The sequence below is a fragment of the Sphaeramia orbicularis genome, chromosome 4 (genome assembly GCF_902148855.1).
Source record: "Sphaeramia orbicularis chromosome 4, fSphaOr1.1, whole genome shotgun sequence".
NCBI lineage: Eukaryota > Metazoa > Chordata > Actinopteri > Kurtiformes > Apogonidae > Sphaeramia > Sphaeramia orbicularis.
In genome coordinates, this window is record NC_043960.1 from 17,665,924 (window position 1) to 17,725,489 (window position 59,566).

At 35.8% G+C, this 59,566-nt stretch overlaps 1 protein-coding gene across 2 annotated transcripts; it reads left to right on the forward strand.

The window, feature by feature from the left end:
* The first annotated feature begins 313 nt into the window (after window positions 1-313).
* On the forward strand, window positions 314-41,021 carry LOC115417437 (regulator of G-protein signaling 5-like). 2 transcript variants are annotated; one of them, XM_030131358.1, is made up of 6 exons: window positions 314-318; window positions 7,823-7,826; window positions 28,312-28,448; window positions 31,595-31,656; window positions 37,036-37,202; window positions 40,434-41,021. In XM_030131358.1, the coding sequence occupies exons 1-6, from the start codon at window positions 314-316 to the stop codon at window positions 40,596-40,598; spliced, it is 540 nt and encodes a 179-aa protein (XP_029987218.1). In that variant the 3' UTR covers window positions 40,599-41,021. The 2 variants fall into 2 exon arrangements, with proteins under 2 accessions (XP_029987218.1, XP_029987217.1); XM_030131357.1 differs by lacking the exons at window positions 314-318; window positions 7,823-7,826 and adding an exon at window positions 27,230-27,376 and having other exon boundaries at window positions 28,335-28,448.
* The last annotated feature ends 18,545 nt before the right edge of the window (window positions 41,022-59,566 follow it).

Genomic DNA, 59,566 nt, shown 5'->3' on the forward strand with positions numbered 1-59,566 from the left:
ATACAGTGGATAATATTAGGATAAATGCTGATATGTCACTTAATAAACAGTGATAAATCACTTCAGAATGGTTAAATATAGAGAAAAATTAATTTGGGAAGTGCCACAGAAGTAGTGCTGGGTCTTTATGGGTTAAAATGGTACATTTCATTCATCAGAATGGTGATTCGGTGATTGAAAATGGTTATTTTGCAGCCTGGGAACCAGACATATTTGCAGTCTGGCACTGGTCCCATTCAAACTGATTTTCACTTAGATTGGTCTAATTTGGGTAGAGCCAATAACAACCATTTATCTGCTATGGGAGGTTCAGATGTGGTTTGATATGATGTCGGGCTGCCACCTGTGACTGATACCTATCCAGGATTAGCTTCTATGATCTTTGTTATGACTAGCTGTATTTCTGTCCAGTTGCATGAAGCGACAGTTTGGTCTGAGACTGTTAATAACCTTGGAGGGTCTCAGACTCACTGTCATTTAAGAATTAATCTGGTGATTCCAGGCTAGTTAAATTGGGTTTCAAACAATTGGGAATTTTTATGCCCTATTCACATTCTTGCAGGTATTTTTAAACTGATATTTTTCTCCATGTTTGAACTTCTTGGCCTTTGTGCATCAATGTCAACAGGTAAAACGAATAGATAACCAATGGTATCATACTCCAATTTGCCCATGCCTATTCATTAATTCCTTCATTTTCTGAACTTCTTAGTCTTCCAGATGGCTGCAGGGATGCCAGATTCTATCGCATATTTTGCTAACCACTGCAATTCCCCATGTTTATTGTTGCTTTGCGTAATAAACATGGACCTGAAACATCAAATATAGTAGTTGGCACAGACTGGGCTGGACACGTTCTGATGTAGTGTCAAAATCTGTCTAATATTATAAAAGGGAAGTGGACTCTGTGTGTGCGTCTTAGGCATCACACAAAATCCAGGAAAGAGCCGACTGCTGCAGTGTCACATATTTAAGTTTTTTTGGTCAAGGAAGAGACTAGCAAACACAGCATGTTGATAGGACCAATATTTTGGGAGATATTAGTAATTTTGGAAAACAATAGCCTTACAATCCCATTGCTATGGCCATGACAGTTGACAGGAAGTGCAGTACCACGCTGCATGATGGGAAATGAAGTTAAACAGGAAAGACACATTTACTAACTTCAGTATTAATATATTAATTGTCATTTCAATTTTAAAGAATGAGTTACCTAATAATTTTCATATTAGTACTTATAAAATGTAGACCAACATCTTTTCCCAAAAGTCAGCTCTCCCCGACAAAAACTACCACATCTGGATTTGTTGTTCCCCATGAGTCAATGTGCTAGTTTAATATAAATACAGCTCAAAAAAGCTTAAAGTAAATGAAGTTTACTTCTGTGTTTTCAGACTAGGTATCCACATCCATGCTGTACTTTGATACACTCACACTTTTCCTGCAGATGTTGCACTTACAAGCACGTACTGCTGCCCGTGCCCGAGTATGAGTGGGTGAAACAGTAGGTGGCCATGTGGAAGGAATTGTCACTGTCCAACAAATGTGGAAGTCAGATTAAAACAAACCCCTACGTCATCAACCGAGCGACTGTTCTGTTCATTTTTCTACAATGGCAGCAAGACAGGCAATACTTTTCTATCTGTTGGTGTGTTAGAGGCAAAGTGAAGAAGAGCGACCTTCATTGTCCCCAATATATCTCAGAGTGGTTCGTCAATAAGGCAAGCCTGTGCCATGTGGAGCCGAGGCCTTTTCAGGAGACAACAGGAGCGCCGTCTATGGTCTCATGGTGATTAACTCACTTGCGTTGTCGGAGTGGTGATTAGGTTACGTCCATTCTCTGTTACGGATCACTTTCACACTGCAGTGTACCATAGCTGAGTCCACGTAGTCCATACCCAGGGCTACCTTCTTAGCTGGACTTGGGTTACTATACTCGCACACAGTACGTTTGCATTCAGATTGATAAAATTTTGGGGTCCAACATACTCTGACACACTGTGTGAAAATGCCCTTATTCCTGTTGCCGCTCAACTTCATGACAGACTAAAGCAGAGGTGTCAAACATGCGGCCCGGGGGCCAAATCTGGCCCACCAAAGGGTCCAGTCTGGCCCCTGGGATGAATTTGTGAAATGCAAAAATTACACTGAAAATATCAATTTAGTTCAGGTTCCACATACAGACCAATTTAATCTCAAGTGGGTCAGATCAGTAAAATACCATTATAATAACCTATAAATACAACTCCTAATTTTTCTCTTTGTAAATGTAAACATTTTCATCTCATTTTACTGTATTTACATTAAAACAAGCTATCATTTTACAAAAAACGTGCCCTGTTGTTCATGTTATTGACATTGTTTTAAAGGATAGTTGGTAGATGTAAATATTTTCATCGCAGAATTTTGCTTTTTCCCCCTCTAAAATATAGAGGAAAGTTTGGAGTTGACATTTATATATTATGTTATTATTTCACTGGTCCAGCCCACTTCAGATCAAATTTGGCTTAATGTGGCCCCTGAACTAAAATCAGTTTGACACCCCTGGACTAAAGCCTCTGAATCTTCCCCAAAGTGATAATGGACTGAGAAAAAGACCAACTCTTCACATCATTGACCTTTGACCTATCATTTGAAGCTACAATCAAATACTATACGGTCTTATTTTTCCATTTCACTTATGTGCATTTGTGGTCATGGGGATTGAAAACTACTTGAAGTATAAAATATGCAGCCTCTGTGCAGTAAAATGGTCTCTGACGTTCTGTGTTCCTTTTACTGATGCATTCATATGCAAGTTGCATTTTACTGCTGTACATATTTAAGGTTGACCTCATTTATACTAGCGCTACTTGACATGATAATGGATATAGGACATATGTGGCCATAAAAACAGACATGTCAAGTTAAATTTGTTTGAATCATTAGGAACAATACAATAAATTCTGTACTGATAACATCAAGATCTGAAGCCCTTGGAAACATTCATTGCTCAATACAGACTGAAAATCATTAGTAACTGAGATTTTTATTAAGAAAGACATCATACTTCTGCAGTGTTGGCCAGCCTTTTGACCCGGAGCATTGCAAAGCTCCAGACTGATCTGAGTTCACCAAAGGAAGTATAACAATAAGGCTTTTTTTTCTGATTTAACCACAGGTCTCCTGTTGACATCACTGTGCACCATTTTTTTCCTCCAATTCATAGACATCCAAAACCACACATTCATTTGACTGCATATTTTGTCTCATTGTTGACCTTTAACCATGTGGGAAAACAAGAAAATGGTAAGAGAACGGCTCTATCATCTGGACTAAGGAGTCATAACATTGAGATCAGAACTCGAGTGTGTGGTGCGTTATTGTAATTCATGAGTAACGTCTGAGATTACATGCTGTTTGGCAAAAAAAAAAAGTTTGACAAACATATTTCATTTCCTTCCTTTGAAAACAGTGATTATGGCAAATACCATGTCAACTGTTGTAACATAAGGTTTTAATACACACAATAGTCTCCCATCTCAGGAAGTGACAACATAAGTGCCGCTTATCTGTGCCCATTAATATCATTACAAAATCGTTTTTTATTTTCATTTCTCAATACTGTTGTGATAATAATGCTCTTTTCTGAGTTAAACAGCTTTGATTTTCATAGTGATTTCACAGGGGTGGTTAGGACCCAACTGCAAAACACAGAAGCAATAATCACTTCAGTGTCTTTATTTATTTAAACCCTCAGTAGGGGGGAGGAGATTAAGAGAAGTGATTCCAGGTGAGAGGCAGACAGGTAATTAGGAGACAAGCAATAAACTGTGGCCCAGGACTGAGGATCAGCACACTGACCAGGAGACAGGCGATGTGGCATGGAACAGGACTGACGATAGGGAGGGTTACCGGGAGGCAGGCAGGGAGGCAGGGTCCAAGTTAACAGGCAGGCAGAACAGGTCAAGGACGGTCAGGGGAGAGCCCTATAAAGAGAGTTATGACACACTTTGATGTCGCCGCTCAGGTGATCACGTGGTTCATGTGAGCCTGAATAGGTCCCAACAAACTGAGCGCTCCCATGTTATTTAATGGGAGAAACAGCAGTGAGCATGGCAAATCTGAAAATAAACCACACACAACCTTTGTGTCACTATCGTATGTACTGTTGTGTGTGTGTTATACTTTTAAGTAGTGGGGTTGACCACTGAAAGGACTGACTTTATTACTTTGAAAACTTAAATTTTAGCTTGGATAGACTACTTACGTGAGAGGTGCTAACTTTACAAGTTCATTCATTCTGCAGTTGTACTGTACCCATAAGGAGATAGACAATTTAACATTTTTAAGTTTTACTATTATAGGACTGAGATACAAACAGAAAACAGTGGTTAGCTGTGAACACTGTCTGCCAAGCTCTGCTCTGATGACACACACACACACACACAATACAGCATTAACCAGCGGAGAGCATAGTGGCTAACTTAGCATGTTAGGGTTAGTATGGACACCAAACTCATTAAAAACTCAACATTAGCAAACTCAAACTCAACAGTATCCTTATAGGATGAGTCGGATTTTACAAACGCAAAGTGACAGAAGGTTCACCTCCTTTAACTCTACTTAAACTTTAACCCTTTCATGCATAGTGGTCACTACAGTGGACAGTTATTCTCCAGCTGTTCTCTTGTATATTCATGGGTTTTGTTGTTTTAGTTCCATATCAGCCAACACAGTGGACACTTATGCATCATCCCATACACTGACATTCATACCATTACTGCAGCTGTGCTGTTCTTGATAAACCTGATCTGCAGTGACATGTTTGAATGTAAATCAATTGTTATTTGTTAGACAAAAAGTTTTTTTTTTGCATATTATCTCCATGTAGTGAGTATTACTAGCATTAGAATATGTTAAAATGTGAGAAGACATCAGATTAGCAGCATTAAAAATGTTTTTATTTCATTATTTTCATACTACTTTCTGACACTGGGTTTTAAACACGTTTCTTTACTTCAAAAATTAAATGCATGGATATTTTTGTAACGCCATAGAAACTCGATCACATTGTTTTTTTCATGGCTGAGGAGGAATAAAAACAAAAAATAAATCTTGACACAGGTTCTCACAATTCATGCGTGAAAGGGTTTATGAACTTTTATCTGCAGAGCTCAGCTCTACAGCAACTCTCCCACTAATTAGCACATCACCTCAGCTGATGCACTTAACCAAACACCACCAGGTTCAGCAAAACAACTAAAATGAAACCTACCGATGACATTTGTACTAACGCTACCTTATCATAAAAACTCTAGAATTCGTGGTTAAATGTCAACAGCTGTCCAAGTCAGCTAGCAAACTATAGGGCTACAGCTGACAAGTGAACATAACAGCTGTTTAAGATATAAATTTGTACAAACCCTAACCAAAGACAACTAAACTTACAACATGAACGTCCGCTAATACAGGAAATACACTCGATAATTTGAAAGATGACAATATCTTATTAACTTACCGCTGGAGTTGCTAGATCAGCTGCAATTGAAATGAATGTGTTCTGATGACATTACACTCAGTGTTTGGAACTATTGGCCCCTCCATGATCCAAAAGAAGGTGCACATTTCATTGACAACGGGAGTCTATGGAGGCGTCGCGACTCTGATACATATCGAGGACTCTGGGTGTGGGTTGGTAGCAGAGAAGAGGCAGGAATGTAACTGTGAAGAGTCTCACATAAAGCAGAAGAACAGAACAGGAGTGTTTGGTATAGCAGAGGAGTGAATATATACGAGTAGCCTGATGAGCTGCAGCTGTGCTCACAGGTGATCAGAGTTGGCTGATGAGGTGGGTGTGGCTGAGTGAGTGGGCGGGTGGAAAAGGATTGGCTGAAAGGTGTAGCAGGGTGAGGGAGGGGACAGCAGCAGAGAGTCCCAGGTGAAAACAGTGATTGTAATGAAGTGACAGGGTCAGAAAGTAATGGCAAAGAAACAAACTGTGACAAGTGAAGCTCTAGTGCAGGGGTATTCAAATCCAGCCCTCGAGGGCCGGTATCCTGCATGTTTTAGATATTTCCCTCTTCCATCACACCTGGTTCAATTAATGATCAGCTCATCATCAAGCTCTGCAGAAGTTTGATAACGATGTAATGGCTTCCAAGTGTGATGGAAGAGGGAAATATCTAAAACATGCAGGATACCAGCCCTTGAGGACTGGATTTGAATACCCCTGCTCTTGTGTGTATCCATGCATAGCCAAAATGACAGAGATTCTGTTTTATTTTGACTAAAGAACTAGCAATCTGCTTTAGAATATCATTAGATATACACTACAAACAAAAAGTTAAGGATTTCTTTTTTGTTTTTTTTGTCATTTTTGCCATTTGTAAATAAAACTATGTCTGGACATTAAAAAATTGTTTCAATTCAGTTCACACACAAAAAAGTAAAAAGCACTGTGTAAGAACCCCAACTGAAAAAAAAAGCCCAAAAAATGTAAAAATATCCTTAACTTTTTGTTTGTAGTGTATGTAAGACAATGCATTTATAAATGATTCATGGTGTATTTAATTGTGAAATAAATCATGAGGCTTTTCTACCCCTAACTAAAGTGTATTCATTGTCATGTTTACTGTTAAACTTGTTATGTTTAGATTCTTTAACAGGTTTAATGGAAAGATACCAGCACTTGGTTAAACATTAACATTTGCAAAGATGCAAACAAAAACACTCAGAATGTTCTGCTCTTATTAATATTATTTGTTAAAGTGAACTAAAAGCATTGTTTTTGTACTCATGATGTCATCTATCTGCTGTATTCACCATCCACCTCCTCTTACCTATTAACGAGAGAAAAAGAAACGCATCCTTCAACAAAATCAAGATACTTATTATGTTTACAGTAAATTTTATGCAGGAGATTTTCTCATATTTATTAAAACTTTTAATTTAAACTGCAGAGTTGTTGCAGTATATGTTTTGTATTGGTGTTGTAACTGTACCCCTTGTGTGACCCCTCTGAAAATGAGATGCTACATTATTAATATAATATTTGCAATGCAGTTGTTTAGGAATGTCCGTGAGATGAGATGCATGGTTACATACAAATATGGTCTGGTTGTATAACAGGGGAATATGGGAATATACACACAAGAGTGGGAATTTACTAAATGGATGGATAGAAGCAGAGAAAATAACTTAAGAGAGGGAAATGCATCAGTTTAATGCCGTGTTTCTCAACCTTTTTTGAACAAAGGCCCACGAAAGGCATCATGAGCTTCCTGCCCCCCCCATCACTGACAAAATTTGGCACTGGGGAAGAAGGGGGGGGGGGAGTGTGTTACGCTATTCTTTTTTTTTTTTCCCCTTTTTTTCCCTACACTATTCTAAAAGGTACGTGCCAAACCTGGATGTATGTGGAGGACATGGTGGGCGTGGGGGGGGGTTATGTGTCTGTTATACTTCGGAGCTTATACAAGGTCTTAACGCGGGGGTACCGCCCCTGTTGAGAAACACTGTAATCGTCCAACTGCTTGCATTTTGACATGGGGGGGGGGTTCCCGCTGCATCTCCTTATACTATACTATACTATACTACACTATAGTATACTCCCCTGGGAGACTGCACCCCCCCACCCCGGTAGGGAACCAGTGGTTTAACACAATGCGAAACTGAAAAAAAAAAAAAAAAAAAAAGTTTAAGAGCTGGCTTAGTAATCCCAAGTGGAAACCGATGTTAACTTCCAAGACATCTAATAGCAATAATAATAATAATAATAATAATAATAATAATAATAATACATTTTATTTATAACAGACTTTTCAATCAGTGAATCTCAGAGTGCTACAGTAGAAAAGGACAAATTCCAAAAGAAAAAAACATCCACATCAACAGTTATAAGCCTTTTTAAATAGGCATGAGTCCAGGCGCTGCATTTCTCTCAGCTCCATTGGGAGGTCTAATTCAGCAGCAAACATTCAGGTAATTTATGAATAAGCAAAAACAACTGTAACCACTGATTTCCATTCACCCTAGTGACACTTTCTCCACCGTCTGTGTGCAGCAAGTTATCACATTTAAACATCAGCTGGAGTGAAATATGCAAACTGATACACAAATAAAGTGCATATTGGTGGGAAAAAAAGAGTGATTTAGATGACACGGAAATATTAGTTTTCTATGTTTAACATTGACCACTGGGGGGTGTGACGAAATGCAAATGTAATTGTTGTTAATAATTAATATCAGTGAAATAAAAGTAGGTGTAGCTTTATTTGCTTTACTGTGAACAAACAGAGCAGGTATATGTGAGGATGAAGGATCAGCCACCGCAGGATGTTTCCAGTGTGTGACATCTGTTCGAACTTTCCTAAAACTGAATCATTAGTGTGAGCATTTATTTTCAATGAACAAAGGCCCTTTTAAAAATGCTTTCATCAAGCTGCACAATTACACCGCTCAGGTTCAGCGACTGCGAAATCCAAGAGAAAAACAATGCTGGAAAAAAAAAGGTTTAGGTCAAGCTAGAGTATATTTGATACTTGCTGAAGCTGTTAATTGCTCATTAAATGCATCTTCACAGAGTATATTTGTTTTTGGGTGTCATTAGGTGACCATTACATTTAGAAAAACAAGTTTTTATGGTGTTGTTTATGCCTTCAGTTGGCCATTACAACCATAAATTGAGCATAGGGCTTCTCTCAGCATGGTAAATTCAGCACCTGGATGCCAACTGGTGCAGGTTTATTTGAACAATGGTCCAGCTATTGCCTTTGGCCTAAGTACACATTCACTCAAAGGCCTGTCCTCTCCTGAACTGAGGCTTCCAGGAAATTCTATAATGAAAGCAAACTCCTATAACTTTGTATCCTTACTTCATCTGTGGGGTGCTGCTGCTGAAGCTGAACTGTCACAAATATACAAAATTACAGGACTGTTCACATCCTCCAGGTAATGTGCCCTCCCTGTATACAAAGTCATCAGACGGTGAACATGCTGAAATCTATGTCGGTAAGAGCAGAGAGAAAGGATAGGTGCCTGTTGTCGTCATATATTACTATATTATTCGTCCTAGCATGTGGCAGGAGGCAGAGATGAAGATGTTGGAATTTTCTTCAGGGGTGACAAGGTTACTATTGTGTGTTAGATGCTAGTGGCTTTTCCATTGGACATCTGCGCAAAATTTCACCGATATTTACTAAATGTCAAAAAAACAGAAGTGCGTAATGTCGTTTTTTTCCATTAAATCAGAAATGCAATGATTATTTATTATTTGATTTGATTTGATTTATCTATTTATTTCGAACATGCAAAAAAAAATAAATAAAAAAAATAAAAACAAAATAAAACATTCAAATGGACAGAATCTATCTCCAAGTACATACAAGTCTGAATTTTGCATGGTCGAAAAGGAGTAGGAAGAAGTATGAACTTATTTAATCCTACCCCTCAGTACTTTTACACCTTTATCGCTAACTTGATACAAGAGTCAAACAATAATGTTTTCCTAATATGAACATCAAACCACAACAAATACATAATGCAGTAACTGAATTACACCCAACAATATGATCATGGCAGTCCAGTCATACAAGTAGACTCAACAATTCAACCATTTTCTTCAATAATTACAGCCTATTTATCAGTACATCATCCATAAACAAACAGTCCTTATTGTCATTATTAAATACTGTACCTCTCAAGAATCATTTTTTTTACATCTTTTTTTGAACTGAATTATGTTTGATATTTGTTTAATTTCCACACACAATTTGTTCCACAATTTTACTCCACAGATGGTGATACAGAAACTTTTTAACGTAGTGCGTACTTTATGAATCTTTACATTTAACTTCCCCCTTAAATCATAGCCTCCCTCTCTTTCACAAAACTTTTGTTGAATATTGCCCGGCAGTAAGTTATTCTTTGCTTTATACATTATTTGAATAGTTTTGTATTCCACAAGGTCAATGAGTTTTAAAGTTTAGAGTTTTAAGTTATCATTGCAAAATGACACGAGAAGTCATTCCATAAACATGGTGACGGATGTAAATATTGTGTTGGTTTACAGATATATTCGGGGTAGGATTTGTTGGAGAGGATGGGGGTGATCAACCCCCCCCCCCCCCCCCCCCTCTGGTTTTTACATCCCTACTTCTGCTCAATGAATTTCATCCTACATTATCCTCACCTACACCATCCAACATTACTGGCACTAACGTTCACCTGAACTGAACTGTGGACAGTGTCAGAATTCATGAACGTCCCCATGCACTGGGGCGCTGTAAAGAGGGGGTAAACGTGACAAATTCCTGGGGCCCAGCATTTGTGTGTCCAGTGGATACAGGTTGGAAGTTGTGAAAATTTCGTGTTAGATCAGCTTTATAAGAGAGGAACAGAGCCCGGGAGTTGGATGTTGAAAGTATGTAAAGTTTAATTTTCGTTTCACACCAGCATTAGTTACGTTAGTTATGGACCGCACCCCCACGTATATAACTGCTGCCTCCCCACCCCCTGCTCTGACAACCCCCCCCCCTGTTTTTTTTACAAATCACACTCTGGATATATTTATTATTCTTATATATTACCCCTTTATCCCGTTCTAAATTAAAAAATCATTCAGTTTCCTGGTGTGTCCACACATACCACACCATGTTTCTTTTAAAACTCTTCTTCTTCACTTGTTGTAATGTCCGTCAACATCCTTTTTTTTTTTTAAATTCACAAGACTCTAGCTGCGGAAAAAGGTCTTTCCATTGCAGTTTTGCATGATATACCATTTGCGTTATGCCCGAAAAACCACCTCTTGCCAGCACAAAAACTTTTAATGGAAAAACAAGAGTTTTGGTGAAATTGTCAGTTTTCCATTAGGTAAATTTTTATTCGCAAGTTATATTCACGCAACTTGAGGGTCAATGGAAAAGCAACTACTGAGAGAGACAGGTGCAGAGGACGGATAGTGAATATATCGGTGGAAGGATGATGAAGGTGGAGAGAGGAAAGAGGAAGAACAAAGAGGAGATTCATAGATGTGGTGAAGGAGGACATACAGGTAGAAGACCCAGGAGATACGGGGTCAGATGGAAGCAGATGATTTGCTGTGGCGACACCTAAAAGGAAGCAGCCAAAAGGAGAAGAAGAAGATTTATTTGAGCATGTGGTTTAAGTATTTGACGTATTGAAGTATTTTGTATGAACAGTGAATATACATCATATACAAGTGCTATTAAAAAAACACTTCACTTATCCACTAAATTCTAAGTATTTGTATAAACGAAATGTTCAAGATGTAAGATTTATGCATGCTTTTGAGCTTCTGTGCAGCAGCTGTGTTGTACTGGTTTGTTTCTTCATATGTTACCTCATCAATTTCCATGATAAAAGCCTGTAGACTGATTTTTCTCCAAAGAAAATCTAGACAAACCCCAGCTCTGATCAAGCTGAAAACATTTTTCAGCTCTGCAAATGACAACTGCAGTGTTTTTATCTGCACTCTTCTCTTTTTATTTTAACTCAATTTTTTTTTAAATACAGGGTGGGGAAGCAAAATTTACAATATTTTGAGGCAGGGATTGAAAGACAGTGTATGACTAATTAGTTTATTGAAAGTCATGAGAATTTATTTGCCAGAAGAAAATTGACATAATAGAAAATGTTTTTATTCTATGTGTCCTCCTTCTTTCTCAATAACTGCCTTCACACGCTTCCTGAAACTTGCGCAAGTGTTCATCAAATATTGGGGTGACAACTTCTCCCATTCTTCTTTAATAGTATCTTCCAGACTTTCTCCTAATAGTTTTGCTCATAGTCATTCTCTTCTTTACATTATAAACAGTCTTTATGGACACTCCAACTATTTTTTAAATCTCCTTTGGTGTGACGAGTGCATTCAGCAAATCACACACTCTTTGACGTTTGCTTTCCTGATTACTCATATGGGCAAAAGTTTCTGAAAAGGTATGGATAATAGTGTTAGGTATGATTATGACATCAATATATGTTTGGTTTCAAAACAATTGACGTAGTGCCTGCTGAGAAAAAACAACTAAATGTTCATTGTAAATTTTGCTTCCCCACCCTGTAGTCTATTTAAAATTCTATATTTTGCTGTTTTTAATCTTCATTCTATGTATTCATGACTTGTCTTTTATTTTTGTAAAGCACTTTCACCCATGAAGATCCAAACCTCCACTGTTAACCAAAAGCATCCACTAATCTAAACTGTTTAATACCTGTTGATCCAATAATCCTATCAATACATGTAAATAATGTACTTTGTCATCTTTTCGTGGTCATCAGATATGACCCATTTGGATGTTCAGAGGCTTCGTAGTTACCGTGGAAACACTGTCATCTTCTTCAACATTGATTCACCAGTAAAACCCATGGACTGTGTAAATGATAGTGGATGGGGACACATGGTTTATGTGTAGTTTATGTAATTTTCCTTCATTTTTTTCTGTTTTAATATAATAACCTTTGATTTAACTCTTAAAAGCGAATATAGGAAAATACATGATTTACAGTGAAAATGCTAAACATAGAGGATAATATTAAAACAAATTGTGATAAATCTCCTAAGAAAGGTTAAATAGAGAGAAAAAAAATCATCTGGGAACTGCCACAAAAGCAGCATCCATCCAAACATCCGTGATCATCCAGAACTTTGTACTGATCTAAAATGTTTAATACCTTGTTATCCACTAATCCTATCAATCCATGTAAATAACTGGTTTAAATTACAGTTGTTCATCTTTTCATGGTCATCAGATGACCCATTTGGACGCTCAGAGGCTCTACAGCATTGCTTCACCAGCAAAACCAATGGAGTTGGATCAATGACAGTGGATGGACACACTTGGTTTATGTTCAGTAAATGATATATTTTATTGCAACAGGTACTTTTTTCTGCAGTTTTCTCTGTTTTTTACATAATAACCCTCAACTTTTATCTGAGTTTTGATGAACATTTACATGATCAGTCAATTAAATATAGGAAAATATACAATTCTCACTTAGAGAGAGTAAAATACTGAGGATAATATTGTAATAAATGGTTGTAAATCACTTAAGAAAGGATAGATATAGAGAAAATTTCACTTGGGAACTGACACAGAAGTAGCACTGGATCTTTATGGGTTAACAAATACATGTACTGTCAAGTGTTATTACTTTTTTTTAATTTTTTTTTTTGAGTAAATCCCATTTACAATTATCCCTCTCCTGGCTGGAAATCATTGTTATAAATGACTTCTCAAAGTTCCCAAAGCTTTCAGGGACTTTGTCAGAAAACAAACACAAACAAGACAATTAATGCAAATTGCTGTGTAAGGCTCTGTTATTGGTCGTGGAATAAAAACATTGATAGAGATGGATGACAGACTGATATTAGTCAGTTCTGATAAGTGCTGCATTTATCTGAATAAAAAGCCTCTATTGTCTGGCTGCAATGGAAGCCGCATTAATAACACTGTTCTCAAACCTGTTTTCTCTCCTACATTGCTTTACCAACAATTGGATTCCTTTAAATAACAGGCTGCAAATCATGGCCCAAAGCATATTTCAGACTTGTCTCAGAAGCTTGTGATTCTTTTCTTTTTCAGATTTCTGAATGTTCTTTGGATCAAGTGCTGTTTATTTATTTGTTAGTAGTGTTAAACTCTGTGAAATTACAATTTTCCAGGGATGTTCACAATGTGACTCCGGTTCACAGTTATAGATCTTCATCTCATGAGCTTCCTTTAAAACAGTTTGAGATTTGTTTACTTTCAATGTTCTGTTCCCTTTTTTACAAACTAAGCATAAATCAGTCACCCAGGGGGAAAAGTCATTCAAGCATCAAATAACAGTGTTTATAAAACTTTGTTTTATTTTGCAAACTTTGTTTTATTTTGTTCTTTTTTCCATTACTCTAGAATAATGTGTTTCAAGCCACATCATGCAGAAAATGTATGCTGCTGACAGTCTTTTTGCCCTATTTTCATTATTTCATGCTGATATCGGTGACTGTGTATTGAGCTAATTTGCCTGACAGGGCAGAATGTGTCTCCTCTCAGGCTGTTTTACATTATTATCTTATCTGCTGAACATTTGAGGCATCACAAATATTTCTAGTCATTGTACATTTGAACTGTAGTCTCACTTTTTTTTTTCTTTTTTTTTAATAACTGCCATTCAATCCACTGAAATAAGGGAAAAACTATCTGTCTTATTTGAATTTTTCTAAACCAGTTGTAGGTGATTAAGTGCAGGTTATGCAGGAGTGTTGATTCTAACCCTGTTGGTTTTTTATTGGTTTGAAATCCTGTGGCTTTATTTTTATGTTTTTATCTATATTTTTACCCTTACTGATTGAATATATTTATTTTATTATGTATTCATGTTATTTGGTCGATTGATGTGTACTTGTGTGTTGCTCCCACTGTTGCACAATAATTGCCCCACTGAGGACAAATAAAGGGATTGACTGATTGATTGATTGATTGATTGATTGATTGATTGATTGATTGATTGATTGATTGATTGATGTTATGGCAATATTACGTTGGCAAATATTTTTGGGACAGAGGGATTTGTTTTCGTTTTGCACATGGGGAAACAACCTGATATTAACCAATACACTGGAAAAAATGAAAATCTTATCAAGTGTATTTTTCTCATTTCTAGTCAAAATATCTCATCACACTTAAAATAAGACATAATCATCTGAAGATGAACTTTTCGTTGAGATATAAGAACTTGTTCCATTGGCAGATTTTTTTGCTTGAATTACCGTACTTTCTGGACTATAAGCCGCTACTTTTTTCTTGTTTTGAACCCTGAGGCTTATACAACGATGCGGCTCAAGTATAGATATTTACAGGCTAACGGCCTCCAGGGGGCGCTCTAGCAGGAAGCGCAAAAGCGAGACAGAAAGGTGGAAGAGGTGATGCGAAGAGGAGAAGTTTTAAGCTTAACTTTTAACAATCATTTTGCATATTATGCAAAACCCTCATCATAGAAAACACACAAAGAAATGCATACGATGCAGCTTTTAAGTTAAAAGCAATCAATCTGTCTGTCCAAGAAGGAAATAGAGCTGCAGCACCTAAGTGCCACTGAGAGCAACAACGGAAGAGAGACTGACAAGGTGTGTGATGGAGCCTTTGAGGCTGTTCAACTCCGACACTGAAGAAGACGACTTCAGTGGTTTCAATGCGCACAAGGAAGATGAAGATAGTGATCAGTGACTTTTCTGGGTTTTTTAACCAGCCTTGTTGCTGCCGTTTTACTGCCGTGTTACAGGCACTGTTTGGAAAAAAGCAGCTAAGGTACGGAAATAAATATTTAAATAATCTGTCTGTTTACCATCTTTTTGTGTAAATATCTCATGTCACAACGTGGACACCTGCGGCTTATAGTCAGGTGCGACTTGTAGCCTGGAAAGTACGGTAAGCAAAAAAATCTGCCAAATGGAGCAAGTGAAAATTATCTTGGTAAGATTACTTGAAATAAGATTTTCAAGATCTATTGTCAAAAAATAAGTTCTTATATCTCACTGAAAAGTTACTCTTTAGGTGATTATGTCTTATTTTAAATGCAATGACATATTTTGACTAGAAATCAGAAAAATACACTTGGGAAGATTTAGATTTTTGCAGTGCTGTGGAAACGTCTGTCCACAGTGCTCCCACAGATAGGTTGAACTTCTAGAAGTGCCGGAGACATCTCAGATTAAATATAAAACAAGAACTCTCAATGTTTGTTTGTTTTAAAGCTTGATCCGATGACTGGCTCCAGCTACATGTCGCTTGTGTTTCTGCTGAAGGCTTTTAGTGTCTGTCTTTGCCTGCATTACATGGATTTTTTTTTTTTTTTTTACAAAGAACCTTAAAACTGAAAACTGAATGACTATGCCATGTCAAAAATTACTCACCTTCCATCTCTTAATCCTTTAACTTTAATTCACTGTATTTTGTGAACTCATTTGCACATTATAACTAATTTTTGCCTGGTATATTACTTTTGTATTTGTGTTTTACGCAAATCTATTGTGTTTTATATCCTGAGCTGCTGCATATGTTTAACTTTAAATCGGTGATAAAAAAGGCTGGTTCTGATTTTGCAGAGAAGCTGGACTTACTGGGGATTGGTAGATAAATGCACACTGAGGAAAGTGAAGGGCATTTTGGAAAATCCAGATCATCCTCTTCATGTCATTCAGATAAAGCAGAAGAGCGGCTGCAGTGGGCGACTAACATCATTTAGATGACTGAGAGGTTTATAAGACCCTTCATGCCCACTGTCCTCAGAGTCTACAACACTTCAGTCTGATGATTCATGGATTGATGATCGCTCATTTTTGTTTATTTTCTGTCTTTTGAGCTGATGAAAAAAAGTGAATTTTCCATTGGGTATCAGTAAAGTTCACCTGTATCTGTATTTGAATTATTAGTCAAACTCATTGCAAGATTAAAGCAAGTGGTGCCAGGCACAACAAACCCCGCCCCTCGCACGTATTGTAGCTTATCTTGGCATCGATCCAGCTGATGTCATCATGTCTATACATGTGCTGATGTTAGCATTTCAATTGGCTCTATATATGTGCCAAGTTTGAAGTAAATTTAAGCAAAATTGATGTTTTTATAGACATTTGAAATTTCTTCCAAGTAAATAGAAGAAAAAAAAAGATTTTTAAAAAATTAATAAAGGATTTTAACTTTGACCTACTTTTCCCAAAATGTAACCACATCCATTCTGGGTCACTGGCAATCTATAAGCCACATTTAGGTATGAATTCAACCAGTAGTTTTGTTGTTAGAGACATGTGAAATTTCGCCCATTATAAGTAAATGGGGAAAAAAAAGATTTAATGAAAAAATTCATGGAAACTTTAACCCTTTCAAGCATTAATCAGGAGAACCTTAATCAAGATTTTTTTCTGAGTGTATTTATTCCTCTTTAGGCAAAAACAAAGAAAAAAAAAAACAAAAAACAATGTGATTGAACTTTTTTATGAACAAATTTTTCAAGAAGTTACAAAAATGTCCACTCAGCTGGACACCATGTGTTTAATTTTTGAAGCAACATACTGTGTGAAAACTATGAAGTAAAAACATTTTTAATGCTGCTAATCTGATGTTTTCTCACATTTTAACATACTATAATAGTAGTTACTACACACTCAGATAATGTGCAAAAAAAAACAACATGTTTTTTCTTTTTAAAAAAAACCTGTTAATTACAGTGTAATAATAATTAGCAGTTGATTTATACTCAAATATGTTAGTGCAGATCAGGTTTATCCAAAACAGTAAAGTTACAGTAATGGTCTGAATGTCAGTGTATGGGGATGATGCATAAGCGTCCACTGTGTTGGTTGCTAAGCAAATAAAACAACAAAATCTGTGAATATACAAGAGAACAGCTGTAAAATAACTGTCCACTGGAGTGACCACTATGCATGAAAGGGTTAAACTTTGACCTACGTTTCCCAAAATGTAATCACATCTATTCTGGGTCACTGGCAGTGTATAAACCCAATTTGGTATGAATTCAACCAGTAGTTTTGTTGCTACAGACATTTGAAATTTTGCCCATTGTAAGTGGATGGGGAAAAAAAAAGATTTTAAAAATTCATTAAAAATTTGGACTTTGACCTACTGTTCCCAAAATATAATCAGATCTATTCTAGGTCACTGGCAATCTATAAATCCACTTTGGTACGAATTCAACCAATGGCTTTGCTGCTAGAGTGTTAATAAAAAACAAACAGACTGAACCAAAAACAATACCCCTTGCCTCCCCTGTGGGGTCGGGGTAAAAAAAAAAAAGTTTATACTGAACATATTTTACATCATGTTTTCAAGAAGCTGACATTTTAAGAATGCAGTAGTAAAATGATAATTCTGTTCTTATATGTTTCTGAGACTCCATTTCTTTGTGAAGAGTGAGAGAAGGTGTTTTTTTTTTTTAATCAGATCAGTCCCCCCATGTTGTTATCCACTAAAACATCAGTGGGAAAAAAAAGTGAAATTCCACTCTTAAGTTGCCTATGACATTTTAATAAATGTATACACAAAAAAAGAATAGGACTCGAGTTAAATAAAGCTCATGTAATAGCTTTCTCATACCCAGCTAAGTAGATTTTTTAAATTAGATACTTAGGAATTACTCTCTAATCACTTCTGCTACAGATAAGAATTTGATTAGCATTGAAAGTGGGAGAAAATTGCTATTCCTCAACTTTTATCTTTGTTATGACTCGGGTGTGTAATGATACTTATCCACTCAAAATGACACTGCCAGCAGTCCTAATGAAAAATAATATCTGGCCTCCAGTTTGCTTGTTTTACTTGATAAACTGTCACATAGTGTAAGTCAAGCTTGCATTTACGCACATTTGCTTTGGTATGTTCCAACCAGCCTCCACTGTAAATATAGTAGGTTCTGAGTGAGGAAATTAAGTCTCCACTGCTTTTCTGTTGAATCTGTGGAGAGCTGGATGCTTCAAACAGAGATGACAAGAGTAGGCACATGCCCTCTGTTTCCTGTAACATATTACATAAATACAGGAAAATCCAGCTGGGAATACCTAAAAACCTGTCTTTATCTTCTTGTTGCTTTCTTAAACGTCAGGGTTTTCAGGGAGGTCTTACGGTTGACCACATTAAACGTGTTATGTAACGCTGCTGTGGACAGGAAAGCTCAGGCCATTGTTAGTGACACTGAATACCCTCTTCGACCAAAAGTTAGATTAATGTCTACAGAACAACAACATAAGACACCTCCGACAGGTGAAAGGATGTGTGAAGAATGCACTCAGTATCTGTACACAAACCACTTCAAAGATCCCAGAATGCATCACTGATGTTGATTTTGTGCGTGTGGTATGCATGGTTTGTATTGTCTTGCTGATTGTTGTTTCTCATGGTAAGGAAATGATGTGTTTCCTGCTTTTCTGATTTTTTTCTTTGTTACTCCAGTCAGTGCATCTGCTGGATGTACTTGATGGTTCACATTTTAACTCGGGATGGTACCACAAAGCAAGTCCAACAGATCTGTTTCTGTTCAAATCACTGTGTCAGAGTGGATAAGGTAATGCAGAAAAATAATTAAAGAGCCAAAAAGAAAATGTTTTTTCATAAGCAAACAATGATTAAAAAAAAAAAAAAAAAAAAACCCGATACAGAGCCGGAGCTGTAATAACTAGGCCTAGAAAAGAGGTCAACAGAATATAAATTCAAATAAACAGCAAAGTATTCACTGAAAATGAACACAATGACAGAAGAGGGAGCATACTGTCGCGAAAAAAATTATTATATATGGCATGGAATATACAGAATATATATTAAAGCCTTTTATTTTCTTCGTCTACACGGCGAAGCTTAGAATTTTCTGACATCTGTGCTTTGATCCTTTTGTACATGTTAGTTGATGTGTTAAACTTGCTAACATGACACAACATTTTACATGATCAAACAAATACATACAGTTGCGTAAAAAATTATTAGACCATCAAAAGTCATCAAACACAATATGCAATCAAGTACTAACTCCTGTGTGTATCACAGTTTTGACTAAAATAGACAGAAAAGAAAACATGGAATGCCTAAAAGCACTGTTTTTGTCAGTACAATGCCATAGCTATTGATGTAAGAACTGAAGTGATTATGGTTATTATCAAGAAAACATGGAAAATGGATAGATATCAGCTCTGAAATTAAACTCTTATGAGCTATTTTTGTTGATATCATTATATTTGTCCAAACAAATGTACCTTTAGTTGTACCAGGCACTGAAATGAACAAGAAATTGAAGAAAACAAGGAGGCTCTTAATATTTTTTTCTGCGACTATACATAGAGGCAAACTAAATAACACACAGTGGGAAAACAAGACGGACACTACCTGTGAATAGTACCTTAGCATGTTGACAAAAGAGAAGCTGCACCACAGCATCCTGAGGAAAGTTGATCAACTGGGGAAAAGCAACAGAAGTAAGAAGGAAGAGGACATTATATGGAGCACAAAGGGTTAAACTAAGGCAGGGGTATAAAAAAAAGGGTCCATTCCGGCTCTGTACAAAAATGACACAGACAACATTAACAGTCAAGGGTTTTACTGGGTCTTGACAAGTTGTTTTGGCCTCTTACTAATTGTTTTGTGCCTTTGTAGATCCACTGTCATCTGTAAGTTGTAATGTACATGTGTAAATGATAAACTAAAGCATAGCATTGTTAAAAAATTGCACTAATTTGTCTTTAGAAATTTCAAGTTGTTCATGGTTGTTCAGGTTATTCTCATGTTTTGTGAAAGGATAGTTTCCAAATGTAAACATTTTCATAGTGTAATTTGACTTTTTGACACTGAAACAAAGAGAAAAATTTGGAGTTGCCATTTTTTATGGATTATGCTATTATTTTACTGACCTACTTGAGCCCAAACTGGGCTGTATGTGGCCCCAGAAATGGGTCTGACACCCATGAACTAAGGGTTACTGGTAAACACGCACAGGCTTATGTGATTATCGTGGGGCGCTTGAAGATCTAAAGCAGGGGTGTCAAACTCACTTTGGTTTAGGGGCCATATTTTGCCCAATTTGATCTCAAGCGGGCCGGACCAGTAAAATAATGACTTAATAACCTATAAATAATGACAAATCCATGTTTTTCTTTTTGTTTTAGTACAAAAAACCCCAATTAAATTATCAGAATATTTACATTTTACAAAAAAGATGTGAATAACCTGAAAAAACAGAAATTTCATTTGAAAATTTCTGCTATTTGAACAATATTATGCCTTGACTTATTATTTATACATGTACATTACACACAATGTTACATAAACATTTGTTGACAGGCAAAATATTGTTAAAATTTTGGAGTTTGGAACTAAAATTTGAACAGTTTCTACAATATTCCATCTCTTATTATTAACACAACTCCAGATCACAGTGGATCCATAAATGCACAAAACATTTAGAAACAGGCAGAATATTGTTAAAATTGCACATTTCAGGTTGTGCATCTATGTTTTTGTTTATGTATTTATTTGCATTTTGTTGTGAAAGAATAGTTTTGTAAATGTAAATATTTTCACAGTGTAACGTTATTTTTTTCACTTAAATTTTTTCCACATAATTTTTCACAAAGTAATGTTGTCGTCATTATTTATGGGTTATTGTGTTGTTATTTTTACTTGAGATTGCATTGGTCTGTATGTGGAACCTGAAATAAAAGGATTTGGACAACCTGGACTGTTCAGGTTAATTTTTGCACTTTCATCCTGCAGGCCGAAATGGAACCTTTGGCGGGCCAGATTTGGCCCCTGGGCCGCATGTTTGACACCTGTGATCTAGAGGATGTTGTCATTCACTATACAAAGTACCAGCACCGAAGGAATACTCAAACCAGACTAGGAAAAACTAAGAAATGCCACAGATAAATCCAGATAAATGTAACATATAGGGTCACATTTTGATTTTTGTGGAAAACGGAGCTGTTGCAAAGAATATAGAGTAGATGCCTCTCTGATCTAGACTCCTTTTCAGAAGGTGGTGGAAGAAGAAGAAGAAGAAGAAGAAGAAGAAGAAGAAGAAGAAGTCGCTTCTACTTAAATAATGGAAAGCAAAATAAATACCAACTTGAACAGCCTAATTTTTAATGCTAATGACAGAAGATATGCTAATATTTAAAGTGTGGTCGATTGGAACTGAACATGTACAGGTACCAGTCTAACTGCAAATGAAATTATCCTTTTCCTGTAACAAAGCATTGTAGTTATATTATATTATCCTGTGTAACTGTGGCAATTACACCAGAGTTTCTGACTTTTTTGGTTATGAGTGTATTGTCGATAAACTGCCAGGTGACCGATCACAAATATTGACACCTCTTGATGAGCTGCATGTATTGAAACATTTTTAATGATATACTGGCTAAATACTGGCTAAGACAAGCCCAACTGCTGCAGACAAAGTCTGGAAGGAAAACTGACAGCAAATACTGAGTCAATATTCTGATCAATATGAAGGATCTGGCTACAATCACAGCTCTTCATTCCCTGAAATTAATGTGTTCTTATAACGTGTAAGACAATTTAAGCTTGTTTTTTTTTTTTTTTTTTTTTTTCTCAGTTCCACCCTAATCCTGTTAAACAGTCAAAGACTAAGTAGAGAATTTTCTCTTGGGATTAGTGAATAATGAAACTGATATAAGATGTCTGTCTTCAAATTCACCAAATTAGCATCTATAAAGGATATGGTTTTATTCACACTAGTAATCATCACCTTTGTGCAGATTTAAAGTAACTTTCAGCTCATACTTTTGCTCTGAGGCCTGTAACGTCCCTGTCTTTGTTCACTCCTACTCCTGTCATAGTCATTTTTAGTAGCAGCAAAAACTAAAAATGCTTAAACCAAATTTTACGTTCTTAACTGGCTGTGTAGAACTGTTTAAGGATGCATATTTCCTCCACAGGTTGGGAAAAAAAAGAATGAGTACACTGTAACAAATTTCTGCAATTTCTACAGTAAAAAAATTACAGTAGCTTCTTGTTCTAACAATTTACAAGGTTTAGTTTAATTTATTAGTTTATTGTATCATGGATAATCCTAATTAATTAACTGTGTCAATAACAGTAAAAAGGGGCACCTTTAGCCAACATGGCTAGTATCCTGCTGTAGGTGTAACTGTATATTGCAATGCATTATGGGTAAAAAAAAAAATCTATCTATCTATCTATCTATCTATCTATCTATCTATAGATAGACAGATAGATAGATAGATAGAGATGTTTACAGTAACTTCAAGCATTTGTTCACAGTACCACATAATAAAATTACAGGATGGTTGTGTTTTCTCTTGGTCTTTACAGTAAACGATACAAATAACAATTATACACTGTTAGTATTAGAAAGAGGACTGGCTAAAATGTGCTTAGAGGTCTTATTTATGTCTTTGTGCATAAGAAATTAATATAAGTGAATCCCCAAAGGAACTTTGTGTTGGTAAATGCAAGTTATGCAAATTTACAGGATTTTAGTTCTGTTGCAACATGTTGATGGTCATATGAACTATGTTTTCAGATCAAAAATGTCCAGTTTCATCACAGTTAATGCTATATTTTCATGTCACAAATGGCTAAGTTATATTTTAACTGAATTTACCTGGAAAACAAATATTCTATTCTTTTAGATTCCCCAATTTTTCTTACAAGATTATATTCTACATATCACATGTTTTATTTTTACAGGTTGCAATATGGAGTATGGTGCTGATCCATCCTGCTTATGCTACTCCAATACATACATTAAGAATGTCACACGTCACTTTTTAAATCAACAGCTTTCTAATAATAAGCATTTTTATAAAGAAATAACAATTCTAGATTGTTATTTACTCTTTAGTATGATGATAAACTATACAATAAATGATTATGATACTAGTTTTTGCACAGGGATCATTTGTGGAAACGGTGACATGGCTGCAGAGCATCAGTATGATGGGATCCACAACAACCATGTCACATCCGTCCACTGCCACATTTTGTGTTTTTGTGTCAGCTGTTATTGTTTTAGATCCACAATACTAACATTTATGAATAAGAGGATAATTAGCAATAGTAAGTATATAAGTTTATTACTAATAAAGTACTGGTACTGACCAGATCATCATGGGTAATGTCACGTCCATCCACCAGCAAAAGTTTTCACATACACGTGCTATTCAAAATCCAATATTTCTGAAAATAGAGCTTCCACTGTCAAATAATATCAGTAGTCTGTGCACACATGTATTAGCATTATTTCAACACAGTTCTATATGTATTTCTTACAACTTTTTTTTTTTTTTGTGGACAAAAATGGCCACTCATTTGACCTCCTATGTAAATTTTAGCCGGGACATAAAGGCAGACACGGGGGAGAAAACCCCACATTCATCCACTCAACAAAGTGTAAGTAAGACATTATTAGCCCACAAAATTAAAATGTGATTCAAGTAATAACTTCATGCAACATAATTTGATCATGAAAACATTTATTTTAACTTGGCATGTAATATAGAAATGTCAAAACCAGGATCTTAGTAAGAATAATGTGTTTTTATTTGTGTGAGTGACTGTATTTCACATTATTTTATTTATCTTAGTCATGTTTCATGCGGAAAATATGGTGTGTGGGACTCAGAATGCACTGTTTTTGCAAATGTTAGCTAGCAAAAAACTGGTTAAGTTAAGCTAATGCTAGCATTAGCGTGCATTAGCCCTGTTTAGAAATGCCTCTGATAGTCCAGGCTGTGTTAGCGCCGTTAGCACAGCTACAGTCAAACTGGAGCGGTCAAAACTAAATTAACTAAAATACAATTAATGGTTGTTTCTAATATTAAACAACAATACATTGCTGTGATTTACATACAGCAAAAACCTTTTAAAAGTATCCAGTAATATACTTATTTTTACAGTAATTAGCAAACACTTTAACAGCTTGGCAACTTTTTTGCCGGGTATTTATTGTAAATTCTACAGGAAATTTATTACAGTGTTCTTTGCACTACTGTATATCTAATAAACAGGGAAGTGTTTTGTTCTTTTTTCTTTTTTGGAGGCAGATCCTATGCTTTGAACATGATAAAGAGGAATCTGCAAAAAACTCCAGGGTCTTTTGAGGACTCTGAGAAGTATTTTCTCCTTACCTTTGTTTGCTTGTTTTTTTTTACTGCAGTTTGATTCATGTGCACTTCCATATTTTTCTTGCTGCAGCTGTTCTTACTTTGCTTGTTGGTCTTATTACTTGACTCTGTTGTAGTGCTGTCACTTTGCCTGGTGCTCTTGCTTGTTAGCTACTTGTTTAGTGTTGGCCAGTTATATTACATGGTATCTATGTGAGAAATGTTGCTGTTTTTTTCCCTTTACCTTATACCCCTTCCTTATAAGATTTTTCTTTTTGCAAGACCACTATTGCATGTTTTTAGACTGTGAATGACTGGTGTTAATATTGATATGACTAAGTAATTAACCCTTTCATGCATCGATTATGAGAACCTTAATCAAGATTTTTTTTTTCCTGAGTGTTTTTATTCTTCTTTAGGCATGAAAAAAAAAAAAAAAACAATGTGATTTTTTTTCTTTTTTTTTTTTAATCAACCTGTTTTTCATGGAGTTACAAAAATGTCCACTCAGCTACACCTTGAAGCAAAGAAACATGTATTTAAAACCCAATATAATAAAGTGATATGAAAACAGTGAAATGAAACCATCTTTAACCCTTTCATGCACAAATTATAAAAACCTTGGTCGAGATTTTTTTCATGAGTGTTTTTATTCCTCTTTAGACATAAAAAAAAAACAATGCAATTAATTTTTTTTTTATTATTATTTATGAACCTGTTTTTCATGGAGTTACAAACACATCCACTTAACTGGACACCATGCATTTAATTTTTGAGGCAAAGAAACATGTATTTGAAACCCATCATCAGAACGTCATATACTGTGTGAAAACTGTTCATTCATTCATTATTTTTGTTTATTTCAAGCATTTACAGAATACATGCAAATTCAAAATTCCAAAATCATTCAGCTACACTCGAAAAGGAGTTGTAAGAAGAAAAACTATGAAACAAAAACATTTTTCATGCAAATAATCTGGTGTTTTCTCACATTTTAACATACTCTAATACTAGTTATTACTAACTTCATGGAGATAATATGCAAAAAAAAAAACAAAAAAAAACCAAACAAAAAAAAAACCCTTTTTGATTATGAAAACTGTTAATTATAGTCTAATAACAATTAGCAACTGATTTAAAGCATGTTACTACAGATCAGGTTTATCAAGAACAGCAAAATTACAGTAATAGTATGAATGTCAGTGTGTGGGATGAAGCATAAGTATCCACTGTGTTGTCTGATATGGAACTAAAACAACATAACCTATGAATATACAAGAGAACAGCTGGAGAGTAGCTGTCCACTGGAGTGACCACTATGCATGAAAGGGTTAATGCAGCTAGTCTGATGTTTTCTCACATTTTAACATATTCTAATACTAGTTATTACTCACTTCATGGAAATAATGTGCAAAAAAAAAAAAAAAAAAAAATTAACAATTGATTTCCACTCAAGAACCAATCAAGAACAGCAAAGTTACAATAATGGTATGAATTGCAGTTTATGAGATGATGCATGAGTGTCCACTGTGTTGGTTGATATGGAACTAAAACAACAAAACCCATGAATATACAAGAGAACAGCTGTAGAATAGCTGTCCACTGTAGTGACCACTATGCATGAAAGGGTTAATAGTTCAATACATAAGAAACATAGAAAAGAACTGAAATAAACTGATTAACTCATAAAGACCAAAACATCCACCAGAGACCAAAATAATTTACTGATATAAAATGTTTAATACCTATTGATCCACTAATCCTATCAATACATGTAAATAATTAGCGTAAATGCAGTTTGTCATCTTTTCATGGTCCGTGGAAACACCGTCATCTTCTACAACATCGATTCACCAGTAAAACCCAGAGTTTGGTAAATGACAGTGGGTGAAGACGCTTGTTTTATGTAGTTAATGATAGATTTTACTAAAAAAAAGTCACTTTTTTCCCCGTTTTCTCTGTTTTTGATATAATAACCCTCGACTATAATCTGAGCTTTATGCACATCTACATGATCAGTAAATTAAATGTAGGAAAATACCTGATTTCACTTAAAAATGCAAAATAAAGAGCATTATATCGGAATCAATTGTGATAGATAAATAAATGAATAAATAACTTAAGAAAAGTTAAAAATCGAGAAAAAAAAAATTGTTTAGGAACAGCCACAAAAGTAGCACTGGGTCTTTATGGGTTAATTTACGAATATACAGTATGTAAATTACAGTAATGTTACCTGATGAAAACTGAATCAACGCAATGCAAAAGAAAAACAAAGAGCAAAATATAAAATAAGTGACAATTCAACAACACAGATTTGATTTGCATTAAACATTTACGTGATTCTAGCTCCGTCCGACCATAATGTCCCAAACAGAACATTTGGGAAATGACAAAACCAGAGGAAACTCGTGGCCCTCCTGAGTGCATCCTGCGTCACTCCCAGACCTGTTAGTTAATTGAAACCTCAAAGCAAACGTCCATGAAAACCCGCCCTTCCTTATCCAGGCTCCTCAGCTGCCGGTGCTCCACACATTCCAGTCTGATTGGCTTAGCAGTTGGCCCACAGCCCAAAGGACGACTGTATATAACTCCCCATGTGCTGAGAGCCAGAGTCAGAAGGCAAAAGGGACTCTGGGACTCACATTGAACTAACAGGAAGACCCTATATTCACTTAAGTTCTGCGACTGAAAGAGGTGGAAAATGTGTAAAGGATTAGCTGCCTTACCCCAAACCTGCATCGAAAGGTGAGACCAGAATCATCATCTTATTACCTGTGTTGTCATGTCTAAAATGCACTGGATCCTAATTGGGGTTAAAGCTAAACGAGCATGTATGTAAAAGGCAAGGCAGGTGTATTTATATAGCACATTTCATGTACAGGACAATTCAAAGTGCTTTACATAAAACATTAAAAGCATTACAGCAGGGAAGCAATATAAAGTGAGAAAAAAAACAAAAGAAATAAACAGATAAATAAATAAAACAGATAAAAACTGTAAAAAGATCAGTTTTAGACCATGTCCAGGTCATATTGTGAAAAAAAATGACAATATAGAAAGAGAAGTTAACTTTATGAATGTTTTCATTTGTGATATTAACTTTTAATTTTTTTTTTGCAAACATTAAAAGATAAACAACCTTATTTATTCTATGTACATCCTGTTTAACTTCTGTGTGTTTAGAATCACATTTCACACTTTAGAAAGCAGAGTATCAAATAACTATTTATCCACATATTAAAACTAAGAGGAAGGAGTTGTGCTGGCAAGAACTCTGAGTTTACTGGAACAGTTATGCTGCAGTTTACAAACTACAAGTCGGAAATTTTTTGCAAATTTTAATATATATGCAAGCAGCTTTGACATTGCATGAATCAATAAAGCTGCTGGAATCAGGGTAAATTCGTTTACTTTTACTACTTGTTGCTTCTTTATTTCCAATTACTAAATGTGCAAACTTTCTCCTTTCCCTCCATGGTTCTTTTTTCTCTTTAATGGGGTTAGTTTTTTGTTCCATTTTGCAGAATCAAAACAATTGCTAATGGTAACACTTTAAATCAGAAAAATAGACATGTGTTTCGTGCATAAATACTATAAAAGTCATGATTAATTGTGGATGATCATAAAAGCTTGATTAAACATCCTGAGTGGATTCCGGGTACTTTAAACAATGTGTCACACTTCCGATCTTCCCATCATCTAGGGCTAAGGAGATCAAGTCGAAATTGGGAGTATTTCTGCAGAAGCCAGAAAATGCCATTGACCTCATCATCCCGTACCCGGAGAAGACGGAGAAGAAGCCGGAGAAGCTGCAGAAGTGAGTCTTTTTCTCTGAGATTTCACTGTGTGCAGAGGAGGGGGCTGCATTCCTTTGTGTTAACTACATAACTGATTGTAAACCGGTAAAGAAAGCCCCAAAGCAGGCAAAATACGAGGAGGTCAAAAGGTGTGAAACCTTTATAGATGCTGTTTGGATTGAGATCATAGTGTTAAAAGATGTAAAGCTGTCGATAATTTTATTCTAATAAGCATTAGGCTTTTGAGACCTCATGAAAACACTGATGTGTACAAGCCATTAAAATGCATGAGATAGAAGATTACTCTCACTGTTTATTTTAACGCTATATTTATCCTGCAATTCTGGAAGAGGCTATGCAAACTAGTTATGCTTGGGTTTTCCACTTTCCTTTCAAAACACTGAAACTAAAAAGGCTTTAGTTGGTAAAACAGAGATGGGGCATGCTTTAATTCAGAAATAGGAATATATTTGCCTTTAATATAATGTAAACTGTGCAAATATTGATGTTATTTAAGCTTTAGCTGCATTTGTGTGTCTTTGATAAGTTGATAATTTTCTTTTAGAGACTTTTTCATGTCATTAAATGTGAAAGAGAGACCACACAGTTTGGAATGTTTTATCGTTAGTGGCTACAACTCATCCATTAAATTGTTCTGAGTTACACGTCCATGTCTTAAAGCTTCTACTGATTGGTCTGACACATCTTCCAGGCGCAATCACTTCTTTGTTGATGCTTTCCAGACTTCCTTTAGTTTCAGAGATGGAGATCAAAGCATGTAGTCTGGCTTTGTGTGTTTTATCCCTTTAAAGTGTGTTGTTTGAAGTTCTAAAAGAGCCATTAGGTGTACAGTTTGGGCTATGTATCATTAATATGCTATGAGCCTTGTAATGCTCTGGATCTCTCATTCAGAGGCCTGCAAAAAAAAGGGGGATCTGAAAAAATTTTCTTATGTCATTGTCTCTTTATTTATTGATGTATTTATTAAGTTTATTTATTTTTTATTTTATTGGTTTATTTAATAGGGACCATGCATATTTATGAACATTGCTGTATAAAAAATACACCCATGTAAATATGCCAGCATTAGTAAAAATAACGACTTTTCATCTGCAGTCTCTAGGCAGGTGACAGAAACAAGACATAAAACAGCCAACATTAATACATCACTTGTTCGCTATAAATTAAAGATTTTAAAACACACAGAATGATGACATAGATATCATCAAAACAAAGAAAAAACAAATAGACATAGGATAATCACAGGGGCATTAGCCAATATATTCACTTCTATACTTACACAGAACTTAACAGAAAAAGTGTATGGGTGATGAAATGTACGTTAGATAAAAGTGAGTTTTCTAGGAGCCACTGTTTTAAGTGAGTTTTAAAAGTGTTGTATGTTGGAAAATCTTATGGGGAAGGGCAGGTTATTCCAACCTTTCCAAGTTAACCTTTATTTAACCATGAAAAAAGACTCAGCAGCAGAAGTGGCTAAAGAAAAAATAAAACTGTACCCATTTGTAAATAGTGTGTATTATGAATAGGTGAGTGAGTGAATTAATGTTTTATTCTATGCAAATGCACTGCAGTAATTATGGACAATTTAATTGGCATTTTATATAGAACAGTGCACTGCAAAAATCTAAATCTTACCAAGTGTATTTTTCTCATTTCTAGTCGTAATATCTCATCACACTTAAAATAAGACATAATCACCTAAAGAGTAACTTTTCAGTGAGATATAAGAAGTTATTTTTAGACAATAGATCTTGAAAATCTTCTTTCAAGTAATCTTACCAAGATAATTTTCACTTGCTCCATTGGCATATTTTTTTTACTTGAATTAAGCAAAAAAAAAATAAAAATCTTGAATTAAACAAAACAAAACAAAACAAAAAAAAATCTGCCGATGGAACAAGTGAAAACTAACTTGGTAACATGTAGATATGTTGACTGGAAATGAGAAAAATACACTTGGTAAGATTCAGATTTTTACAGTGTTTTTTTTTTTTTTTTTTTACTATATATTGTAATGTACTATAGTACTACAGAAAAGCCCAACCAGGGACAGAAGTTGAAAATTAGCACTAGCTATAAACTCTATATGCATCACATCAGCTGCAAGCCTGTAACTATGTTTGACTACATTGTCCCTGTCAAATAAATAAATAAATAAATAAATAAGTTACAGACAATAGAGATTTCATCCATACATCCACATTTAAAACACATAGTAAAATTCAGTTCTAAAACCATACTTAAAACACCGTGCTAATAACATACTTACAAAACACCATCAAAGAATCAAAAGGTATTAAATGTATAATCAACAATGTTCCAGAACCCGATTCAGTCAGATAGAAAGACATCTACATCCAGATTGATCTTTTTTCCCATTCATTTATAATGACTGTGAATGTATTTAAAGAGACCAGTTCCTTCAGTTTTATCTCCTTCTGTAGGTTCTTGTATAATTTTGTTCTGTAGGTTCCTTCTATAGGTGGTTCCAGGCAGTAGAAACAGAAAATTTAAAAGATTTCTTTCCCAGTTTTGTTCTGACTCTGGAGACTGTAATTATTAAAGTCATTCTAACAGATGTAGACCAGTAAATAAGATAGAAGCAGACCTAAAATACATGTATAAATAAAAGAATACCGGTGTTTTAGACTTAGACAAACTTTATTGATGCACAAGGGAAATTATTTGGTCACAATAGCTCAGTTGCATACAAAAACACCAGCAGAAAGCAAAAAAAAAAAAAAAAAAAAAAAAGTAGAGTAAGTGTGAGGAGATAAAACTAAAAAGATAAAATAAATAGAATACAGTAATAAAGCAAAAAAAAGAAGCAACATTTACATATGTAAAAATCTACAGGAAATAGAAGTAAATATACACTAAACATACAGGTGTGAAAGTGACTAAGGTGCAGAAATATGAGTAAAAAAAGTCTGTGTGTTATTTATTTACATCTGCAAAGTTAATGCACAGCTCTTACCTGACTAATACCAGCACTCAATCAGATGAGGCTTTAGCTGCATTTTGGCTCTTTAGCTTTAAGACACGATAAGAAAAGGTATGCCTGTATTTGTCCCACAAGAAGAAATTCCAAGCTTTAATATGGTTTGCGATATCTGACTGAATTCTGGTATTTTTTTGTGTGCAGGCCGACACCTGAGGAAGCAGCTCAGTGGCGTGAGAGTCTGGACCGAGTCCTGAACAACAACTGTAAGTTTAACCCCTCACTCTTTTTGTCCTCTGTGCACTCACACACTCATTTTCTTGACACATCTTATAGGACTCATTCAGATGGCTTGCATTCATTTGCCTTATACTAATGTAAACAATTAGATTTTAAAGTTGGAATAATTTTGTTCCTCTTTTTATTCTTATTTATACTAGTGCTGTCAAACAACATGTTTTTTAATCAGATTAATCACAGGGTTGCTGTCCATTAATTTCGGTTAATCGCAATTAAATATCACTCAGTTTTAATCTATATTAATCACGTTTCATTTTGCACGAGCAAACAGACTCAAGAAAGAAGGGAATATAGATGCACTTAATGTGTTTGTCCAAGCTGGGCAGCGCATTAGCCAAAGTGCTAGGAGAATCCCCGACTAATGTGTGCTTCGCATTAATGTGGTATTTTAAGATGGAAGTGCTTCGGTGAAAAGAAAACACCTTCCTGGAGAGTGTGCATAATACTTTATGTCAGTCGACTGTTCCATTTTGGGGTTTTTTTGTCCTCATATTTCCATCCAGAGGGCCAACATGCTGTTTAGTGTCTTCCATCTTTATGGGTTGGTTCTGCTGCCTGTCACTACTGGATCAAATGCCCATTTGCACATGTGTGACGCTAACTCTTCTTGGACAAGCTGACCCAAATGCATTAGCAGAGACGTTCAGAATCATTCTGTGCTGCAAATGGGTTAATTGCATTAAAGTTTTAATCAGATTAATCATGATCATGGATGAATTTGCATTAACGCATTCATTTTGACAACCCTAATACACATCAGTAGGCTAATCACATTGATTCAGGTGCAATGATTACACACTGAATCCCAGTTACACTTTATTTATCTAAAATAAACCACATCGCACAGTTATTTTAGAAGTGGTAGAAATATTTGATTCCAACTTCATGGATAAAAGTGTATGTCCATGCCTATAGTCCCAACCCTTTGTTGAAAATAAAACTTTTACTTGTAGAAACTTTTAATTCTAACATGAGCGATGAGTCACTTCAGTAGCAGATCTCTGAATCCCACAGATTTACAGAACAGTCACATGTGGCTTGTAGAGTTTCAGATTTAATGTGTTTGGTTCATGTGTGAAAACCAGAGGCTCAGTTCCTGTTTGGTTCTGTTTCTGTTTTTTTCTGTTGCTTGTTCTCTTGCAGCACGCATGTATCATTATTAGAAAGTCAATAAAAAAAGCTAAAATACCACGACATAAACATCAATGTGTCCTAAATGAGTAATATTCAGACTATTGAGGGCAGTTTGGTAGAAGCAGTGTGGTGTTTTTGATTTGTTCACTCACCCGAATCCAAACACAGGCACAAAGAACAGGGCATCATTATTTTGTGCTACACAATCTATAACTGTGGTCTTCATTATGTAACAGCAGGCGCTTTGGTTTAACTTTAACAATTCCCAAAGTGGAAAACATGCCTGGCTCGAGGTCTGGAGTCTGTCTAATTCACTGTTTAAACAGGTACTGGACACCTAGCAGGGTTTGGTTTCTATAACAACAACTCAACTCTGCACTGCACAGGTTATTTATTTCCTCGCATTTTCATTCCTGCATGTGTAAGTCCGTCAACATCTGTGTGACGACAGTGTTTGTTTAAAAAGGTGCTGTCATTATTTTTTACCCTAGTGTCATGTTTATGCCCACCATACACTGAAACGGACACAAGCTATAGAAGAGAAGCAATTATATTTTCAGCTGAACTTAAGGTAAACTTTCTAAACCAAACAAAGTTCAGAAACTATGTGGAAAGTTTCCTTTTTGTACATCTGTAATACCTTTCGGTCAAATAACTGCGTATTTGTAAGGTTCTCCACTTAAATAAACCTCTACCTTATGGTGGTTTTTGTTGTCTAACATCAACAACAACTGAATACAATGTAAATTACAATTTAATCTGTATTACTCCGATTAAGTTTATATCTACATGCAAAATTTTATCATTTAATTTAACTCATTAAGACACAAACAGCCAAAAGCATCTACTGATATAAACTGTTGAATCCCTGTTAATCCATTAATCCTGTCAGTACATGTAAATAACTGGTGTAAAATGCAGTTTTTCATCTTTTCGTGGTCATCAGCTATGACCCATTTGGACGTTCAGAGGCTCCGTAGTTACCATGGAAACACCGTCATCTTCTACAACACTGATTCAACAGTAAAACCCATGGAGTTGGATCAATGACAGTGGATGGACACACTTTTTATGCTCAGTTATTTATATCTTTGCTGAAAATGTCACTTTTCCAGTCACTTTTCTCTTTTTTTTTTTTTGATATAATAACCCGCAACTTTAATCTGCACTTTTATGTACATCTACATACCTCATATCATAACCTGCATATTTGCACAACAATAATATTTGCACTCAACGTCTTACCACTGTGACAGTACTTTGCATCTTACACCGTCAATCAATTTTTACTTTTTTTTCTTTGCACCTTAACACATTTACTCTTTGCACAGAGTACTTGCTTCATTTTATTGTACCTATTTATTTTTCCTTGCTCAGTGTACCGTTTTATTTCCTATATTGTGTTTTACTTTAGTCTAAATTGTTGTAACAGTGCAGTTTATTTCCTTTATTTTAGTTTAGCTTAGCTTAACTGTTTACATTGGTCATGTGAAGGGAACTCGCAAAGTAAGAATTTCATTGCTCAGTACTGCTGTGTATTTGAAAATAAACTTCTTGAATCTCTATGTGGTCAGTAAATTAAATATAGGGAAATATCTGATTTTCACCTAAAAAAAACACAAACAGGCAGAAGATAATATTATGATAAGCGGAGATAAATCACTTAAGAAAGGTTACATTTAGAGAAAATTGTATTTGGGTACTGCCATAAAAGTAGCACTGGGTCTTTATGGGTTAAAAAAAATGATTCATCAGGTATCACCTCTGTCCCAAATGATATTAAAATAATAATAATATCACCTAATCTGATGCAGAGGATGTTACATCTACGTATTGCAAGTGAAAAATGAGAAAAATGAAGAGGAAAAACATACAGTGCATAGTTGAAACCAGATAAATAAGCTACCTCTTTCAGTGTCTATGAGGCAGATGATTAACTATAATGGTTAACAGTGTGTAGCAGTGTGTTTATACACTCTTGCTAATAAGTTGTTGGAGTCACCGCTGTGTGCTGAAACCCACATCCAGATGTTACTGACCAGCTGATACATGTGAACACAGTTGCTTTATTTTCCTTATGGATCCGACAGAGCTCAGTGGGTGGCAAAAGACCTTTTTAAGTAGCTCTTTCAACACAGTCCAAAGCAGAGAGATGTATGCTTCCTCATGTTTGCATGCCTGCATGAGTCTGTGTGCGCATCTGCATCTCAATCGGCCCATGGAGGCAAAGTGTGTTGTGGTAACATCTCTGGGGAGAAATTCTAAATGACTTTACCAACGTTGATTTACGACACAGTTGCTGCAAACCGCTGGGCTGTGATTATTAATCTACATGAGATTTAACATTAACATTATTCTTTATGACTTCTTCCTTGTTAATTCCCAGGGGATTTTTAGTGAGTTATTACCTCTCAGACGTAGTGCTAACTCACCACCTCTGCTTGCAAGATACAAAAAAAAAATGAAAATAAAAAAATTGCGTAATATGATATATATTATGCAATAGGAAATTGATTGTAACTGCTCCAGGATTAATAGATTGTACATAGAAAATTGAACTCATTAACAATTTGATGGCTGTGCAGTCTTTAATTACAAGGATTTTTCAGTGTTTTATTATTATACACATTGCACACAGGTTGTTCCACCTGTGAGGAGCTGTTAAGTTAATTAAAATTTATTGAAACTAAATTCACCTTTCATGAAAATATACACACTTTGCTGACATGGACAGGAAAAAAAAAAAAAAAAAAGTTGTCATCAGTCCTCGAGGGTGTTGTCTTTTTTATGTGTGTCCTTGTGTGTACTCATGGTTGTTAAAAAAACTACAGCCTGATTGCGACTCAGGTCTATTTTCAACCGAACCAGTCGTTTAGATTGCTGATAAAAGCGAGAGGCCGCAGCAGAACGCTTATCATCTGCAGCACATGTTGTCCAGACAATAGGACCTTTTACAGCCATTGTGTTAAATTACAATGGCCCTCTGTTGAAAAGAAGCCTTGTTTTGGGACAACTACTCTCCATTTTTGTTTCAAAAGAAGTTTTGTTTACATTTTTGCACTATTTCTGAAGGACACCTATCATTTCACATGTCTTATTTTTAAGTATGTGCGTGTTATGTTTTAGAATTACTATGTGAATTTCTTAAAAACGCCTCTGACTTATATCTTTTTTTAATTGATGTTTTTTTCTGAAAACTAATACTGAAACGGCACTTAAATCAAGATTATTTTCATCACATTTTAATCTTCACAGTCACATTGTATTAATCATATTATATTCTTCATTTAAACATAGATTTTGTATCTTGTATCTTAACCCTTTAACAACGGCAGCGCTGCATTTTGTACTTTAAAGCATTCAAATTACTGTAACTCCTGAACTGTTTATGCTATCCATAAAATTCAAATGGCATCGGAAAGCTGAGATCCTGAGCTTTCCAGAACTATTTAAGACTTGTGTTGGACTCTGTCACAAGTAGAAAGGAACGGTTTCAGAAACTTCCACACAAGCTAAAAAAAAACGCCTGGAAATAACAAGAAATATGAAGCCATAATATGGATACTGAATGTTCAAGACCAAAAAGCATGTTTGAGCAGATGTAAAATAGTTGAAAGTTTATTTCTGCAATCTCAAGAAGTTTCGTTATGGACATTTACAGTTGTTTCTGAGAATAAATATGCAAAAAACTTCAAGTCTGTTTTTTTCTTTTTTACTAAAGTACACTGTTTTAAGCATTTATTATTTATAATAATGATAATTAATGGTAAGATATTGAAAGTTACATTCTTCCTGAAAACCAAGGTGCAAAAGAATTAGCAAAAAAAAAAAAAAAAAAATCGCTGACACTTTTACCATGAAGAAAACATCTAAGCGCCCGTTATGATGGCAGTCTTAAAAGTGTTAAAGCAGTTTTCTCTGTGTTTTATGTTTCTTATTAAATATTTAGTAATGCAGGATCTAAAAAATACAAATTTATGAGCATAATCTGCTTTACATCCACATATCTACTAGTTCAAATATGTTCATACCAGTGTTTCATAATGATTTTTTTTGCCTCTTCAGGATATATTTATTTCCACATTCACAAAGGGAGTATGAGATAGACTTATAACACTGACCAAAAGTGGTTTAGACTTCACTCAAATGCAACATTCATGTGTACATTTTTTTTTTTTTTTACATATTCTTATCTCTTTTTTCTTCTTCAGATGGGCTGTCTGCTTTCCGTAGCTTCCTGCAGTCCGAGTTCAGTGATGAGAATATTGAGTTCTGGATGGCCTGTGAGGACTTCAAGAAGACCAAGAACCCTGTGAAGATGGCAGCCAAAGCCAAGAAGATTTATGAGGACTATATCCAGTCTGAGGGGCCCAGAGAGGTCAGGGACTCCTGCGTGTTCGTGATCTTTTTGATGTTGAACTCCTTATGGGATGGAAATAGTTCATTCAGAGCTAATACTGCAGAGTACATAATGTACAAATGGATGAATTATACACTTATTTACCATTAGCCAGCCAGGAAATCATGTTTGGAGAGTCAGAGATGATCATCTTGTGCAACCTAGACACCAAAGAAGTTATTATTTTAGAAATCTGTGCCTCTGTCTCTGAACTAGAACACATTTGTATCTTCATTATAGTGTTTTAATGACTCATTCAACAGCAGGTTTTTTTTTTTAGCTTTTCCTCATTGTCCGGGAAGTCAGGCTGAATGTCAGGTACACAAAATTAAACTCTTTACCACCGGAGATCAGAGTTCACGTCCTGTCTTTCCTGGATTTGTAGCTTTACTCAATAAAGAGGTCTGGATAGAGATAGGAAAAACTAAGGGTGTGAGTTAACCCATACAGACCCAGACCTACTTCTGTGCCAGTTCCCAGATGAGCTTTTCTCTACATTTAACCTTTATTAAGTAATTTATCAGCATTTATTATAATATTATCATCTGTATTTTGGGATTCTTTTTTTTTTTTTTTCAGTGAAAAAAAATCTGGTATTTTCCTATATTTAATTTACTAATCATGTAGATCAGGGGTGTCCAAACCTGATCCTCAAGGGCCAGCGTCCTGCAGGTTTTAGATAGTTCCCTCTTCCATCACACCTGGTTCAATTAATGATCAGCTCATCGTCAAACTCTGCAGAAGCCTGATAACGATGTAACGGCTTCCAGGTGTGATGGAAGAGGGAAACGTCTAAAACATGCAGGATACCGGCCCTTGAGGACTGGATTTGGACACCCCTGATGGAGATGTTCTCAGATGAAAGTTGAGGGTTATTATATCAGAAACAGAGAAAATTGAAAAAAAGATTACTTTTTCAGCAAAGATATCATTAAATGAACTTAAAACCAAGCATCTCTGACAACTGTCATTGCTCAACCTCCATTGGTTTTACTGGTGAATCATTGTTGTAGAAGATGATGGGGTTTCCACATTCACTACGGAGCCTCTGAACGTCCAAATGGGTCATATCTGATGACCATGAAATGTGACAAACTGCATTTTACACCACTTATTTACATGTATTAATATGATTAGTGGATCACCAGGTATTAAACATTATAGATCATTAGATGGTTTTGGTTGCCGGTGGATGTTTAGGTCTTTATGGGTTAAATATGACAGAATATATTGTACATGTTTGCAGACTAATTCTGTATGAAACCCAGCCCTGCTATATTTCACTAATCCTAAGCATAAACAGGGCTTAAATCTAACTGTAAGTGGTTAAATATTTACAAATGAACATTTTTAGCTAAAACTAAGCATAAAAATAGATGTTTGCATAATATCTGAGTGATGCAGTTAAAGTGGCTCATGAGCAGTGTATACACTAAATTCCTATGTAGATATAAAACATATTCTTGCCGAAGAGTTTATGGTAGAATCTGACTCTGGTAATTCACTTAGCCTGTATCAGTTCATACAGACAAGAATAAAAACATTTGGTTAAAAATAAATCAGATGAATAACTCTTGCTCATGTAAACACTTAGCGTTTTGATTATGAGTCTGTATTTGCTTTGAATGAATCAGCTGTAGAGTTAAAGTGAGCTGTAATAAATCCCATTTCATATCATTGCTGTCAGATGGAAAGCTCTGATGTCCAAAATTGTTATTTTTCAGGAAACTGGAAAAACGATGTATATCTAGATCACAGGTGTCAAACATGCAGCCCGGGGGCCAAATCTGGCCCGCCAAAGGGTCCAATCCAGCCTGCGGGATTAATTTGTGAAATGCAAAAATTACACTTAAGATTTTAACAATCACTGGTGTCAAAATAATTTTAATTCAGGTTACACATACAGACACATACAGTCCAATTAGATTTCAAGTGGGTCAGACCAGTAAAATATTGTCATAATAACCTATAAATAATGACAACCCCAAATTTTCTCTTACTTTTTTTGGTGTAAAAAAGTAAAATTACATGAAAATGTTAACATTACCAAGCTATACTTTTACAAAAAATGTGAATAACCTGAACAAACGGAAATGTCTTAAGAAAAGTAAATGTGATTTTACCAATATTCTGCCTGTTACTACATGTTTTGTGAGGTTGTAATGCACATGTGTAAATGATAAACTGATAAACCGAGGCAGAATATTGTTAAAATTTCACTTGTTTTTCTTCAGACAATTCAAGTTGTTCATGTTATTCAGATTTTTTAAGGAAACTTTGTAGATGTAAACCTGATCATAATATAATTTTACGTTTTTCACTGTTATTAATTTACTGGTCCGGCCCACTTGAGATCAAATTGGGCTGAATGTGGCCCCTGAACTAAAATGAGTTTGACACCCCTGTTCTAGATAAATGTATAGAGTTGAGAGATGTTGTCACGAGCTGTTTCTAACACTTTTCATAGTTAAATCTTTCTAAAACAGGCAGGCCAACATGAAGACCGACAAATAAGACAGTTTTATAACAAAAAAAAAAGACCAAAAATGGACAGCGATGATATCGAATCATATTCTTTATGGACAAAAACATTGGACACATCACATCTACAGTTTGTGGAAATTTTCCATTCCCACTGGTCTGAAATATTATGGTGATAACTTTACACACCAGTTGTTATCAATAATTATCACAATAAAGTCATAAAATTAAAAGACTGGGTTTTTTTTTTTTTCTTTTTTTTTTTTTTTCCCTGGGTGAGCCTTATAGAGGCAAGATGGTTAGTTGTGGGTTAAAGTTATTATTTTCTGTCGGAAAATTACCAATATTTGCGAAATATAGAGATAGAACCTTTAAAACAATGATTAAAAAATTCACTGTTGAGTGAAATTAAGAAAAAAAAAAAAAAAAAAACTTCTGAAGCATCTTCTAGGTGTTTGAGATGTCAGTCTAAAACATCATTAACACTAAAGGTAATATAAAATGTTTATGACAAAATGTATCATAATATAAAATGCCTCCTGTTAGCATTGAAGCACCTGAGGTCATTGGGTCCCAATACTTTTGTCCATATAGTGTATAACCCTAGTCTTCCCAAAGTGAACTCTACATGCATCTTTATCTGCTTCTACAGTACTTCTTTCTTCTGCTTCTTTGTTCTCTCGTTCATTCATTTCTGACACTGAAACCTTCCTCTTTCTCCGATCACAGGTGAATATCGACCACTTCACCAAGGACGTGACTCTGAGGAACCTGGTGGATCTGTCTCCTGAGACCTTCGACCTGGCCCAAAAGAGGATCCACGCTCTGATGGAGAAAGACTCCTTTGGTCGTTTCCTCCGATCTGAGCAATTCCAGGAGCTCCTGGTCAACTAAGCCTGAGGATGGAGGGGGTCTGAGGAGGAGGAGGAGGGCCGGGTGGGGTGGAGTGGGGTGGGGTGATGGGGACGTTTCCATCTGCAGTAACAGGAAAACATTAGATGACAAATAAAAATTGCTACGATTAGTTATTTCCATCTGAACTACATTTGTATATGACTGCAAAAAGATTTTACAAGAAATGCTAAAAAACATATGAGAAAATTAAATGACAAAAATAAATATCAAATGTAGCTACAGACAAAGACTGCTTTTTGGAATACCCTCACCTCCCCAACGAACACACATGAACTTCCATTTTAGTGAGGACTTCGACAATACTGAATTAATCCACCTTAAACGAGAACCATGCACCAGGAATACATCACCTGTTAAAATGTCCGTAAAAGCCTAAATGGTTTAAATTTCTGAAGGTAGCAGGGTATAAAGGTCTCTACGCAACAAAGAGTTAACATCCACACTAAAACTGCATTTTTCAGCCATGGCCACTCTGCAAATGCCTTCAAACTACCCTTTAAAAATGACACCTGAGTCATGTTTGACCATTTGGGCTGCACCGAACATTTGTAGAACCTGAACTATTTCAAGACCCCATGAACTACAACAGTACTGCTAATAATAAAAAAAGGTTTTGTACTGAAAGAGAAGTTAATTAGTCTCCAAACTGCTTCAGTGGGCCCGTTTACATGCACACTAAAACTGATCATTATCTGATTTCTGGAGTTATAAGATCATTTAAGCGATTATATTTTATCAGATAACAGCAGTAATCTAATTATGAGAACACATTTAGATTTCTCCCCAATACTCCTACAGTATGTCTTCATGCATGTATACCCTGGGGCGCTGTAAAGGGGGCGGGGGGGGTAAACATGACAAATTCATGGGGCCCAGCATTCCCAGGGGTCCCAGTGGATATAGGTTAGAAGTTGAGGAAATTTTGTGTAAGCTCCGGAGTAAAAGAGAGGCATAGAGGCCAGGAGTCGGACGTCCAAAGTTAAGTTTTACTTTTGGTTTCATGCCAGTTACGCACCCCCAGGTACCTCCCACCCCTACACCACGTACTAACCCCCCTGCTCCGACACAAATTTACAGATACTTTACTTTATGGGGCACTGTAATTGCTAGCGGCACCCCAGTGTATACCTGTTAAACCAATTTATTTAGTTATTTTACAAAAACAGGTCAAAAATCAGTCACACAATGAGAAGACGACAATCCCAATGAGTCCCATAATGGACTAAAACATCTAAACCAAGGTTTTTGAATTATCACATTTCTGCACTAATAATCATCTAATTACTCCCAGTTATCATGTACACGGGCTCGGTTTTTCTCTTACAACACATTGCCTAGTCTGTATAATCATCAGTAGGCTTCTACCTATCAGTGTTTCACTTTTTTTTTAATGTTTTTTGGAGTCCACAATATAGGATTTATACATTAAAGGGGATTTTTTTTTTCCTTTTTTTTTTTCTTCTTCTTTTTATTCATGAAAGGGGATTTTAACACACCTGCAATATGAAAACAAGGCAGGCAGATGTATTTTAGAAACTGTAAAACTTTGCCAAAGTGCAAATAAAGGGTCAATATTAAATGGATTAAGTGAAAATACAAAATATAAACAGTAAATAAATGTCTTCAGTAATAATGGCTTCAGATAAAGTCTTTCCAAATAAAGCCTAATCCAGGTTTTTGATCTCTTAAATGTCACATCAGATTAAAAAAAAATGATAATAATAACAATTCTTATTCAGTCTGATGTCACAGGGAGCTTAAAGGGCTTTGTGGTTTTCCAAGATATTAGTATCTGGAAAGGCTGTGACCTATAATATCTGTAAATTTTATTTTATTATTATTATTTTTTTTTTTTTGTGGGAGATGACAAATGGGAAAATACATTTACAGATTCTGCTTTGTTAAACTAACCAATGCTTTGAATGATTTCCAGCAAGAACCAAATATTTTGTTTGTTTTCTTGTTTTAATAAAGAACCTGTGCATAGTTTTCATGAATAACTGCAGTCACATAGCACTCATTTATCTCTTCCACTCTCTCACACTCACAAAAAAAAACACACATATGCTGTAAATTTGGATGTTAACCAAGCTCTCCCTTTCGCTTACGATGGGTCCTGTGAGAGCCACCCTTGAGAACAGTGCTGCTTAGTTGGCTCAGTGGTCAAGCTCCATGGCTACCACTAAACTGCAAGTTGCTAAGATGGGAAAATCAAGTAGGAGGGAATCTCAGACAAAGAAGTGAATAGAGCAGTGGGTTTTATTTTTATAGTGAAGGGTCTTTTTCCCATGTGACAATGCCAGATTTGTATTCATGCTGAGTTGCTAAAAACATGCATAATGAAAAAAAAACAAACATGGGAGACAGAATTTGCAGGTTTGCCGCAACTGACAAAGCCAAAACTGGTGACTACAGCCATGTATACACAGAACTGGGTATTTACAGAAACATCCGTTTTCAATAATAATAATACACATCAGAAAGTGTTCATCTACATGAATCTGCATAAAAAAGCCGATCATGGGGTTTGGTTTAGGATAAATCATTACATTGATCCATATTTTTTTTTGTCATAAACTGTGGAGTTCAGGACCCTAAAACCATATTCACCTTGTTCACACTCAAACAATAGAGAAAATAGTTTTAAAAAACCTCCACATTGGCCAGAGTTTTAAGAAATAATCTTTTCAGTGACCGAAGCCAGAGGTTTCACGTGAATGAAAGGCAAAAATGCATGAGAATATATGTTTTTCTAAATACCTGGTAACGTGTATACATGACATCAGAAAGCTAAACACAAGCCACAGCTTTTAATTTTATAGACAGTTATCCACGTCTAAGCTTGAATTGTTAAGAATTTAATGCTAGATTGGTGATCATAAGACTAAAATAACAGAATCGCACACATTACATTGACATTTCATCAAGATATTTACTTTGCAAGTTATACAACACAAAAACACAAACATTATTATTTAGTAATACATATAAAACACTGCTAATTTACTAATTTACAGTTGTAAGATGAGACAGACTATGAGGTTTGGTTCAGTGTTGGTTTCCTGCAGAGTGTCACGTCATCATATTTAGTTGAATGTAGCAAACATAAAGTGTGATTATATTTACTCTTATATGCTTTTCATATTTATCAAAAGCATATGTCATAACCAACATGAGAATACTTTCTAAATATTCAGCATTTTATAAGTCCTTATTGTTGATAAGATGGAAAATTATCCAAAACTAAAGACATTTAAACTGATATCAGCTCTAATTTACAACATGTTTAAGTTTGTCTAAAATCTGAACTGAAAGTGGTTCTTAAGAGGCTTTGGTAAAGGTGTGTTATGGCACAGATTGTCCACTCTGTTGTCATAACCATAAGTGTTATATAGGTCAGTAATCAGCCTGATGGAAAAACCAATAAGGGCTTTAACAGTGCTGAATATGTGTTACATAATGTAGCCTTGCATGTACGTTTGAGTCAACTATATAAAAATATATATGCATACAATTCTTGAAGATGTATTTATTTTTATGTGTAAATATCTATTTGAAAACTACTGTGTTGTTCTTAAGTTATTCTTAAATACAACAATGGAATCGATGATTCTTTGAGCTGGCAGGGACTCGACCCAGAGTCTGTTCACTGTGATAAAAGAGGAAACATCTGACTTTACATTGTCACTTCGTTTTTCTTCATAGATACATATATTTTTAATGTGTGTGCACAAAAGAACCAATCAGTCACTGACTTTCATACCAGCTTTATGTGTTTTTCTCCTGGTCTGGTGTCAAATTCCCAGTTCTACTTTGTACCTGCCAGTGATGGGATTGTGAAGGGAACAACTGAAGGCAATTGTGCATATTCCCGTCCATCTTTGGAGATGCCACTGGACTGAATGTTAGCGAAGGAAGGAAGGGAGGGAGGGAAGGAAGGAAGGAAGGAAGGAAGGAAGGAAGGAAGGAAGGAAGGAAGGAAGGAAGGAAGGAAGGAAGGAAGGAAGGAAGGAAGGAAGGAAGGAAGGAAGGAAGGAAGGAAGGAAGGAAGGAAGGAAGGAAGGAAGAAAGAAAGAAAGAAAGAAAGAAAGAAAGAAAGAAAGAAAGAAAGAAAGAAAGAAAGAAAGAAAGATGTGACCTTATTGATAAAACCTTTTCTCTGAAAATTATTCTGTGATTAATGATAAAGTAATTATTGTATGCACAAAGTTTGTACTGCATGGTGTTATTATGATGGATATTCCAGATAGATAGATAGATAGATAGATAGATAGATAGATAGATAGATAGATCTACCAAAAAACAAAAGAGTAAATACAAAAATTTAAAAAATTAAAAAAAAATCATCTCTATTTTGTCCTAATCCCTGTCAAAGTGCACGTTATGTTTTATCATAAAAATTCTGTTATTGTATTGAGAAATTCTATATCTCAGTTGTTGATGTTTAACTACTTTTTTTTTTTTGCATTTGCTGATGTCTTTTTTTAATTTCTTGGTCAAAAACAGCTTCTGCTTGACAAGTTAAACATTCCTTTCAGCAGGAATATGCATCATAATAACACCATTCTGTACAAATAATAAATACTTCCTAGCATTAATCACTAAATAATTTTCAGAGAAAAGTGAAAGAAACCATATGTCCCGTACACTGTCTAAAAGCAGGTGCATAGAAGTGTTTTTCTTTGCTTCTCTGAACACCACTAAAAACATCAGTGATAGAAAAAAAAAAAAAAACCAGAACGGAAACAGATGCGACTGATTGCCAAAACAAACACTAAGAGGCATGCTTGGATGCGTTACTACCACGATTCCTAGAAATAGATGGAAAAGGTCAGCCGTTTGTGTCCCTGAAGGAGGTTAGTGACATTTCTGCAGTACACTGTTACATATACAGATGCTTCACAGTGGTTTACCGGAGGCTGAGAGACACTTTGGTAATTGGCGTCACAAGTCTGAGCGAACTAAACATGTTGAGAGAATTTAATACATTCTCTTTTTTTATTGTTCCTGATTTGTGATCTGCTTATAAATGTGAAGAAAGATGAAGAAGAAGAAGAAAAAGAAGAAGAATTAGCCCCAGAAAACAGTGCATGTTAACCCATTAACACCCAAACATCAACCTAAACCATCCACTGATCAAAACTGTTAAATATCTGTTGATCCACTAATCCTAGCAATCCAAGTAAATAATTGGTGTAAAATACAGTTTGTCATCTTTTCATGGTCATCAGATACGACCCATTTGGACGTTCAGAGGCTCCGTACTGAACGTAGAAACACTGTCATCGTCTACAACATTGATTCACCAGTAAAACCCATGGAGTTTAATATAAAACTATAAACGACAGTGGATGGACACACTTGGTTTTGCATTCATTTATTAATGTCTTTGCTGAAAAAGTCACTTTTATTCAGTTTTCTCTGTTTCTGATATAATAACCCTCCACTTTAGTCTGTGCTTTTATGAACATCTACATCAGGGGTGTCCAGTCCGGGTCCTCGAGAGCCACTATCCTGCATGTTTCAGATGTATCCCTCTTCCAACACACCTGATTCAAATGACGAGCTCTGCACAAGCCTGATAACAACCGTCAGGTGGGCTGGAAGTGGGAAACATCTAATACATGCACTGTAAGCCCGGACTTTGTATTTACTAAAATGCTTTAATTACAATGTACGTAAATGATTTAAGTTTATTACATTGCTATAACATGTTAAGTATGTTCTACTAATTTGTAGACACAGTCGAAAGTACGAAAAAGTTTAAGTTGAATGGATTTAAATCACTAAGTTTTAGTCATGACCACACCTTTTTATCTCCGCATTGCATTGTGGGTATTGGGCATGTTGTTGGAAATGTGTTATTTTTTTGTGCAGGGGTTCAGCGGGGTTGTGGTGTTAGTGTTAATTTGGACTTAATGTGTGTATGGCAATGTTTATTGGCCTTTTTGTGTTTGTTTTTGTATTTTTGTAGAGCTGCACCATGAGTTAGAGCCATAGGCTGAACAATCGCTTTACTGTTCAGCTGTGTCTCAATTTGTTTAATATAAATGTTCATGCTTTGCCAAATTGGAAGCACTTCCAGTACAGGCAAATTACATTAAGCTAACTTCCTACCTAAGTTCCATTCATGCTGTAATGTGTTAAGTTGACTAATTTTAAAAGGTGATATATATCACAAAGCTGACTTCAATTTAAATCACTGTAGATTGAGTCCAATGACCTGATGATATTAAGTTAATGATTATACAAAGTAATTCACAATGCAACAGATTTGAAGTTAAATTAACTTGGCATTTAGTGTGTTGTACTTAAAACAGCAATTCCATTCAAATCAAGCATTTAAGCTTAATACACTCAACTTTTCATTACTCATTACTTAAATTTTTTAAGGTAACCAGTTTACTCAAATTTTTTAGGTAAACTCAACTTATCTGGTCTTACAGTGTGCAGGATAGTGGCTCTCGAGGACAGAGATTGGGTACCCTGGATCTACATGATTAATGAATTAAATGCAAAAAAAAAAAAGACCTGATTTTCATTGGAAAAAATGCAAAATAAAGAAAATACACTGGTTACATTAAATGGTGATAAATCACTTAAGAAATGGTTAACCCATGAAGACCCAGTGTTACGCTTGTGGCAGTTCCCAAATAAGTTTTCTCTAGATTTCACTGTTCTTAAATTAGTTTTTCACCATTTATTAGAATTATTGTCTGTATTTTGTGTTTTTTCATTGTAAATCTATGTATTTTCCTACATTTAATTCACTGATCATTCATTTTCTGAACCCGTTTTATCCTCACTAGGGTCACGGGGGTCGCTTGGAGCCTATCCCAGCTACATAGGGGCGAAGGCGGGGTACACCCTGGACAAGTCGCCAGTTCATCGCAGGGCTGACATATAGAGACAAACAATCACTCTCACATTCACACCTATGGGCAATTTAGATTAATCAATTAACTTATCAGTGCATGTCTTTGGATGGTGGGAGGAAGCCGGAGTACCCGGAGAGAACCCACACAGACACGGGGAGAACATGCAAACTCCACACAGAAGGGTCCCATCCCCCATCGACTGGTGTTGGAATCGAACCCAGGACCTTCTTGCTGTGAGGCACGAGTGCTAACCACTGCACCACCATGTGCATCATGATCATGTAGATGTTCATAAAAGCTCTGTAAAAGGCTAAGTACAAAGGCAGAACCCAAAAGCAAGACCACGAATGACCAATAAGGTTTGGTGTTTTTATTAAACACTTTCACAGGGAAAATGACACTACACAGAGAATATTTGACTTCTGTAGAGCCTCCGGTTCCGGGGATAAACGTCTGGGCTGCGGGTGGAATCGACAGACGACCAACTTGGCCGAGCCGGGAAAACCCCCACAGAATCCCCACTAGGGACAGACAGAGGGTGGTCAATAAACAAGCCAGGTCATACACGGAAAGACAGTCATACAAGCAACGGAACATGGGGGACAGGCTAACTCACGGTAGTAATCCAGGCAGAGGTCGAAACACAGGTGATCGTTGGAGGCTGAGGTATTAAAGGGAGAAGGCAGATACAGAGTCGGGTAAACGAACCAGGTCGGGAACAGGCAGGCAGGATAGGAACAGGCTGAATCGGTGGTCAAGGGACGAAAACAGGTCAAACACAGCAGACAAACGAACAGGATCCAAGAACCGCTGGTAAGTGAACACAAACGAGTTGTAGAGCACAAACTGGCAACTAAACAGGGGAAGACTGAGGGTTTAAATACACAGGAGGGCGGGAAGACAATGAGACACAGGTGGAGATAATCAGGGAGGAGTCAGGTAATCAGGGAAAAGGTGAACACGATCAGGGAGAGGAAGTAAAGACAACAGACAAGACACATGAGGGAAACTTAACAAAATAAAACAGGAAATGACAAACAAAACAGAAAAGACAGACAAAGTCCAAACGCCGACATGACAAGCTCAGGTCAAAGTTGAGGCTTATTTCATCAAAAACAGAGAAAATGGAAGGAAAAGTGACTTTTTCAGCAAAGATATCAATAACTGGATAATAAAAAAACAAGTGTGTCCATCCACTGTCATTGATCCAACTCCACGGGTTTTACTGGTGAACCAATGTTGTAGAAGATGACGGTGTTTCCACGTTCACTACGGAGCCTCTGAACGTCCAAATGGGTCATATCTGATGACCATGAAAAGATGATAAACTGTATTTTACACCAATAATTTCCATGTATTGATAGGATTAATGTATTGGCAGGTATTAAACAGTTTTGACCAGTGGATGCGTTTGGGTCGGCAGCAGCTGTTTGGGTCTTTATGGGTTAATATTGAGGAAAATTCATTTGGGAACTGCCACAAAAGTAGCACTAGGTCTTTTTGGGTGAAGGTTTTCATATTTATTTATTTTACTGCCTTCTGAGTAGATGCAAAACCACAGAATATTTGTAAATCTGTCTCTTGGGACACAAACAGGGATTTTATGAGAAATATAAGACTCCACATTAACTGTGTAATTTTAATTGTCTGTTTGGGTTTCAGAAAGTTATACAGACATCACGGCACCAGGACTTGGGAAAAATCAGTCTGAAAGCCCAGTCTAAAGGACCCTGTATTGATGGTTTAAGACCACAGATCTATACAGTTGTGTTTACGTTGACTCAAGCATCATTAACGGGCAGAAGACGTGGGCGCTGTACGATCAGTGAGCACACAGGATATTACTCACTCAGTTCTTCACATCTTGTTGAGGCAATCTCATGGTTTCAGGGCTTTTTTATACATTTGCACAAAAAAGAAGAAGAATTTGTTTACCTCTTCAACAGGATAGATATTTTTCCTTTTTTTAAAAAAAAATGGAATTATGCATTTTAAAACATTTCCTTGTGGTCTACATAAACTGTAAATGTTATGCTTGGGTCTGAATTTTTCATTAATTCAACTCCACAGGCCCATCTTCAACCCTTTTCATTTTTAGCCTACCGGCCAACAGTCCATAAGCTACTGTCGTCATGCAGCATCCGTCGTCGTCTGTCGTCCGTTACAAAAATTTCAATCATCTTCATCTCCGAAACTACAATTCCGATTGACTTCAAACTTGGTATACAGCTTCTTTATGATGATGTCAACAAAAGTTAGTGAAATTATTTGCATCCGGATCTGATTCTGGATTTGGTGCGACTTTGAATAATTTCCCCATTATAACAGATAGGAAGTGGATCGATGCAATAACTCAGTAAATATAAATGATATCCAGTGTAAATTTCTACAGTCCAGCCATGATGGGGAGATGACCAAAACATAATGTCCACATGCTGATCAGGATCTTCTTCTGGATCCGGGAACTTACGAAAAATTTAACATGGGCTCTTATGGGGAAAAAATTTCAATCGTCTTGTTCTCCGAAACTACAGTTCTGATTGACTTCAAACTTGGTATACAGCTTCTTTATGATGATGTCAACACAAGGTATTGAAATTATTTCGATCCGGATCTGATTTTGGATTTAGTGCAACTTTGAAAAATTTTTCCATTATAAGAAATAGGAAGTGGATTGATCCAGTAAATCAGTAAGTATCAATGATATCAAGTTGGAATTTGAATTTTTTACAGATCTGATTGGAATATGACCAAAACACGGGCTATTTCTGTAATATAATAAATACAAATAACTGGGTGATAATAAATGGCATCTGAATACATTTCCCAAAGTTTTTAATTTGGCCGGTAAGCTACAGGGCCATTGGTCCTATTTTTATTAATTTTTTTAAATTGTATTTTTATTTATTTGCACATCATAAACAGCAAGAGAAAAAAAAAATCATGCAAGTGTTACGGGTACCGCAGCGGCAGCACCGTGTAAACAGATATATTCCTGAAAAACAGGATAATAAAGATGAGGCAGGGCAACAGCGTGTCATTGTCTCTGAGGCCTCTGCAGTTATTTATTCATGAAACTCATGAAAAGCAGGTGCATTTACCTTCACAATCATGTTGTTTCTTCTCCAATTTGTTTTCAATGTCTTTTAACATTTCTTTTCAGTTTAGCATTTCAATTACAAAATCCATAACAAAATAAATCTCAGTATACAAAATAAATAAAATTCCCATACTTTTCTGACTGTATTCACTCTATTATACTACATGAAATACATAAACCATGGCATAATCAACCATTTACTCATGACCATGAATGTAATTTCTATGAGCAAAGCTCATTCACTGTTAATATATAAAACAACAGACTACACAGAGCACTCTAAACTTACTTTCAATTTAAAACAGGTGTAACTTAAAATATCGGACTAACAGAATCACCATTTCAGCTTTAAATTTAAAAAAAACTCTGTACATTCACCTAATATGATGGGACATAAACTACACACAGCTAAAGCTTAAATTAACACTTCTAACACATACGTATTCACATTTACCAATGGAGAATTACACGTGTGTGCGCCACAATGCTTAAGCTAATCAAATACGTGCATCATTGTTAGCTAGCATCCCTCGTACATAGCTAATCACATGTTAGCATTGAAACTGATACCAAGACAAAAAAACACATCTTTCTCAACAAACTATCTGGCCAGCATAGTTAATTGACTTCTCCATGCGACTTTTATCCGGGTTTTGTGATGTTATGCACATTACTAACCTGAAAAACCGGATAATAAAGATGAGGCAGGGCAACACCATGTCGTTTTCTCTGAGTCCTCTGCACTTCTGAGAAAGTCCACAGCGCATATACAGAGACTCACTACACAGCCGCGCCCCCTGCTGGTTTCAGCGAGTATTGTCCACTCATGTAATTGAGATCAATTTTACTAAAACACAAATAAATTTATCTCTGGGAGATAACTTTTTCTCCGAAATAAAATACATTTCAATGTGTTTTAAAAAAAAAAAAAAGACAATAATTCACAATTAAACATTTCAAAACCCAAATGTACCGTAGTTTTGTGGTCGTCACACAAGTAACATCATTGTGCAGGAGAGGATAGATGTAAATATCTCCCCGGAAATAAACAATACACAGAAAAAAAAAAAAGAAAAAAAAGAATTAAAAATACGATATAACTGAAATAATAATCTAAAGTAAAAACAATAGTAATACAAATCAAATGATATACAGCCTTACATTTTTTCGTAAATTAGAGTCCTTTTCAGATGCTTTTTAAATAATAATAAAGAAGATGCTGATTAAATTTCTGAGTAATGACAGCAGAAAGATCGTTTTTAGCACTGGCCCTTTAAATGCAAATGAGCCACTTCACGCCCCGCTCCCTCCAGGTTGTTGATCGTGTTTCTGTCCCGTTCAGCCACTTGTGTTCATTAAAACAACCAACAATTGAACATTTTAGGTAATCGGCTCAAAGTTTGGACATATTTTCAGTATGGACTACAACTGCTGCTGACAAACAATCATGTCGTATTCAGAGAAATGTTCATCAGTAGTCTTGACCTTATATGTGCCACTGTCGTGACATAACTAGATATAGACGTAACAAATTAAGCAGGAATTAAAACGAGTTGTAGAAATCCACTCGATTTTTGCCAAAATGAAAATAAAGATAGCTTTGCAGCACCTGGAGGGTTCAAATTCAAACTTTATGAACAATTATGGTCCCCAAATACACAAATAAATGAACCAAAGACTAATAAAAGTGGGTTTAGCAAAATATGACCCCTTTAAGGAAAGTAAGAAAACATTCTGTCATCTCTCCAGTGATCTCTGCAGCTGGCAGTGAAATCCAACCGCTGACGAAGACACAGCCACAGTGTCTGTCCAGCCCTGCATTGGTCAATGTCACAGGAGTTTACACTGGCAGCAGCACTGATCAGACAGAAGGAGCCTGTTTAAAGTGATGCTAATCGCTAAAACATGACTTACTGTGCTGTACTTTGACTTATAGGACTTAATTGTGATGAAATATATCAATGTTTCCGAATAAACACAAAAATAATCCTATATGTATTTAAGAACCAGCATTTTAAAGGTGAAAAATTTACCCATAAAGACCCAGTGCTACTTATGTGGCATTTCTAAAATAGTTTTTTTTCTCTATATTTAACTTTTCTTAAATGATTTATCACCATTTATTATAATATTATCCTCTGCATTTTGTGTTTTTACAGTAAAAATCTGGTATTTTTCCATATTTGATTTACTGAACATGTAGAAGCTCAGACTAAAGTTGAGGGTTATTATATCAGAAACAGAGAAAACGGAAGAAATGGGACTTTTTCAGCAAAACATATCACTAACTTAACATATACCAAGTGTCTCCATCCACTGCTGTGAGACTGTGGTTCGTATTACAGCTGCAGACTGAGAAAAACATGATTTTTGTGTGATAACCATTAACCCATAAAAACCCAGTGTTACTTTTGTAGCAGTTCCCAAATTAAATTTTCTCTATATTTAACCTTTCTTAAGTGATTTATCGCCATTTAATGTAATATTATCTTCTTTATTTTGCAGTTTTTCAGTGAAAATCATGTATTTTCCTATATTTAATTCTCTGGTCATGTAGATGTTCATAAAAGCTCAGAGTAAAGTTGAGGGTTATTATATCAAAAATAGAAAAAAACTGAATAAAAAGTGACTTTTCCAGCAAAGATATTAGTAACGGAACATAATAACTAAGTGCCTCCATTCATTGTCATTGATCCAACTCTATGGGTTTTACTGATGAATCAATGTTGTAGAAGATAACGATGTTTCCACAGTAACTATGGAGCGTATGAACGTCCAAATGGGTCATATGTGATGACCATGAAAATATGATAAACTGTATTTTACACCAATTATTTACATGCGTTGATAGGATTAATGGATCAACAGGTGTTAAACAGTTTTGAACAGTGGATGCTTTTGGGTCGGCAGCAGCTGTTTGGGTCTTTATGGGTTAAAATCATCCTGAGCCTATTAGCTATTTAGAATCAACCATTAATGGATTACTCTACATCATGAATTTGTATAAAAAAATAATAATTAAAAATATACATTAATGTCCTCTAATCAAAGATAAGCAGTCAACCTGTTTATGCGAACCACTGGATTCTCACTGGGGCCAGTGATTTTTATTTATTTATTTATTGGGGTGGGGTGGGGGGGGGGACCTGACACAACATGTTAACAAATCAACAGGTTGCAGATTTACATTTTTGGTCTTTGTAGGTTCATCATTCAGTTCTCTTTGGGAATGGCAGAGGCTGATGGCAGAGGAAAAAATGAGCAAATACATACTAAATCTATTAATGTACAATTAGACCAAGGACCTGTTTTTCCACAAGGACAAAAACAAAACAGTGAAGAGCAGAACAAAAAACAGCTGCTTTAAAAAAAAAAAAAAAAAAAAAAAAAAAAAAATTCCTGACCAATTCCTTCCTGGCAGACATGCATTTTGTCTATTTCTAACATTCTCACCGATTATCCCTCTGATTCCATGAGTCACCTGTATCTTATTCTCATTCACTGCAGATACTTAATTGTTTGTTCAGCTCAGATCTTTCCAGACTAAACCACACTTATCTAAACTACACGGACCCAGATACCTTTATCTCTCACGCAAAAAAAAAAAAAAAAAAATCTCCATCCACATGAAAGTACACCTGACATACCTTCAATATGATGTTAAACCAACTAAGAGAGGTCTGAATTATGGGATTGTAGGAGTGTGCATTCAGTTCCACAATAAAATAAGCAGTCACTACAATGTTTTCTTCAATTTCTTGTTCGTTTTAATGCCTGGTACAACTAAAAGGTACATTTGTTTGGACAAATATAATGATAACAAAAATAGCTCATAAGAGTTTAATTTCAGAGCTGATATCTAACCATTTTCCATGGTTTTCTTAATAATAATAATAATACATTTTATTTATAAGCGCCTTTCAAGACACCCAGAGACACTGTACAACAAGATAAAACAAACAATCCATAAAATACAAAGAAATAAACAGATTAAAACAAATAATTACTATATATAGAAATGAAGTTGTAGAATGGAGATTAGAGCTTATGGGGGGTAGGCTATTCTGAAAAGGTGAGTTTTGAGTCTGGATTTGAATGTGGGGAGAGAGTCACAGTTACGGATGGATGGTGGGAGGGAGTTCCAGAGCTGAGGGGCAGAGCGGCTGAAGGCTCGGCCTCCCATGGTGCTGAGGCGGACAGGGGTGCACGGTGAGGTGGACAGAGGAGGAGGACCTGAGGGAACGGACTGGAGTGGTGACACGGAGGAGGTCTGACAGGTACTGAGGAGCGAGATTGTGGATGGATTTAAATGTCTACAGGAGGAGTTTGAATTCAATTCTCTGTTTGATTGGGAGCCAGTGTAGTTCCTGGAGGATGGGGGTGATGTGGTGGTAGGAGGGGGTTTGGTGATAATGCGGGCAGCAGAGTTGTGGCCCAGGTGGAGCTTATGGAGGGACTTTTGGGGGAGACCGAATAGGAGGGAGTTACAGTAGTCAAGGCGGGAGGTTACGAGACTGTGTACAAGAATAGAGGTGGTATGGGGGGTGAGGGAGTGGCGGAGACGGTTGATGTTGAGCAGGTGGAAATATGCAAACTGGGTGACGTTATTGATGTGGGATTTGAAAGACAGTAGGCCATTGAGGATGACACCCAGACTCTTAACCTGAGGGGAGGGGGAGACTGAGGAGCTGTCAATAGTGAGGGAAGAGGTGTTGGTTTTGGAGAGAGTGGATTTTGTGCCAATGAGGAGCATTTCTGTTTTGTCATTATTAAGTTTCAAGAAGTTGGAGGTGAACCAGAGTTTAATTTCAGAGAGGCAGGAGGTGAGGGAGGAGGGTGGGAGTGTGGAGCAAGGTTTGGTGGTGAGGTAGAGCTGGGTGTCATCCGCGAAGCAGTGAAAATGGATGTTAAATTTTCTGAAAATATTGCCAAGGGGGAGAAGGTAAATGACGAAAAGAAGGGGCCCCTTGATAATCTAATCTAATCTAATCTAATTCTTGATAACCAAAATCACTTCAGTTCTTACATCAATATCTACATGGTATTGTACTGACAAAAACAGTGCGTTTAGGTATTCCGTGTTTTCTTCTCTGTCTGTTTTAATCACATGACACACACAGGAGTTAGTACTTGATTGCATAACCAGTGTTGTTGGTGACTTTTGATGGTCTAATAATTTTTTGTGTGACTGTGTGTATTTATGTGATGTTTGACCATGTAAAATGATATGTCATGTTAGCAAGTTTAACACATCCACTAACATGTACAAACGGATAAAAGCACAGATGTGAGAAAATTCTAAGCTTAGCTGTGTAGATGAAAAAAATATGAGGCTTTAATATATATTCACTCAGAGTTTCCAGAAGGTCAGTTTTCAATGACCTTCAAACACAGTTGCACATGGACAAAAAGCCAAAACATTTGACGACTGTGTTGTGTCGTGTTGTCGCTTCCTAACTGGACCAATGGATGGCAACAGTGAAAAATACCCTCCAGCATAACATCATCTCCGTCTAACATGTAAAAGTAAGAATTGTCTTAAAGGTAAATTGTCAATTCTATGATTACAGGGATGTACAAGTAGTATCAGAACATCAGAACTCATGGTTTCTTACAATTACTGGGCACATACACTGAACAAAAATATAAACGCACCACTTTTGTTTTTGCTCCCATTTTTCATGAGCTGAACTCAAAGATCCAAAACTTTTTCTATGTACACAAAAGGCCTATTCCTCTCAAATATTGTTCATAAATTTGTCTAAATCTGTGTTAGTGAGCACTTCTCCTTTGTCCTTTGCTGAGATAATCCATCCACCTCACAGGTGTGGCATATCAAGATGCTGATTAGACAGCAGGATTATTGCACAGGTGTGACTTAGGCTGGCCACAATAAAAGGCCACTCTAAAATGTGCAGTTTTACTGTATTGGGTGGTCCAGGGGGAGAAAACCAGTCAGTATTTGGTGTGACCACCATTTTCCTCGCACAGTCTTCTTCATGAATTCTCTGAAACAGCTTTGGAGATGTCTTATGGTAGAGAAATGAACATTCAATTCACAGGCAAAAGCTCTGGTGGAGATTCCTGAAGTCAGCATGACCATTGCATATTCCCTCAAAACTTGTGACATCTGTGGTATTGTGCTGTGTGATAAAACTGCACATTTTGGAGTGGCCTTTTATTGTGGCCAGCCTAAGACACACCTGTGCAAAAATCATGCTGTCTAATCAGCATCTTGATATGCCACACCTGTGAGGTGGATGGATTATCTCAGCAAAGAAGAAGTGTTCACTAACACAAATTTAGACAGATTTGTGAACAATATTTGAGAGAAATAAACCTTGTGTGTACACAGAAAAAGTTTTAGATCTTTGAGTTCAGCTCATGAAAAATGGGAGCAAAAACAAAAGTGGTGCGTTTATATTTTTGTTCAGTGTATTTGCAGTATTCGCAGCTGTTTACACAAAGCAACTGTAATAAAACCTTAACAATTTATGACTAGGTTTAAAAATATTCACTGTTGTCATTAATATCCCTGTTTAGTAACCCATGAAGACCCAAATATCCAACATCGACCAAAACCATCTACTGATCTAAACTGTTTAATACCTGTTGATCCATTAACCCTATCAATACATGTAAATAATTAGTGTATAATACAGTTTGTCATCTTTTCATCATTTTCATGGTTGTATAAAGTCAATCCAACTGATGGTATGAGATACTCCGTGTTTTCCAGGAAATGAGATTTTCCTAATTTTTTTTAATTCAATCCCATTTATATTTTAATCCATAAAGATCCAAACAATCACCAAATCAAAATACCTGTTGATCCATTAATCTTATCATTACATGTAAATAATTGGTGTAAAATACAGTTTATCATCGGTTCATCGTTTTCATTGTTTTCATGGTTGTGTAGGGTCAAACCAACTGATGGTATGAGATACTCTGTGTTTTCCAGGAAATGAGATTTGCCTAATTTTTTAATTTATGCCCATTTATATTTTAACCTATAAAGACCTAAACAGTCACCAAATCAAAATACCAGTTGATCCACTAATCCTGTCAATACATGCAAATAATTGGTGTAAAATACAGTTTGTCATCTTTTCATGGTCATCAGATATGATCCATTTGGATGTTCAGAGGCTCCGTAGTGAACATGGAAACACCGTCATCTTCTACAACATTGATTCACCAGTAAAACCCATGGAGTTGGATCAATGACAGTGGATGGAGACACTGGGTTTATGTTCAGTTAATGATAGATTTTATGGGGAAAAGTCACTTTTTCTGCAGTTTCTCTGTTTTTTTTATGTAATAACCCTCAACTGTAATTTGAGTTTTTATGAATATTTTTACGATCAGTAAATTAAATATAGGAAAATACCTGATTTATAGTAATAAAATGCAAAAGACAGAGGATTTTATTATAACACTGGTCAACAACAAATTTATTGTTTAAGTTTTTTGAGCTGATTTAGGATAATTTTGGTGTGCTGAATCCAAAAATCACATTAATTTTGCTCAATCAGGTCAACTTTCTGAACTATGCTACATATTGGCTTTTTAACATTTTTGCGTACATTTATGGGCATTTTCCCATCATATGATACAAAATTCTTTCATATTTCTTGCAATAAACGAGTTCTGAAGATTTTACTTTTGCCAATTTATGATTAATGTTTTTTTTAATATTACAGGTGAATGAAATGGCTTCGACTAGAAGATCTGGCAAAAATAAGCCTGACGTATTCTGCTACATCTGCGGTGAATACACCATTGTACCTAACAGGAATCAAGTCACAAGTTTCATAAAGTGTGCTTACCAATCTTATTTTGGTATTAATTATTATATTTTGTGAGAAGATCAAATTTTTCAAAATCAAATTAGCAAAAAAAACCTGACCTGATTGAGAAAAACAGATGTCATTTTTGGATTTAGCGGTACAAAATGGTCCTAATTCAGTTGAAAAAACCTAGACAACTTGCAAAAAAACATTTTTTTGTAACCCAGTGTAATAAATGGTGGTAAATCACTTAAGACAGGTTAAATATAGAGAAAATTTCATTTGGAAACTGACATAAAAGTAGCGTTGGGTCTTTATGGGTTAAAGTCCTGGATCAGTATTGGTCAGTAGGTGGACTAGTTCACCATAGCTGAAAAATAAACATGAAATATTTAAGGATTTACACGAAAAACCACCAGCGCTCTCAAGTATCTGAGGTGCCTTATATGTATTTGGTTTAATGAGTTCTGAAGTCTGTCATGTATGTCTTTTCTGAGTCAATGGGTTCATGGAGTTTGGAATGTAGAGGGTGAGGGGCCTATAACCGTGAAGAATCAATATCCTTTAAGGGATACCAGATGTTCAGGGACGTAAACAACAGACCTATATAAGGGTATGTCACGTATAGATCGTGGGACTTCACATCGGCTGATAGTTCACCAGGCAGACCATGGTGTCTGTGTGATGCCGGACTTTTTTAAAATAAAATCTTTTTTGTAAAATTAAGACGGTGTCAGTGGAGCTTTCTTTATCATCCTCTCATCATCTCTTTTCTGATAAATGGCACCTCCCTTTATGAAAGCTGCCACTGTTGGAGGAACAGTGAATGATCTGAGTCGTAACTCCATGGCTACGTTCAGACTGCAGGCAAATGAGGCCCAAATCCGATGTTTTTGCCCATATGTGACCTGTATGCAATCTGTTTCAGACAGTTTGAACCAAGGTTATTATCGTTAATGAAAACTAATGAAAGGATGAAAACTAGAATTGTAAAAATATTTTTGTTAATTGAAATAAATAAAAACTAGAATTAAAAGAAAAAATGATAACTAACTGAAACTGTATTGTGTGCTTACAAAACTAACTAAAACGTATAAAAATGATGGATAGAATTCCCTTCGTTTTTGTCTTTGTCAATGAATGAATGAATGTTTTATTTCAGTTATGTACAAAAAC

Coding starts and splice junctions, on each gene's coding strand:
- LOC115417437 (XM_030131357.1), top strand. CDS start 27,333: ATGTGTAAAGGATTAGCTGCCTTACCCCAAACCTGCATCGAAAG. Junction 31,657..37,035: donor CCGAGTCCTGAACAACAACT/GTAAGTTTAACC, acceptor TTTCTTCTTCAG/ATGGGCTGTCTGCTTTCCGT. Junction 37,203..40,433: donor AGTCTGAGGGGCCCAGAGAG/GTCAGGGACTCC, acceptor CTCCGATCACAG/GTGAATATCGACCACTTCAC.